This window comes from Rhinoderma darwinii, chromosome 6 (genome assembly GCF_050947455.1).
Source record: "Rhinoderma darwinii isolate aRhiDar2 chromosome 6, aRhiDar2.hap1, whole genome shotgun sequence".
Classification (NCBI taxonomy): domain Eukaryota; kingdom Metazoa; phylum Chordata; class Amphibia; order Anura; family Rhinodermatidae; genus Rhinoderma; species Rhinoderma darwinii.
The window spans coordinates 116,586,911-116,658,999 of record NC_134692.1 but is presented as its reverse complement, the minus strand read 5'-3'; the positions used below and the strand labels follow the sequence as shown (position 1 = coordinate 116,658,999).

Sequence of the window (72,089 nt, the reverse complement as noted above, 5' to 3'; positions counted from 1 at the left end):
ACGATCGCAGACTAACCAAGTTTGAAACAATATGTTCCCAGACGGGACATGTGAAACGAGCATTGTCTAAAATCTATGGTATACTGATATCTCCTGTAGAAGATTTCACGCTACCGTTTATCACGAAATGGGAGCGGGATCTCCAGATCTCCCTAACACAAGAACAAAAAGAGAAGGTCATGCTCCTCTCACATAAAGCATCTATTAGTAATGCTTATCAAGAAACGAATTATAAAATATTATCCCGGTGGTACAGAGTCCCACATGCACTTCACAAAATGTTTCCTGAGGTTTCACATCTCTGCTGGAGATGTGGCAAGGAAGAAGGTACGCTACTACATACAGGGCCGCCATCAGGGGGGTATTAGGGGTACTACTGTAGGGGGCCCGGCCAAACTTAATTGAAAGGGGGGCCCGGCAACTGCCGCGACTTGCCTTTGTTAGAAAAAAACAGGCCCCTGCAATGGGGCCTGTTCTTTTCACCAAAGCAATGTCGTGAGCTGCGGGCCCCCCTCTCATCAAACACCGCTGTGAGCTGCGGGCCCCCCTCTCATCTAACACTGCCGCGAAACACCGCGCGCGACCGCGCGCGCGAACGACCGCAAGCGCGCGCCGGCGCGCTCGTTACCGCAAACGCGCGCTCACGCGCGAACGACCTGGGGAAGGCTGGAAAGCAACCCGCTCGTGCCCGCCGCCGAGAGGGATACGGTGCGCACGCACCAAAAGTACAGCGACCAATCAACTGGGAAGAACAGCGGCGCACAGTCTAATTACCTGCTGGCCCGCCTCCGACTCCTCGTCCTCCTCCTCCGCCTCCTCGTCCTCCTCCTCGGCCTCCTCGTCCAGCGCCTCCTCGTCCGACTCCGCCTCCTCCTTCTTCTCCTCCTCCAGAGCGTAGCTGCGTAAGGAGAGGGGGAGGAGTCCAGTTCTTGCGCGACGGCAGGAGTTCTTCGATCCCCGCAATTTTCTGGAGCCTGGAGGTGAAGGACGACATCTGGACCGAAGACATCGCCTGACGAGGACTGGAGAGGGAGCAGCTCTTCTGACACAGTGAGTAAAGTGTCTGAAAGTGCTGTTTATGTATGGCCCTGTTCACACAGAGTATTTTTGCAGGCCAAAAAAATCTGCCTCAAAATTCCTTAAAGAATTTTGAGGCAGATTTTGACCTGCCCACACTATCTTGCCGCGTTTTTTGCTGCGTTTTTTGCCCGCGGCGATTGAGGACAGCAGACAAAAAAGGCAGCGAAAAATGCATTTTCTGCCTCCCATTGATTTCGATGGCAGGTCAGAGGCAGAACCGCGGCAAGAAAGGACGTGCTGCTTTTTCTTTTTTCCGCGACTGGCTCCCATTGATTTCAGATTAAATCAATGGGAGGCGGTTTTGGAAGTTGTTTGGTGCTGATTCTGACGCAGTGTCCGAGTCAATATCAAGGGCCAAAAACTCTGTGAACTGGGCCTTATTGTTAGGGCTTATTCAGACGAACGTGTAATACGTCCGTGCAACGTGTGTGATTTTCACGCGCCTCGCACGGACCTATGTTAGTCTATGGGGCCGTGCGGACTGCCAGTGATTTTCACGCAGCGTGTGTCCGTGTGTCCGCTGCGTAAAACTCACGACATGTCCAATATTTGTGCATTGTTCGCGCATCACGCACCCATTGAAGTCAATGGGTGCGTGAAAGTCACGCCCAGCACATGGAAGCACTCCCGCAGCCGTATAAACTATGAATGAAAACAGAAAAGCACCACGTGCTACAAACATCCAAACAGAGTGTCATAATGATGACGGCTGCGCGAAAATCACGCAGCCACGCATCATACGCTGCTGCCACACGGAGCTGTTATGGACCTTTTGCATGCGCAAAACGCCACGTTTTTTGCGCACGCAAAAATCACACGCTCGTGTAAATCCGGCCTTAGGGTAGGAACACACTAGGCATGAACACTGCGGATTTTATGCAACACATTTTATTGTGGAAAATCCGCAGCGTATCACAGTCGCAGCCGAGTGGATGAGATTTGAACAAATCTCATCCACACGCTGCAAAAAAAATTGACCTGCAGTGTGGCTTTTTAGGCCGCAGCATGTCAATTTATGCTGCAGAATCGCCACTCGTCTGGTGCGGAAATGCTGCGGTTCTGCCGCAAAAATCACAAAAGAGAAAAAAAAAAGGCACTTTTTTAAATTGATAAAAAAGTTTATACTTACCCCGGCCGTAGTCCTGGTGACGCGATCCTCTATTCTTAGCGCAGCTCCTGGAGCTGCTGCCGGTCTCTAAATAGGCAGTTGGTCCAGTAAAATTTGGAATAATTTTTTTTTGTGAACCAGCTTAAAAAAATACAAAACTTTTGTGTTAGGGCCTGTTCACATCACCGTTCGCTTCCGCTCCGGGGTTCCATCTGAGGTTTCTGTCGGGTGAACACCGCAACGGAAAGTGAAAGTGACAGCACAGCTTCCGTTTCAGTCACCATTGATCTCAATGGTGACGGAAACATCGCTAATGGTTTCCGTTCGTCACCATTCCGGCTGGTTTTCGGACGGAATCAATAGCGCAGTCGACTGCGCTAATGGTGACTGAAACGGAAGCTGTGCTGTCACTTTCACTTTCCGTTGCGGGGTTCACCCGACGGAAACCTCAGATGGAACCCCGGAGCGGAAGCGAACGGTGATGTGAACAGGCCCTAACACAAAAGTTTTGTATTTTTTTAAGCTGGTTCACAAAAAAAAATTATTCCAAATTCTACTGGACCAACTGCCTATTTAGAGACCGGCAGCAGCTCCAGGAGCGACATCATAAGGGACACACTAGGCGGATATGCTGAGTAAAACTACACAGCTTATCCGCCCCGGTAGCCGCAGGGAATTCTGCAAGCAAAACCGCACCAAGTAGTGGTGCAGGTTTCGTGAGGCGTGTCCGCTGCGGGAATCCTGCAGGGAAAAAAAAGTTTAGACTTCCCCCGGCCGTAGTCCTGGTGACGCATCTCTCTCTTCTGAACGTAGCCCCGCCTCCTGGGATGACGCTGTAGACCATGTGACCGCTGCAGCGGTCACATGGGATGAAAAGTCATGACAGGAGGCCGAGCTGCGCTAAGACTAGAGGATCGCGTCACCAGGACTACGGCCGGGGTAAGTCTAAACTTTTTTATAAATTTAAAAAAGTGCCTTTTTATTTTTTCTCATTTGTGATTTTTGCGGCAGAACCGCAGCATTTCCACAACAGAGGAGCAGTGATTCCACAGAATACATTGACATGCTGCGGCTTAAAAAGCCAAAAGTCACACTGCAGGTCAATTTTTTTTGCAGAGTGTGGATGAGATTTGTTCATATCTCATCCACTCTGCTGCGACTGTGATACGCTGCGGATTTTCCACAATAAAATGTGTTGCATAAAATCCGCAGTGTTCATGCCTAGTGTGTTCCTACCCTAAGGCCGGATTCACACGAGCGCGTGCTATTTGCGCGCGCAAAAACATAGCGTTTTGCGCATGCAAAAGGTCCATAACAGCTCCGTGTGTCAGCAGCGTATGATGCGCGGCTGCGTGATTTTCGCGCCATCATTATGACACTCTGTTTGTATGTTTGCACGTGGTGCTTTTCTGTTTTCATTCATAGTTTATACGGTTGCGGAAGTGCTGGGCGTGATTTTCACGCACCCATTGACTTCAATGGGTGCGTGATGCGCGAACAATGCACAAATATAGGACATGTCGTGAGTTTTACGCAGCGGACACACGCTGCGTGAAAATCACGGACAGTCTGCATGGCCCCATAGAGTAACATAGGTCCGTGTGAAAATCACGCGCGTTGCACGGACGTATTACACGTTCGTCTGAATAAGCCCTAACAATAAGGCCCAGTTCACAGAGTTTTTGGCCCTTGATATTGACTCGGACACTGCGTCAGAATCAGCACCAAAAAACTTCCAAAACCGCCTCCCATTGATTTAATCTGAAATCAATGGGAGCCAGTCGCGGAAAAAAGAAAAAGCAGCACGTCCTTTCTTGCCGCGGTTCTGCCTCTGACCTCCCATCGAAATCAATGGGAGGCAGAAAATGCATTTTTCCCTGCGTTTTTTGTCTGCTGTCCTCAATCGCAACGGGCAAAAAACGCGGCAAGATAGTGTGGGCAGTTCAATATCTGCCTCAAAATTCGGTGCGCAGTTCCAGGCGGTCGCGGGTGCCCTTGCGCAGGAGTTTGCGGGTGCGCGCGATCGGTCGCACGGGCGGCGGTGTTTGACGGCCCCATGACGACCCCCATGCTACCCAGGGCCGCCATCAGGGGGGGTATTATGGGTACTGATGTGAGAGGCCCGGCCAAACCTAATTGAAAGGGGGGCCCGCAGCTCACAACATTCTTTTGGTGAAAAAAACGGGCCCCATTGCAGGGGCCTGTTTTTTTTCTACCAAAGGCAAGTCGCGGCAGTTTGCCGGGCCCCCCTTTCAATTAGGTTTGGCCGGGCCTCTCACATCAGTACCCCTAATACCCCCCCTGATGGCCGCCCTGGGTACCATGATATAGTGCTGGACGGAGTACCGTTAACAGGCGGTGCCACGGTAGGGGGGCCCAAAAAATTTAGCTGTAGGGGGCCCTGAAATTCCTGATGGCGGCCCTGACTACATATATTCTGGGGATGTGACAGTCTTCGACCCTTTTGGGCAGAAGTACAAGACATCATATTTGAAATCACGGGACTCACTCTGGGGGACGATCCGGCGTGGATTCTGTTGCATCACCATGACATCTCCATAGGGACGTATAAGAAATCGCTGGTGAGACACTTGTTAAATGCAGCTAAAGCATGTATTCCAGCGAAATGGCAGTCCTCTGAGCCTCCATCGATTAGACAATGGCTGAAGCGGGTACAAGATATTAGGAGAATGGAGGAGTTGCTTCATCACTCTCCTGATCAAGCAGGTAGATTCCGGAAAACATGGTTCTACTGGCTGGAATTTTGTAGCTCAGACAGGTACAAGGAAATCATGGGTGAACAAGTTGGGAATGATGCTGGGAACTCTTAGAAATATTTGGTTCGTAGAGACGTGCTGCGGGGGGGAGAGAGCTGGGAGAGATGACTCCCCTCTTCCCTCATTTCTTTTAATCTTCTTTGTTTTTCCTTTTTTTTCTCTCTTCTTATTGTTCTTTCTCTGTCATCTGACTCTTGACTATCATCTCAGATGGTCATAGGGGGGGGAGGAGGAGGGTATAGGGAAATGTCGCAAAGATATGTTAATTTATGGTACAAGTCTATCTATATTGACAATGGTGGATGTGTGAAGTATTTCAAAATATTGACATTTCTGAAAAATCTAGCAGACTTGTAGAGTTAACTGTGTACATTTAACATTGTGTTCCGATTTTATGGATGTACCCTCGTCTACCCCTTTTTTCCTTCTGTATCCTTACTTTCTTTGTTGAAAATAAAAAATGTGAAATACAAAAAAAAAAAAAACACGCCCAGTTGGGCATTAAGAAACTAAATCTAAAATTACTCATAACTTGCTAAAAAATGATCGTTTTTCAAAATAAAAGCCACTGCTGTTATCTACATTCCAGCCCCGATCAGATTATGTAGGAGATAGGGCATTTATAATCTGGTGACAGAGCCTCTTTAAACCAGCTACTTACATGATCCTGCTCACCCATGTCTTCACCCTCCAGTTCTACCCCACTAACTGCATGCTCTGTGAGCAGCAAGCTCTGCTCAAGATTGTCTATCTTCCTCAGTGTTGCATTCTGCTCCTACAGATCTCTAATGCAAGCTTCCAGGTGAACAACATGCTCACATCTGCCACAGAGGTATTCACCCTGGAACTCCGGCTCCAGTCGTACATACATATGGCAAACTGTGCACTGAAGAAAACCTCCAATCTTGCTATCCATTATCCCAGTTACAACAAAACAGCGAACAATTTTCAAAGTAAAAGAAAAGAAGAGTACTTACTGGGGCCTTCACTCCTCTTTAAAACTCCAGTTTTGGGGACTTCCGGCTCCGGCGCTGAGATGTGAGTACGGAGCTGCATGAGCTCCTGAAGCCCTGATCCCCTAACCCATCGCCGCCACACACCCGCAGGATATAACTGCCCCGTCACTCAGCTGAGGGCTTGGTGACGGAACCGGAGGGTTTATGGAGAGATATCTCCTCCGGAGCGGCAGCAGAGAGATCTCCCGCTCGGCCGAACACAGCACACGAGGTGAGGCGCAATCCAAGATGGAGGCGCCACTGCAGCCATCGCTCTCACAGAGCAGGTCTCAGAGCCCAGAACTACCTAGGGAGGCGATAACGCCATCGGTAGTTACCGACTCACAGCTAGATTACCGGAAGTTGGCAATAGAGGTGGCTACCCAACTGGCCCTTGACATAAGAGACTCCCTAATAGCCACAGTTACAACAACGCTCCAGAAACTCCAAAACGAGGTGATAGCTCATGGCACCCGATTAAATGAATTGGAACAGCGTGTTGGTCTCATACCTGCATTAGTGGCCTGATGCGAGATAACACCAAAATCAGGGATCGTTTAGAAGATCTTGAAAATCGTTCCAGAAGGAGTAATCTGCGGATTGTAGGACTACCTGAGCATATTAGACCACAGCTTCTCCAGGGGATTTGAGAGACGGAGTTGCCAGAAGCGTTGGGCCTGACCATATCTTGCAGAGTGGAAAGGGCGCATCGAGTTGGCCCACCGGGTCAGACTGCCAATGCCAAAGGAGAGCCGCAAACCAGACCACGCCAGGTGATCATGCGTTACTTGGATTACAATGATAAAGAGGAACTTTTGCGCACTTTCCGGAATCGAAACAACCCCCCAACATATAAGGGGAGCAAAAATCATCCTGTTTGCAGATTATTCAGCAGAGGTCACAAGGCGCCGGAGAGCATTTGGAGGGATCTGCACCTCCCTCTACACACGCAAAATCAAATTTCAGCTACAATATCCGGCTACCCTGAGGATCACACAGACGGATGGCTCCACCAAGGTATTCCACACTCCTGAGGAGGTGACATTGTATGTGGACAAGATCCCTGGATCTCGGAGCCCTAGAAAGTCGGTAGCGGAGACTACGAGTCAAGGTACTGGAGGGGACGGTCACCTTTCATCAGTTTCTCCACCGAGGGACTGTACTTGGTCTGATATCGCCCGTGCTTCCTCACCCAAGCAACAACGGGCAGAATCGTCCAAGACCCTACATCGACAACGTTCAGACAACCTGCTTGCAACCCTCCCGGACTGATAAGTATATCATACGTGCTAAACGACCGCATTTGATTGTGCCTTACATATATGTGGTTACTGGTTTGGTTGGATGTTACTAGACAAGGTTCCTGCACTATTAGACATAAGCATTTGTTCTTATATTGTCTAGAAAGACCAACTTGTCTTGAAATATGCTGTCTCTGTCTGTAACTAGCAGGGGGCAGGAAGGGGAGGGGGGGATGGGTCACAGATCAGAAAAAAGTGAAGTCATGTATGCCGATCTGAAGCTTGTATCACTGGGATTGCTGGTGACATTCCTGGATGGGTATTTTGTTTTTATGGGTTATGTCAATTTTCTGGCATTGATTGTTCATGTTGTTATTGTAATGTTGGGAGCAAACTGGAGCAGACACCACCGAGCGGCTACCAAGGAAGTGGGGCTTTCTTGCCTAGACATAGATATTTATGACCAGTCATTATTGAACCTTTTCGGGACACCCAATTTATGCAGCTGACCTCTTGGAATGTAAAGGTGCTCAGATCCCCTAATAAGAGAATGATGGTACTCCGCCATTTAAAAAAACTTCACACAGATATCGCTCTCCTTCAGGAGACTCATTTGGAGGAGAGCGACTTCCACCGCATGAAAAAATTGTGGGTGGGCTCAGTATACGGCTCTTCACCTTGTGGCCGTAAGGCGGGGGTACTTATTTTGATCAATAAAAACCTGGTACATGAGGTAATTCATACTGATTCAGATAAGGACGGACGTCTTCTCCACATTGCTCTAAGCACACCTTGCGGGGTCTTAAGCCTCTACAATGTGTATGGACCTAACAGTGATAATGTCTCATTTTTCCACGGTCTGAAAAGGGCCCTTTTGTCAGATACCGTCCAGCACAAAATAGTGGGAGGTGATTTTAATTCAGTTCTTGACCACAGGGAGGATAGGCGCTCACACAATCCACACAACCGTGAATCCATTCCTACAAGGGCCCCCAGAAAACATGACCGAGTGCTAGGACCTTTGCTGGAAAGCACACACTTAATAGATCCTTGGAGAAGAGGTATCCCTGATGCCCGAGAATGTATGCATTACTCCCACGCTCAACAGTCCTGGTCCAGGATAGACTACTTTTTAATGTCCCCAGCGTTACAACCGAGGTTAGGGTCCACTGAGATAGGGGATCTAGTGATCTCAGATCATGCTCCGGTACGGGTAGCTTTTCAGGAAATCTATCACAGAGGGTCAGATTTTATATGGCGATTCCCGGTCCATTTAGCGTCTGACGACACCTTCGTGAGACTGTTGCGGGGATGGTGGTTAGAATACACCTCAACGACCTCAGGACACAGAGATGACCCCTCACTTTTCTGGGATACGGCCATGGCAGTGCTGAGGGGGAGGATACTGGCAAAAACGGTAAGTAAAAAACGGGAAATAACGCAAAAATTTAATGCCTCTAGTGCTACACTGCAGACAGCTTATTCAGCATACTTGGCAAATTCTACATTAGAGGCTAGACAGGCCTAGATTCAGGCTAAACAATCCTTTGACGAGTGGGCCGCTCAGAAAGAAATATTGCATAACCGTGATTTTGAAGCTACTTTACATAGGTATGGTAATAAGGCGGGCAAGTTATTGGCCACTGTGGCTCGAGGAAAACGTCCAATGCAACACATAGCGAAATTGCGGGATCATAATGGGTGAGAAACATGCGATCCTTCTCATATCAACGCTGTTCTGGCCAAATTTTATGAGGAGCTATACACCGATGCATCTTCCCCTCCGTTGACAGACACACTGTTGGACAAGGTCACCTTACCGGTTATCTCCGCGGAACAGTTACAGCTCCTAAACGCCAGGGTTACTAGGGAGGAGGTAGATGGGGCAATTAGGAATTTAAAAAATGGTAAGGCGCTTGGCCCAGATGGTTTGACTGGCAAATTTTTTAAAGCAATGTGGGAACAGGTTACTGAGACTTTGGTCTCTTTGTTTAACAGGTTCCCGACCGCTGGCCGTAAATATACGGCCAGCGGCCAGGGTCTCTAAAGTCCGGCGTATAGTATATATACGGCCGCACTTCAGAGACTGTGCACGCGCGATCGCGTGCACACAGCTCTATGCCCTGGCTGTTGCTAACAGCCATGGGCACTGGGCAGAATGTCAGGGGTCAATCTTTTGGCCCCTGAACATGTGATCGCTGTGACAACCAATCACAGCGATCACATGCATTTCTGCATAGAAAACAGTGTGCACGCGATCGCGTGCACACAGCCCTGTGCCCTCGCTGTTACCAACAGCTCTGGGCACTGGGCAGAGTATCAGGGACCAATCTGATGGTCCCTGATCATGTGGTCGCTGTGAAAACCTATCACAGCGACCACATTTGTTTTATTTTGACTTTTCTGGCAGTAAATCTCCTGCCTCTTTTCTTCTCCTCAAACATTGTTTCAGTTTGAGGAGAAGAAGAGACTCGGGAGAATTGCTGCCAGAAGAATACAGTGAAAAAAAATACAGTTACACTAAAACATTCTCTGTATAGATAGATTTCTATCTATCTATACAATCTATCTATCCATCTATCTTTTTTTCTATCTATCTACCTTTCTTTCTTTTATTCTATTAGAATAGGCAGGTAGGGAGTATATAATTATATATATATCCACATATATATAATATATATAGCAATAGCGGTTTATTTTTTTGTTAGCGGTAGTGTAGATATATATAGCAGTTAGTTTGTGTGTTTTATAAAAAAAAAAAAAAAAAAAAAAAATTTGTTTAGTTAGTGTTAGTGTTAGTTACGTTATGGCGAGGAAGTTGTTTAGCGCCGAGGAGGCATACGCCATGCTGTGGTCTGAGTCGGAGACCGCATCAGAGATGGCGTCCGAGATGGAACCTGTTTTAGGTAGTGACGATGACAGCGTCACTTCAGGTTCATCTTCAGGGGACGTTGTCCCTGATGCAGTCGAAACTGCAGAACATGAAAGTGCAGGGCCAAGTAGCGCTGTAGCACGGGACAGCCTGGTCCCTCCAGTCCAGGCTCTTGTATGGGCACCTGCCCCATCTTTTGGGCCTAGAATCCACGGATTTACGGCCACTCCTGGCATAACCGTGGACAATACAAATTTTGTCCAAATGGATTACTTCCATTTATTTATAACGGACGACATCCTAAATCAGATTGTCCACGAAACAAATTTATATGCCACGCAATATATAAGGCAGAAACCTTCATCCACCCATGCCAGAGATTGGACGCCCACCAATTTGCAGGAATTAAAAAAATTTTTGGGGCTCACCCTAAATATGGGTATTGTCAAAAAGCCCTCCATTAGGTCTTACTGGTCAACAAGACCCGCCCAAGCCACCCCAGTATATTCTGCAGTAATGCCCAGGTCTCGTTATGAGACAATAATGAGGTTCCTCCACTTCAATGACAACGCACAGGCCCCCCCAAGTACCGATGCAAACCGGGATCGGTTGTTCAAAATAAGACCGCTAATAAATTCCCTGAATAATTTATTTCTGCAACTCTACACCCCTGAGCAGAATGTAAGTGTGGACGAATCCCTCCTCAACTTCCATGGCAGACTTAGCTTTCGCCAATATCTACCTTCAAAAAGGGCAAGATATGGCGTTAAGCTCTACAAATTGTGTGAAAGCGGGTCAGGATATACCACCGCCTTCAGGATTTATGAAGGGCGGGACCGCACAATAAATGTTCCTGGATGCCCCCCTGATCTTTCCACCAGCAGTAAGATCGTGTGGGAGATAATGCAGCCTCTGCTTCACAAGGGGTACCACCTGTACTGTGATAATTTTTATTCCAGTGTGCCCCTGTTTAGGCATTTGCATGCTGCAAGGACTGGGGCATGTGGTACCATGCGCAAAAACAGAATTGGTTTTCCACAGCAATTAGTGGGGAAGCGCATGGTAAAGGGGGACTCCTGTGCTTATGCATCTGAGGAATTGCTGGCGGTCAAGTTCAGGGATCGCAAAGATGTGTATGTGCTAAGCACGATTCATACCGCAGGAACAGTGGCAGTGAGGGAAAGAGGGGCAACATCGGACAAGCACAAACCAGTGAGCGTGTCCGAATATAACAAGTACATGGGGGGGGTGGATTTAAGCGACCAGGTTTTACAGCCCTATTTAGTAAAACGCAAAACTAAAACCTGGTACAAAAAGGTGGCCATTTATTTGTTACAGGTGGCCATCCACAACTCATTTGTGCTCTATAAAAAAAACAGAGGCAGAGACACATACCTGGATTTCCAGGAGAAAATTATTGAAGGCCTCATTTTTGATGTTCAGGACACCCGAGAATGCCCCCAGTCTGAGGATGTCACGCGACTGACTGAAAGACACTTCGTCAGTCGGATTCCCCCAACAGCAACCAGAAGCAACCCCCAGAAAAAGTGCCGCGTCTGCAGAAAAGACGGGCACCGCAAAGATTCCCGATATTTCTGTCCCTCATGTCCCTCGCAACCAGGCCTGTGCATTGAGCCATGTTTTAAAAAATACCACACTGTTCTGAATTATTAGATTTTAGTTAATTTGTTGAAAATATATTTGCCCTACATTACGTTTTTATTTTTCCCCTGATTTTACTCCAAGGGTGAGGGAGGGAATGGGTGGGGGGTGGATGTCATGTTTGATGTTTTCTAAAGTTCATCTGCTGGAGAGCTCCATTTGCATTAACCTGAAATTTCTTATTTTAGAAAACCCCAAAAAATAAATTCCCATTATACCCCTAGATGAATATTTTGGGATCTCTGCTTCGAGAGCAGATATTTTGGAAGTGTTATAGAAACTCTGTTGAGTTTTGTAAAACCAGCTTTGAAAAAAAGCGATTTGTGAAATAATCTTCTTCTATCGTCCGCCCTCCTACATCTCTATGTGATAAATAAGGCCCACATATTTGGTATCCCCATGCACGGGAGAAGTGGCAGAATGTGAACGGAGATTAATTTTGACCGTGGTCTATACCGTGTGTGAAAAATGCTGGTATAAACTGACGCATTTGCTAAAAAATTGCTAATTTTATTTTGATCCATCTTATTCAAGAAACTTTCAGAAGAAAACGGGACTGTCTAAAAATATGATAAACCCCTTGAAGGAAACCTTGTGGGGTCTACTTGTGTGAATGAAGTCATTTATGGGGTGTTTCTAATGTTTCAGCAGCATTAGGCCCCCCAGAAAACAGTATGCTGCTATAAAATCAAGTGCAGAATTCCTGGACCGAAAAGGCCAAAAAGCCTCCTTTTATGCCAAGCCCTGGCACATGCCCGTGAATAAAGCACACATATTTGGTATCCCCATGCACGGGAGAAGTGGAAGAATGTGAAATGCGATGAATTTTGTCCGTGGTCCATTTTGTGTGTGAAAAAGCTAGCATAAACTGGCGCAATTGTTAAAAAAAAAAGGTAATTTTATTTTGTTCCATCTTATTCAAGAAACTTTCAGAAGAAAACTGGACTGTCTAAAAATATGATAAACCCCTTGAAGGAAACCTTGTGGGGTCTACTTGTGTGAATTAAGTCATTTATGGGGTGATTCTAATGTTTCAGCAGCATTACACCCCCCAGAAAACAGTATGCTGCTATAAAATCAAATGCAAAATTCCTGGACCAAAAAGCCTCCTTTTATGCCAAGCCCTGGCACATGCCCGCACAGCGAATAAGGCACACATATTTGGTATCCCCATGCACGGGAGAAGTGGAAGAACGTGAAAGGAGATGAATTTTGGCCGTGGTCTATACCGTGTGTGAAAAATACTAGCCTAAACTGACGCATTTGCTAAAAAAGTGCTGATTTTATTTTGTTCCATCTTATTCAAGAAACTTTCAGAAGAAAACTGGACTTGCTAAAAATATGATAAACCCCTTGAAGGAAACCTTGTGGGGTCTACTTGTGTGAATGAAGTAATTTATGGGGTGATTCTAATGTTTCAGCAGCATTAGGCCCCCCAGAAAACAGTATGCGGCTCTAAAATCAAATGCAAAATTCCTGGACCGAAAAGGCCAAAAAGCCTCCTTTTATGCCAAGCCCTGGCACATGCCCGCACAGTGAATAAGGCACACATATTTGGTATCCCCATGCACGGGAGAAGTGGAAGAACGTGAAAGGAGATGAATTTTGTCCGTGGTCTATACCGTGTGTGAAAAATACTAGCCTAAACTGACGCATTTGCTAAAAAAGTGCTGATTTTATTTTGTTCCATCTTATTCAAGAAACTTTCAGAAGATAACTGGACTTGCTAAAAATATGATAAACCCCTTGAAGGAAACCTTGTGGGGTCTACTTGTGTGAATGAAGTCATTTATGGGGTGTTTCTAATGTTTCAGCAGCATTAGGCCCCCCAGAAAACAGTATGCGGCTCTAAAATCAAATGCAAAATTCCTGGACCGAAAATGCCAAAAAGCCTCCTTTTATGCCAAGCCCTGGCACATGCCCGCACAGCGAATAAGGCACACATATTTGGTATCCCCATGCACGGGAGAAGTGGAAGAACGTGAAAGGAGATGAATTTTGGCCGTGGTCTATACCGTGTGTGAAAAATACTAGCCTAAACTGACGCATTTGCTAAAAAAGTGCTGATTTTATTTTGTTCCATCTTATTCAAGAAACTTTCAGAAGAAAACTGGACTTGCTAAAAATATGATAAACCCCTTGAAGGAAACCTTGTGGGGTCTACTTGTGCGAATGAAGTCATTTATGGGGTGATTCTAATGTTTCAGCAGCATTACACCCCCCAGAAAACAGTATGCGGCTATAAAATCAAATGCAAAATTCCTGGACCGAAAAGGCCAAAAAGCCTCCTTTTATGCCAAGCCCTGGCACATGCCCGCACAGTGAATAAGGCTCACATATTTGGTATCCCCATGCACGGGAGAAGTGGAAGAATGTGAAAGGAGATGAATTTTGTCCGTGGTCTATACCGTGTGTGAAAAATACTAGCCTAAACTGACGCATTTGCTAAAAAAGTGCTGATTTTATTTTGTTCCATCTTATTCAAGAAACTTTCAGAAGATAACTGGACTTGCTAAAAATATGATAAACCCCTTGAAGGAAACCTTGTGGGGTCTACTTGTGTGAATGAAGTCATTTATGGGGTGTTTCTAATGTTTCAGCAGCATTAGGCCCCCCAGAAAACAGTATGCGGCTCTAAAATCAAATGCAAAATTCCTGGACCGAAAATGCCAAAAAGCCTCCTTTTATGCCAAGCCCTGGCACATGCCCGCACAGCGAATAAGGCACACATATTTGGTATCCCCATGCACGGGAGAAGTGGAAGAACGTGAAAGGAGATGAATTTTGGCCGTGGTCTATACCGTGTGTGAAAAATACTAGCCTAAACTGACGCATTTGCTAAAAAAGTGCTGATTTTATTTTGTTCCATCTTATTCAAGAAACTTTCAGAAGAAAACTGGACTTGCTAAAAATATGATAAACCCCTTGAAGGAAACCTTGTGGGGTCTACTTGTGCGAATGAAGTCATTTATGGGGTGATTCTAATGTTTCAGCAGCATTACACCCCCCAGAAAACAGTATGCGGCTATAAAATCAAATGCAAAATTCCTGGACCGAAAAGGCCAAAAAGCCTCCTTTTATGCCAAGCCCTGGCACATGCCCGCACAGTGAATAAGGCTCACATATTTGGTATCCCCATGCACGGGAGAAGTGGAAGAATGTGAAAGGAGATTAATTTTGGCCGTGGTTCATACCGTGTGTGAAAAATGCTAGCATAAACTGACGCAATTGCTAAATTCTTGCATTTTTTTCCAATTTTGCCCACTTTAGTGAAAAAAAAAAAAATGATATATACTGACAAATGCCACTAAAACAAAGCCCTATCTGTCCTTTAAAAAGAGTGTAAAATTCAAAGATGAACTTTATTCACCTGCTGAGTTATAGTCATGTAAAGAAGCGCATAGCAAAATTGTGAAATTTGCTCTGGTCATTTAGCTGTAAAACAGCCTAGTCCTTAACCGGTTAACAATGCTTTGAGAGAGGAGGGATTACCACCATCAGCAGACACGTGTTATTTGAAATTATTGCTAAAACCCGGAAAGGACCCCCTATTGCCAGGGTCATATAGGACCATTTCGCTTATTAATGTAGACGCCAAGCTCCTTTCTAAAATTATCGCTGATAGGTTATCGAATATAATGCCACACCTCATAGCCCCAGAACAAGTAGGCTTTATTAAAGGTAGGTCGGCGGTCACTAACATTAGGATGGTTCTTGCAGTGTTAGACAGGGTACAGCATAGTCCATTTCCTAAGGAACATTCGGCGTTACCTTTACTAGATGCAGAGAAAGCTTTTGACAATGTCCGATGGAAATGGTTGGATGCTGTCCTGGATAGGAAATAACTGGGGCTTTCAGGATTTTATTACACCACATTTACAAGGACCCTAAGGCTAGAATTTCCACACCGGGCTTTCTATCTCAACCATTCCGTCTGTGCAAAGGCACTAGGCAGGGATGTCCGCTGTCGCCTCTATTGTTCAATCTGGCTTTGGAGCCTCTGGCGCGCTATTTGGCGTCATCCAATTTGTATACGGGTATAATGGTAGGGAAAATGGAGGTCAAGGAAACTTTATTTGCAGATGACATACTTTTATTTCTCTCAAACCCCCTTAAGGATTATCCGCGTATTTTTCAGGCATTGAATGACTTTGGGAACTATTCAGGTTACAAAGTTAACACGTTAAAATGTCAGTTATTGGACACAGGATTCCGCATTTAGGCAGTCCCTAGCCACCCTGGATGTTGAGATTGCAAAATCAAATATAACTTATCTGGGTATTAAGGTGGGTCGGGCACCTAACTCCCTATATGTTTTAAACTATCCTCCTCTGATTCATGATATCCAAGCGGATCTTTTGAGATGGCACAGCTTACCTCTATCATTCATGGGAAGATGTTGCTTGGTCAAAATGTCGGGGTTTGCGAAACTACTCTATCCACTCCAGACTATCCCTCTTCTGGTTAAACACTCGGATATTAATATACTCAATTCATCCTTTACCAAATTTATTTGGGAGGGAAAGAAACTGAGAATAGCGCTCACGAAACTCATGATGCTGAAGGCTGAGGGATGGGTTAATTTTCCCAACATGCGGGGGTATAACCTGGCGTGTTTGAGCAGACACCTGCTAGATTGGAAACATGACACAGGGTTTCACTCTAACACTAGATTGGAGAGACATCTAGCAGAACCTTGGGATCTCATGGCTCTGGTGCACACAACATTTGCTTTCCTCCCGAGGACCGTCAAGAAGTCATCTCTGTTACGAGATACCATCATTGCCTGGAAAATATTGTGCAAACATTATAATCTTCCAAACCGTATCTCAAAACATATGCCCTTATGGCAGCACCCGGAGTTTGAAGCGGGAAGATCTAACAAACTATTGTCAAACTGGAGGGAGAAAGGGATAGCAACTTTGGGGGATATGTTTCATGCACAGGATAAGAGGTGGTTGACCCTGCAGGAGCTCCAGACTAAATACAACTTTGTACGGCATCAGCATTTACAATATTTGCAAATAGTAACTCACTGCAAAAATAAACTTGCGGATATAGCGGATGAGGTCCCTTCTAACTTGTTTGACTCATGGTTCTCGGACAATCACAGATGCTCCATTTCCCAAATATATAGTACTCTCAGACCATTACTACTGAAGATGTCCCCTGAACAGGCCTTTGGGAGATGGGAAAAACTGTTTAGCTTGCCAGGTATTGAAAAGCATATTGAAATGGGGTTGGTGGACTTCAGGGCACATATTCATAACGAGAATTGGAGGGAAACCTAATTGAAGATTATACATCAAGCAATATATGCATTCACTCTGGCCCCTTCCGTCTCACAACCAGATAGGAAAACATCCTGCCCTAGGAGGAATACCCCAAAGACGGACATGTATCATGGCCTTTGGGCATGCGCACATATTCAGCCATTCTGGAGGGAGATAACATCCTTATTGCAGCAGGTGGGCAGGTTCAATGGGATTGTGGGGCCAATGGAGGTCTTATTTCATGTACGACATGATGGAGAATTGGAAGAGGCGGAAGTGACACATCTTTCCCCCATGGCTCATGTCACACTGATAGTGGCGAAGAGATGCGTACTCCAGAACTGGCTGGTAGCAGATGTACCAACCCAGAATATGGTTGTCCAGGGGTTGCGGAAACTGTTCTATCTAGATCGCATTAGCATACTACAAAATAAGGACACGCGGGGTAAGAAATTCTTTGAGAAACTGAAGCTCTTTCTCACAAATCATTTCACTAGTGCAGAACGAAGGGACATCATAGGCCCATTCACAGGATCGCCTTGGTACTTGATTGAGGACCTCAAGGGCACTTTAGGGGCACTGAAGGTATCAAGCAAATAATGCTTATATCTCCTATTTTATTTTTATAATTTTTTTTCCCATGTCATTAACTAGTTGCTTGGGCAGGGGAACTGTTCCACGAAGCTCCAGTTTTCGTTGGTTAGATAGTTAAATGATTTTATGTAATCCTGTTTACAGGGATACCCAACAATTGCGATAACAGGATATATAGGCCGGCGGAGATGGCGGCTGGATAGTTGTCTCCCTGACCTACCATCCATGATTGAGCCTACTTTGTTAGGATGTATTTATTATCACCTGCAATTGGTATTCTTGTCTCCTTTTTTTTGTATTTTTGTATTATTGTATTAATGCACTGTATTATTGTATGATCATATGATCTTGGCTGTATTTTCGAAAAAATCCAATAAAAATATGTTATAAAAAAAAAAAAAATCCAGTTTTATAACTTCACTTATATCACAAGCCACTTAAACCACCAAGCTCAGGCAGAGCCAGACCAAGCTCAGGCAAGTTGGCAAAGATATCTAAAGAAAAACAAATAGATAATAACATTAAAATGAATACCAAATTTTATTATAAATATATTAATGCCAGAAAGATCTGATAATATTGGCCCTCCTAAAGATGAGCATTGGAATATAATTGTGGAGGACAAAGAGAGGGATCAGATATTGACTACCGGGATATAAATGAATGGTCTGTCTTCCCCAAATGAATGACACCAGAGACTTAGTATGGGTATAAAAGTGGGGAAAGGCTACAGCTTTATTAAAGCATGGAGGAAAAAACCTTGACCGCAGCTAACACCGGAAGATCTTGATCTTGTTGAGTATACCGTCACCTCGCTTGCCCCGCCACCGTTGCCGCGGTGGGCACGTCTTAGTTGGTACGGCAGGTGACTGTTCTCCCATAGTCCCTAGCCTGAACGGACAAGGCCCCTCCACACCGCCAGCTGTCACTAAAAACAAGGAAATAAAGGGAAAGGATGAGTAATATAAAAGTTACACATATAACAGTCAATGGCACACCTGCCAACACGTCCAGATAGATAAAACAACATAACCGACTTTAAACAGAAGAACAGTGCAATATCAATTTCCAAAGAAAAACAAGCGAGGAAATAACCAAATGTTAGGGTGGGCGGGCAGGAGGGTTCTTTCCAAGGGGCAGAGGGGAGTCAAAGAGGAAGTGATTCCCCTGGATAACAAACTTTATATGGTAGGGAGGGGCCACCCATCCCTGATAAAACCCACCCTACCTAGGAACCCAGACTGCTGGGTAAATCCCTTAAGGAAACATACCCGATAGTCACCAGCCCCCAAGTTTAAACAGTATGGTGGCTGTGAGACAACCAGGATATAAATGAATGGTCTGTCTTCCCCAAATGATGGACACCAGAGACTTAGTGTGGGTATAAAAGTGGGGGGTAGGCCACAGCTTTATTAAAGCATGGAGGAAAAAACCTTGTCCGCAGCTAATACCGGAAGATCTTGATCTTGTTGAATATACCGTCACCTCGCGTGCCCCCCCACCGCTGCCGCGGTGGGCACGTCTTAGTTGGTACGGCAGGTGACTGTTCTCCCATAGTCCCTTGCCTGAACGGACAAGGCCCCTCCACACCGCCACAGGAGTGAGGTGTATCCTTATACCGAGCTCCTACTCCCACCAGCCAAAAGAAAAAGCGCCCTATCAATTGCATCCTGCAGACCTGATAAGAAAATGTCCAGCCCTATGTCATTCTAATGAACACCATCTTGCAGCATCAAACCCTTGTTATCCCCTTCCAATAGGCGATGACGTATGATCACCCCTCCTCTGGACCTAACATGTCGAGACACTCGCATGTTGACCATACGTCTCGCCTTTCAATGGCCGAATGGTTGCGAGCATCATTCCACAGAACCCTAGGTACTATCTCTGACCACACTATTAACAACTTCGGAGAAAATGTGGCAAAACGGTCAAAATCAGCCCTTATGACAGAAATGAGTTCCACCACCTTAACAACATAGGTCATTCCCTCCAGCATGCACGACCACGACTGCCGGTCCGTGCGTAACTTTGCTCAAGGCGACCACTTCAGAGAGAACCTGGAGCCATTTAAGACCCCTAAAACATTTCCAAGCTACATCCGCTTGATGGAAGCCGAGACTGGTACCCCCGGGCCGATAAGAAGCTCGCTGTGCAGCCCAATAAATGTAGGATTGGCCCAACAGCCACACCAAAGGCCTCTTGAAACATATAAAGAAAGAAAAACTGAAATAATTAACAAACCAACAAATGCGGGTGAACATAACGGCGGAAAACGTCCGACTTCCAACGCCCCAATCTTTTAACATCTGCCTCAGACATGCCCCCAGCCTTTGGGGGGTGCTATCTCCGTGGACCAAGAAATACAAAGTATGGAAGCACGGCCCGTAAAAAGCAAAAGATAGGACATGTTCTATCATTTGCGGTACACTCTACGGCCCGGACACCTTCCCGTAAATAAACGGGAAGGTGTCCGCGGACAATAGAAGTGAATGGGTCCGTAATTACGGAAGTTTTTTTACGGTCGTGTGCATGGGGCCTTAGGGCTTGTTTTCTGTATTTTTTGCATTTTAAAATAACGCCGCTTACCATGCAGTATAAAAAACATAATAAATTTACTAGCTGGATCAGTACAATTACGGCGATACAAAATGAATACAGGTTTTTTTATGCACAATGAAAACACTTTTATAAAAAAACAAAAAAACAAAAGTATTTATTTTTGTGTTGCCATATTCTAAAAGCAATAAAATTTTTATTTTTCTGTCGACATAGCTGTATGATGGCTTAATTTATTGCGGGGCGACTTCTTGTCTTCATTGGTACCATTTTGAAGTACCTACGACTATTTGTTGGCTTTTTATTTAGTTTTTTGGAAGGCCCAATCAGCAGTAAACGGCTCTTTTTTTTTCTTTTTCTTTTTTTGTCATAGTAAAGCATTTTGTAAGCGGAAAAAATGGGTTTTATTATTTTTTGTTATAAATTATATTGATCTATTAATCTTTTTTTTTACATTTTTGTAGTCCTACTATCCGATTGTTGGATCGTTTTTTATAAAACACCTCAATACTTCTGTATTGCAGTGTATTATGCCTGTCAGTTTAAAGCCAGGATCGCAGAGTTTTGATGCACTTTTTGGTGCAGTTATTGAGGGAAGCCAGAAGCTGATCCAAGTGCAAAGAAAGGTATAAAGAAAAGACTGATGAACCTCCTTTCTTTTATGTCCACTCCTGTATGTGTGATCCTGGCCTTAAACTGACAGGCATCCTATTAGGCCCTGCCTTTTTTAGGCCTCCAGCTACCATGGAAGCCATCGGTACCTGACGATCACGTTGAAGGGGTGTACTGGGATGATAGAAGGAGCCCCTTCCCTCTTAAACCGTTTGGATGCCACAATTGGCCTATTGACAGCGGTATCTAAGGCGGGATTCACACGACCGGGTCGGGTCCGAGCCCGAGTGCCGGCCGGTAAAATCGGCCATTCTGCCCGGCCGGTTTGCATAAAGTTATGCATCCGTGCCGGGCCGGGCAGATCCGGACAGTGACATCAGCGGCAACTCCTGAAGGGGAATCCCCATGTGTTCGGGGATTCCGCTTCAGGAGTTTCCCCTGATGTCACTGCCCAGATATGGACAGAGACATCAAGCGCTCTGTCCAGGAGCGGAATCCCCGAACACACGGGGATTCCGCTCCTTCAAGGAGCTAAAGTGCGGCTAGCACATAGCAGAGCGGGGAGATACCTCCCCGCTCTGCTATAGTGGCGTCGCTACAGTAGTAGCAGCCGCAGCTGCTGCTGCAGCTGCTAGCGGCGCCATCAAAGGTGTCGCCGGGCCAGGGCGCTTTTAAAACAAACAGGAGAAGGGAGCCAGCGCAGCGCTCCCTTCCACCTGCTGTACACCCCGGCCCTGCCACACCGTGTACAGCGATGCCATTCGTCAGAATGGCATCAACTCCTCCTCCTCACATGCACTCTGCGCTGTGAGGAGGAGGAGATAGAGCGCAAGAGCCGGAAAACCCGGCCGTCACTCGGGACACATCCCGGTGATGGCCGGGTATTACCCGGCCCCATAGACTTCTATGGGAGCCGGGCGGCCGGGTACCCGGGCGAAAATAGAGCATGTCCTATTTTTTGACTGGCGGTTTTCCCGGCCGTCAAAAAATCGGTCGTGTGAATAGCCCCGTTAGGGGTCTATTATTTCTAATGCAGCCGGGTGCTGGCCGATTTATAAACGGCCGGTACCCGGCCGGGAAACCCTGCCGTGTGAATGAGGCCTTAGGGATTAAACAGCCGGGATCGGAGGTTTCTCCAATTCCGACAGGAACCACCGCTCTAAACAGCACAGGACGCATGCTGGGATTAGGGCACAGCGTGATGACATAAAGTCTCCTCAAGACTGCCATAAGAACTTGTATTGACAGGCTTTAAGGGGTTAAGAGGTGATAAAAGATTTCTAGACTGTAAGTTTAGGAGGATAGATAGATAGATAGATAGATAGATAGATAGATAGATAGATAGATAGATAGATAGATAGATAGATAGATAGATAGATAGATAGATAGATAGATAGATAGATAGATAGTATATAGCAGTATCAGGCTGGATTCACACGAACGTGGCGTTTTTGCGGACGCAAAAACGCGGCGTTTTGCGCGCGCAAAAATCACTTGCCAGCTCCGTGTGTCATCCGTGTATGATGCGCGGCTGCATGATTTTCGCGCAGCCGGCATCATAGAGATGAGGCTTGTCGACGCCCGTCACTGTCCAAGGTGCTGAAAGAGCTAAATCTTTCATCACCCTCGACAGTGAATGCCGAACACAACAGCGAAAAACCTGTAAAAAAAAAAGATAAAGTTCCTACTTACCGAGAACTTCCCGGCCGTTGCCTTGGTGACGCGTCCTTGGTGACGCGCCTCTCTTGACATCGGGCCCCACCTCCCTGGTTGACGCGGCAGTCCAAGTGACCGCTGCAGCCTGTGATTGGCTGCAGCCTGTGCTTGGCCTGTGATTGGCTGGAGCTGTCACTTGAACTGAAGTGTCATCCCGGGAGGTCGGACTGCAGGAAGGAGACAGGAATAATCAGTAAGTTAGAACTTCGGTTTTTTTTACAGGTTCATGTATTTTGGGATCGCAAGTCACTGTCCATGGTGCTGAAACAGTTTAACTCTTTCATCACCATGCACAGTGAATGTCTCCCGATTTCGATTTTTTTTGCCGGGTTCGGACAAAACGAGTTTGGCCGAACCCGGTGAAGTTAGCTTCGGTTGTCCGGGTTCGCTCCTCGCAAAGACACTCCGTTTGGATGCTTGGAAACAGAAAAGCACGTGGTGCTTTTCTGTTTCCATTCATCCTTTTGACAGCTCTTGCGCGAATCACGCAGTTCGCACGGAAGTGCTTCCGTGCGGCATGCGTGGTTATCACGCACCCATTGACTTCAATGGGTGCGTGATGCGTGCAAAACGCCCAAAGAACGGACATGTCGTGACTTTTTTTCAGCGGACTCACGCTGAGCAAAAACCACGGACATGTCTGCACGGCCCCATAGACACATATAGGTCCGTGCAACGCGCGTGCAAATCACGCGCGTTGCACGGACGTTTTTCACGTTCGTCTGAATAAAGCCTCACTGTATAAGTGTGTACTGTATATAGCCGTATTATATGTGTGTATAGTATATAGCGATATATGGTTGAATAGTATGTAGCCATATGTGTCTATAGTATAAAGCAGTATTATATATGGGTACAGTATGTAGTGATATTATATGTGTGTATAGTATATAGCAGTGTATATGTGTACAGTATATAGCAGAATATGTGTATACAGTTTATATCCATATTATTAGTGTGCAGTATATTGCCATATACATGTGCATGGTGTGTAACGATATGTCTGTATAGTATATAGCAGTATTATATGTGTGTACGGAATATATCAGTTTATACTTGTGTAGTGTACATAGCGATATTATGTGTGTACAGTATGTAGAGATATTATATGTGAGTGCAGTATATACCAATATATGTGTGCACAGTATATAGCCATATTAATTATGGGTATAGTATATAGCGATATATGTGTATAGTATATAGTGATATGTGTGAATAGTATATAGCGATATGTGTGTATAGTATATAGCGATATATGTAAAGTATATAGCAGTATTATGTGTGCACAGTATGTAGAGATATTATATGTGAGTGCAGTATATACCAATATATGTGTGCAGAGTATATAGCCATATTAATTATGGGTATAGTATATAGCGATATTTGTGTTAGTATATAGTGATATGTGTGAATAGTATATAGCAATATTATGTGTGTACAGTATGTAGTGATATTATATGTGACTATAGTAGATAGTAATATTATGTGTACGGTATATATTGATATTATATGTGTGTATAGTATATAGTGCTATGATATAATATCGAAGTACAGTATATAGCAGTATAATATGTGAGTACAGCATATAGCGATATTATATGTGTGCACATTGATAGCAGTAGTATATGTGTGCACAATATATAGCATTATTATAAGTGAGTTCAGTATATAGCGGCATTATATGTGTATACAGCATAAAGTTGTGTTTATTGTGCACAGTATACAGTACAGATCTTTAAGCAGTGTATTTGTAAATCAATTTGAACTAAAGTGGTTTGATATTGTTTGATAGATAAACACTTTCCTACCTGGGTATATTTTTTATTTTCCTGTGGCGGTAGTATTGAAGGGGCACCAAAATAATTCGGCACGAGGCGCCCCTATGCCTAAGGCTGGCACTGACTAGGCCTAATGGTTTTCTCACCTTCGTGCAGGTGGAGCTGCATCACAATAAGTAAAGAAAGATTTTATTCACCTTAATCTTTCCATCTTTTGAGCGTTTTTGTTAAAAAGGGTTCATTTATCTGCATACATTTCTAAGGTCCGATCAAATTTAAATAGTCGCCCCGTCTGGATAACCTCTGTCATAGCGGGGAAGCTCCCCACCAAGGACCTGATTAGAATGGGCACCATGTAATACTAATGTATGGCCGCCCACATCTAGACCTTTGTCAATCAGATGATTGCTGGAGAGGCTGCATGCTGGAAGGGGGTTATCCGGTTGGAACAAATCCTATAAGTTTGTTAAAGCCAAGTGTAAGGGGGCAGGGGCGTAGCTAGAGGCTCATGGGCCCCGATGCAAAAATTCTTACTGGGCCCCCCCCCCCGCAAACTTCTCATGGCCGACGGTCCGCTTTCAGCTGCATCGCTGGGTCTCCTAAGTGACCCAACAATGCAGCACTAGCAGCCGGGGCGTCACTAAGGCTGGGTTCACACACACTATTTACGGACGTAATTCGGGCGTTTTAGCATTGAATTACGTCCGAAAATGCGGCTCAAAAGCGTCGGCAAACATCTGCCCATTCATTTGAATGGGTCTTACGATGTTCTGTGCCGACGGTCATTTTTTTTTACGCCGCTGTCAAAAGGCGGCGCGTAAAAAAGTGCCTGTCACTTCTTCAGACGTAAATGGAGCCGTTTTCCATGGACTCCATGGAAAACCAGCTTCAATTACTTCCGTAATGGACGCAGCAAAAGACGCCTGCACATGCCATTACGGCTGAAATTACGGTGCTGTTTTCTCCTGAAAACAGCACAGTAATTTCAGCCGTAACGGACGCTGCCGTGTGAACATACCCTCAGGGCTTAAAATGTCCGGGAAATAGCCCCAATACATATGTGTCCGCCCCAAAAAAAAGTGTGTATGTGAGACAGCATAGCATATCTATAGCACTACGACCCTATAAACTATGGATAGGATTAGATACAGTGGCTCAGAAGGCAGTATCACACATGATAGGATTAGATACACAGCTCAGCATTCAGTATCACACATGATAGGATTAGATACAGTGACCCAGCAGACAGTATCACACATGATAGGATTAGATACAGTGGCTCAGCAGACAGTACCACACATGATAGGATTAGATACAGTGGCTCAGCAGACAGTACCACACATGATAGGATTAGATACAGTGGCTCAGCAGACAGTACCACACATGATAGGATTAGATACAGTGGCTCAGCAGACAGTACCACACATGATAGGATTAGATACAGTGGCTCAGCAGACAGTATCACACATGATAGGATTAGATACAGTGGCTCAGCAGACAGTACCACACATGATAAGATTAGATACAGTGGCTCAGCAGACAGTATCACACATGATAGGATTAGATACAGTGGCTCAGCAGACAGTATCACACATGATAGGATTAGATACAGTGGCTCAGCAGACAGTATCACACATGATCGGATTAGATATAGGGCCCAGCAGACAGTATCATACATGATTGGATTAGATACACAGCTCAGCAGACTGTATCACACATGATAGGATTAGATACAGGGCCCAGCTCGCTGACATTGCGGCTCCAGCGCTGGACCCAGGATAGGTAAGAATAATAATTTTGCTTCTTTATGTGTTACTGATTATTTTTGTGTGTTTGTGTTTTTTTTACATGTTCGGTTGTTGGACTTCGGATTCGAGGACTTCAATGACGGCGTTTTTTTTATTCTCAATAAAATGGTTAATGAGGGTTGTTTTTTTATTTCAATAAAATATTTTTTCTATGTGCTTGTATCTTCTTAAACTTTATTATCACCGCCTTAGTAATGGCCGCTGGCTGATTGACAATCTCCATCACTAAGGCGAGGCTTAATGTTAGCCGGTGCAGAGGCTACACTAACCCCCATTATTACCCCGGTACCCACCGCCACCAGGGGTACTGGGAGGAGCCGGGTACAAACCAGTACCCGACCATCTGTAGTAACGGGCAGGCACCAGGGTGGCCGCAGTCTGGTAGTATTAGGCTGGGGAAGGCCAAAAATAGTGGCCCTTCCCACCCTGGTAATGCTGCCTGCTGCTGCTGTGTTGTATCTGGCTGGTTATGAAAATTGGGAGGGACCCGACATCGTTCTTTCCAATTATTTTTTATTTTTTTTTAAATGACGTGGGGTACCCCCCATTTTCATAACCAGCCAGATACAATAAAGCAGCAGCAGGCAGCATTACCAGGATGGGAAGGGCCACTGTTTTTGGCCTTTCCCCTCCTGATAATACCAGCCTGCGGCCACCCCAGTGGCCGACCATCACTACAGATGGTCAGGTACTGGATCGTACCCGGCTCTTCCCAGCACCCCTGGTGGCGGTGGGTACCGGGGTAATAAAGGGGGTTAGTGTTAGCCTCTGCATCCGCTAACACTAAGCCCCGCCTTAGCAATGGATGCTGTCAATCAGCCGGCGGCAATTACTAAGGCGGTAGTAATATAGTTTAAAAAAAAACACAAAGACATAGAAAAAATATTTTATTGAAATAAAAAAAAAAAAAACACACAACCCTCATTAACCATTTTATTAATAAAAAAAAAGCTGTCATCGAAGTAGTCCTGGAATCCGCCGTATTCCAACGACCGAACCTGTAAGAAAACACACAAAAAATGATTAGTAACACATGTGTTAGGGTATGTGCACACACACTAATTACGTCTGTAATTGACGGACGTATTTCGGCCGCAAGTACCGGACCGAACACAGTGCAGGGAGCCGGGCTCCTAGCATCATAGTTATGTACGACGCTAGGAGTCCCTGCCTCGCTGCCGGACAACTGTCTCGTACTGAAATCATGTTTACAGTACGGGACAGTTGTCCTGCAGCGAGGCAGGGACTCCTAGCGTCGTACATAACTATGATGCTAGGAGCCCGGCTCCCTGCACTGTGTTCGGTCCGGTACTTGCGGCCGAAATACGTCCGTCAATTACGGACGTAATTAGTGTCTGTGCACATACCCTAATGCTTAGATACAGGGCCCATGTGTGATACTGTCTGTGGGACCCTGTATCTAAGCCTACCACAAGGTAGGCTTAGATACAGGGTCCAGCAGACAGTAATCTTATACAGTATAAGATTACTGTGTGCTGGGGCCCTGTATCTAAACCTAGTGTGGTAGGCTTAGATACAGGGCCCAGCAGACAGGATCACGCATGGGCCATGTATCTAAGCCTACCATGTGATTGGCTTAGATACAGGGCCCAGCAGACAGGATCACACAATCTGTGATCCTGTCTCATGGGCCCCCTAAGCCTGATACATCGTAGGCTTAGGGGTTGTGCAGTCCCTAAACATTGATGGCCTATCCTCAGGATAGGCCATCAATAGCTGATGTGTCGCCCGGGACCCGCAAATCAGCTGTTTTGAAGGGGCCGCAGCACTCGTACGAGAGCTGCTTCCCCTTCATTTCACTACTCGCTCACACTGTGAATCGCCGACACCGATTCACAGTGTGACCGGAATGAAGTGACAGGAATGAAGGGGAGAAGCTCTCGTACGAGTGCTGCAGCCCCTTCAAAACAGCTGATTGGCGGGTCCCGGGAGTCGGACCCCGCCAGTCAGGGCTAACCTTACCTTCCTCTTCGGCCGCGGCGGGAGTTCTGTAGTCTCGATGCTGTGCGCGGCGGCATAGCGCTGTGACGTCATGCGCTGCGCACAGCGCCTGACGTCAGGACCGCCGCTGCCATCCGGAACCAGGAAGGTAAGTAAAGTATGTTACTATAGTAACAGGGGCCCGCGGCCCGAGTTACTATAGTAACTTTTTATTGATGTGGTGCGGGGGCCCGTGGGCCCCCCTGGCTTCGGGGCCCGGTCGCAATTGCGACCGCTGCGACCCCTATAGCTACGCCAGTGTAAGGGGGTGACGGTAGAGGCCCCCAGGTGGTGGATGCCTTGGGTTTATCTACTGTATAGGTATAAATAACTGGACTAGAAGGAGAAGAGATGATGTAGAATGACAAATGTGTAATAATATATAGTGTTATATGTACAAAGATAGGACACATGGCGCAGCACATACATATACATGGAGGAATGTGGTGCAATGCTGGGAGTTGTAGTTTCATAGTAGCTGGATAGCCACAGGTCAGAAAGCATTGATACAGATAGAGGCTGTTACTAGTGACACAGGTTATATAAGAGGGCAGATCACATTATTGTACAGTAGTCATATAACTGAGCCCCATCGTTTATTAACACTTACATCACAGTGGCCTCAACTCCTATGTCACAAAGTGATGATGTCACAAAGCGATGATGTCACAAAGAAATAGAATGAGAGTGAGAGAGAAAAGAGAGAGATTGTGAGCGCCGTCTAGTGGAGAGAAAAGTATTGGTGAGTACCCAGTTTATTCCATTTGTTACACTCAACAAGGCTGATAAGACTTTTCCTGCAGATTATTATGCACCTTACTCCCCAGCCGCACATCTAATTCTACAGCAGCTGATTGGCACAGCTCTGCTGCATGGTCATGGGCATCATATGAATAGAGGCATATATATCAATGTGACACTTGGGTGCTGTAAATTCAGGGGAGGAGGTATTGTGTGACGCATCCCACCATTATCTGCGTGGGATATGGAATTATCGTTTTAACAATAATCATACAGTAAAAATCATTCAATAGGATACTAACAAAATCTCACAGCTGCCAGATTATCAGACGTTCTGGATTATGGAACGGTCATAGTTAAAGGATTGTTTTATCAAGTAAACCTTACCGATAAAAAGTCGCCCATATGATCAGCGGATCGCCACGTGTCTCACTCCTGGAACCTCAGGGCATATGGATAGAAGTGGTTTTGATGAGACAGCCCCTTTATAATGTTCAGGAAGACAGCGCAGTGAGACCCCAAATACGCAGCTAATGTTAGTCTATGAGTTTATGTACAATGACATGTATTTCGCTGGTGCGGTTTCTTTGTACAATCTATGTAAAAACAAAATTCAGCATAATTCATCAGATCCCATATGAAAGCCAAGTTTCCCCCATAGTGCCTTTCACTGTCAGACGGCGTATGGAGCAAATCAGAATCAGTATGGAACCAGTGCAGCGACCAACACAGAGATCAATTTGTCTGTTTTGCCCATCTGTATAAAACGCTGTATTGGTTCATTATTATTATAAAAAAATCGTGTGTATGAGGCCTTAATGTGATTACATAATAAGGCTGTTTTATTCCAGAAACAGCACCACTACTGTCCATTGGCTGTTTCTGGTATTGCAGCTAAGCCTCATTCATTTAAATGGGGGTGAGCTGCAATAGCAGACAAAGACCATAGACATGAGTAGCGCTGTTTCTTTTTAGAAAGCTGCCATGTTTTTCTAATCACCTACAACCCATTTAATCAGAAATCTCAACACTGGTTCTCTGTTCAGTCTTCTGGTTTTGTGAGATTCCATATTATCTATCAGAATTTCAGAGTTAGGGCATGCCCCCACGTGGCGGATTTCCTCCGCAACTCTCCGCATCAATGCCGCACCTAATCCGGGTTGCGGATTATGGCTGTGGATCTGCCCAAAATGTGCAGTAAATTGATGCGGACTAGCTGCTGCGGACTGCGGAAAAAGTGCTTCCCTTCTCTCTATCAGTGCAGGATAGAGAGAAGGGACAGCACTTTCCCTAGTGAAAGTAAACGAATTTCATACTTACCGGCCGTTGTCTTGGTGATGCGTCCCTCTTTCGGCATCCAGCCCTACCTCCCTGGATGACGCGGCAGTCCATGTGACCGCTGCAGCCTGTGATTGGCTGCAGCCGTCACTTAGACAGAAACGTCATCCTGGGAAGCTGGACTGGAGACAGAAGCAGGGAGTTCTCGGTAAGTATGAACTTCTATTTTTTTACAGGTTGCTGTATATTGGGATCGGTAGTCACTATCCAGGGTGCAGAAACAGTTACTGCCTATCGCTTAACTCTTTCAGCACCCTGGACAGTGACTATTTACTGACGTCTCCTAGCAACGCTCCCGTAATTCCGGGAGCCCCATTGACTTCCTCAGTCTGGCTGTAGACCTAGAAATACATAGGTCCAGCCAGAATGAAGAAATGTCATGTTAAAAAAGCAAGACGCATTCGCAGCACACATAACATGTGCATGACAGCTGCGGACTTCATTGCGGAATATAGAATCTCCATTGAAGTCAATGGAGAAATTCCGCCATGAGTCCGCAACTAGTCCGCCACTGCTCCGCAACAGACAGAGCATGCTGCGGATACCAAATTCCGCTCCGCAGCCTATGCTCCGCAGCGGAATTTTACGCATCGTCTAAACGAACACTTCTAAATTTAAGTGGAAGTCAATGGAGAAACGGCTCCGCTACGGATTAACGCTGCGGAGTGTCCGCAGCGGAATTCAAGTGAAATTCCGCCACGTGTGAACCCAGTCTAAATGTGACGCTAATGGTATAAGGGGGAATTTACATGCAGAAAAGTTGTTGCAGAAATTTTAGCAACTCTCCCATTCATATAAATGGGTCTTGCAGAAATCCATATTCTTGCTGCAGAAACAATCAGATAATTGGAACTAATTGTCAGCCAGAGAAATTCTTACAAAAAATCTGTCGCATGTGAATATACCCTGATGGTAATAAAAAGTTATTAAATATTATGTCTCTTTCCCATCTCCAGAGTTTACAGTCTCAGAATCTGTGAACATGGCGTCTTGCCATGAGAACATTGATGAGGAGAAAGGCCTATTGGCTCCTCCATGTGAGATAAACGAAGACGATGGCGAAAGCCCCAGCGCACAGGACGTGCATGACCGAACTGGAATCTCCTACACACGATCCATCATTACTGTAGGGATTCTCTTCTATATAAATCTTATATCCTACATGGATCGGTTCACTATCACTGGTAAGTGGGGGGGGGGGTACTTACACTGTTTTCAGGGGGGGAGCTTTATCAATGCTGCAGCTGTGGAGGTACCTAAAATAACAGCACCCTGAATCTCTTCATATCATACATGTAGTCTAGTTAAAAGAAAACTGCACAAAACATAGAGTAACTTTACATGTAGTTTGCATTGCTTTTTTAAATAGGGACAGTAAGGGACAGTCACTAACACTTATAGAGACAGTCGGGGACACGCGTACAGTACCTAACACTCATATGGACAGTCAGGGACATGAGTACAGTCACTAACACTCATAGGGACAGTGAGGGCAGGAGTACAGTCACTGTCACTCATATGGACAGTCAGGGACAGGCGTACTGTCACTAACACTTATAGGGACAGTCAGGGACAGGCGTACCGTCACTAACACTCATATGAACAGTCAGGGACAAGCGTACAGTCATTAACACACATAGGGACAGTCAGGGACAGGAGTACAGTCACTAACACTCATAGGGACGGTCAGGGACAGGCATAAAGTCACTAACACTAATATATGGACAGTCAGGGACAGGTGTACAGTCCCTGCTGTTATCCCTATATATCTGTATACCCTATACAAGCCCACTCAATGCTTCCCCCCTATAGTATCCCCCGGTCCACCTCCTTCATCCTCCATAACACCCACCCCCCACCTGCTGCGGCGCTTCCCTCTACTTCCTTGTGTAAAGCCGCGCCGCCATGGCACCACTCCCGGCCGCACCCTGCATGTCTGCTCAGCTGCTCCCTGCACATCAGCCATCGTGCCTGACCGTGCCACAGTAGGAAGAAGCAAGGCCTGGAGAAGGACGCCATTGTAACACATCTACATACAATGTGGATACGCCATAAATGTGTATAATGGGAATCCATGCATTGTCTATAGTGACATCTCTCTTTTTTTCTGACAGGGACGCTGCCATACTTACAAAAATCATTTAATATGAAAGACAGTGGATCTGGCTTGCTGCAAGCAGGTAGATATTAACATAAAATCGTATTCTGTAAGTCACCTGGAATCCGCCATTTTAGGCGCTAAACCAATATTCTAGAGAAGGTGACCAATCTATTCACTGGAGTCTCATGATGTTACTGACACAAGGTTGTGATGTCATCAGTCTCTAGTGAAGAAATAAGATTCAGTCAGGGGAATGGACAGCTGATGGACGTACATAATGTTGTCTGATGTGAATGGGCTGTGGGTCTGAGAACCGCAAAATAGGAAACCAGATATACTACATCAATTTCACTATAGGGCAAAAGGTGTCGCACAGTGAAGCTTTACATTAATGAATGAGAGGGGGAGGGGATAACTAAAGTGGGGGATGGGGAGTGAGGTTTAAATGCAGGATTTAATATAATTTGTCCATTTAAAAATTAATTTTATTTTGATTTTCATACTCCAGTCTTAATATAAAGAAGGTTGGAGAAAAATGCACCTAATGTATAACTAGGTGAATGTCCTTTAAAAAATTCCGAAAATGAATTCTACGCCAGCCACGAGCAGGATTTGCGCTATAATTTACTCCAATTTCTGGCATAAATTATGTTGAATTTGTCGGGCTGCAGATGGCAATGCCTCCTTCCGCTGAGCTCCATCTGCTTTTTAGAAAAGTGGCGCACGTGTCAAATATGGCACAAAACTCTAAATTGATTTTGCAAATTCAGGGCATAGAAAAGTTAATAAATTTCATCCACTGAGTCTTCCCGGTCGGGACTCTTCCTTTCACGTCTTCTCTGTTCCTTCTCTTTCAGTCTTCCTCTGCAGCTTCATGTTGCTGGCTCCAGTATTTGGATATTTGGGTGATCACTGGAATAGGAAATATCTGCTATGCATTGGTATCACCCTCTGGTCAGCCGTCATCCTTGGCAGCTCATTTATTCCTGATGAGGTAACATCCTGAGTTCATTATTACTGGGGTTTTACGGGATTATCACATTGATGGCCTATCCTTCTTCCAATGACGTTTATGTGACAAGATGTAATACCAGGTACAGCCACCCTTTCGGACAGGCCGCTGTGCCTGTGTAAACAATGGAAGAGACACATCGCTCACAAGAGTGCCACGGCCCTTCATTGTGATAGTCTGTGGTCCTGGAGTTCAGACCCTCACTGACCAAACATTCATTGTCTATCCTAAGACTAGGCCATCAATAAGAGTCCCAATGTTAAAGATTTACTGAAGATTTTCTGAATGATTATTTTTTTTCTTCTTCCCCAGTATTACTGGCTGTTTCTGCTTATGCGAGGATTGGTTGGCATTGGCGCTGCAAGTTACTCCACCATCGCCCCCTCCATCATCGCCGACCTATTTATAGCAGACCAGCGCAGCCGCATGTTGTCCATCTTTTGGACTGCTATCCCCGTGGGCTGGTAAGTCTCCTGTGTAAACACATAGAATCCAGTACTTATGACAAGAGGTCCTCTGAATATTTAAAAGGACCTTCTAGTATAGATGTAACTGAGTTTGTATATTGGAGAATTGCATGATCTGCAGTTTACATATAACCCTATGACTAGCAGAATTGATCTTACTGTAAAGACTATTGTGATTTCCTGCTATCACTTCACATTGTTCCTGATCACACCAAGATCAAGGATGAAAAAAGTGTCTAATATATATAATGTGTGCATATGTTTATACTGTTAATATATATGTCTGTATATAGTTATATTTGTGTGGAGATTATGGCCCATTCTTAACTTTAAAACTTCTTTTTTGCCTATTAAGTGGCCTTGGATACATCATGGGCGCTAAATTGACAAGTGCTATTGGTGGTGACTGGCACTGGACTTTGCGGGTAAGTGAGAGAATTGCAGGATTCCTGCAGGCAAACAACGATTTCCCTGTAAAGTCTTATTATTGGAATTGCTCCCCTTATCTGCTGCATCGATGAGCAACAAGTAGGGCACTTGGTTGCAGTTCCAGCTCTCTGAGTGTCCTTCAGGAACCTATAGACAGCCAGTTATGAACACTGACATATGGGTGTTTGTTTTTTTAGTCATTTCCTATTTTTCATTTCTTAAATCTGGTTTCAGTCACTTCTATTTATATATATAATATACAATGTCTCCTTCTTCTGAACAGGTCATTCCGGGTCTGGGGATTATAGCCGTTCTACTGCTTCTCTTAATTATGAAGGAACCATCCAGAGGAGCCGCGGAACAGAATGGTCAGAAACACACAAACAACAATTCTTGGATGTCAGATGTGAAAGCTTTGCTGAAAAAGTGAGTGTTTTCTGTATAGTGATGGTTGTCGCTGGCTTTACCCCGTGTCTCTTGTGTCACTTACATTTCTCTCTCTCTCTCTGTAGCCCGAGCTTTATGCTTTCCATGCTGGGATTCACAACAGTGACATTTATTTCCGGCTCCCTCTCCCACTGGGCTCTATCATTCTACAAGCGGGCCCGGATCCTCCTATACAGAGGTGATCCATGTCAGACTGTAATATGTCAATCTGATGACAGGTAAACGCTTATTTACTGGGTGTGCCAGGAGGTTGTGAGGGGGGCTCTCTGCCATTATGTCCATACTCTTCTCTTCTTGACCTGACTTTTGGGCAAGGCTACACGGTGAAGGGTCAGGACTCCTGGTAGAAGTCTTATTATAGGGTGGGTTCAGACGTGGTGCGTTACATGCAGATTTTACTGAGGATTTGCTTCAGATTTCAACATTTGCATTGCTAAAGGTGAAATCCACAGTGAAAATCTGCAACAATTCCACAAAATGTGATTGCAGTACATACAGTGTTGCGGATATTTATTTGCCAAATCTTCAACAAATCTGAAATCTCCCCCTATAATGTATATAGACTGCTACATGACTGTCTGCTCTATACTGGCAAGATATTTAGGATAGGTCCATAGAGAGCCCTGTCTGTATCCTGTTGGTACAACATACATATGACTAATTGTTCCTGCAGGGAGCGCATGTACATATTTCATACATACAGGTTAGTCATGATTAATCAATCCTGCAGGGACCGCATGTACATATTCCATACATACAGGTTAGTCATCATTAATCAATCCTGCAGGGAGCGCATGTACATATTCCATACATACATTTTAGTCATGATTAATCAATCCTGCAGGGAGCGCATGTACATATTCTATACAAATAGGTTAGTCATGATTAATCAATCCTGCAGGGAGCGCATGTACATATTCCATACATACAGGCTAGTCATGATTAATCAATCCTGCAGGGAGCGCATGTACATATTCCATACATACAGGTTAGTCATCATTAATCAATCCTGCAGGGAGCGCATGTACATATTCCATACATACATTTTAGTCATGATTAATCAATCCTGCAGGGAGCGCATGTACATATTCTATACAAATAGGTTAGTCATGATTAATCAATCCTGCAGGGAGCGCATGTACATATTCCATACATACATTTTAGTCATGATTAATCAATCCTACAGGGAGCGCATGTACATATTACATACATACATTTTAGTCATGATTAATCAATCCTGCAGCGAGCGCATGTACATATTCTATACATACAGGTTAGTCATGATTAATCAATCCTGCAGGGAGCGCATGTACATATTCCATACATACAGGTTAGTCATCATTAATCAATCCTGCAGGGAGCGCATGTACATATTCCATACATGGAGGTTAGTCATGATTAATCAATCCTGCAGGGAGCGCATGTACATGTTCCATACATACAGGTTAGTCATGATTAATCAATCCTGCAGGGAGCGCATGTACATATTCCATACATGGAGGTTAGTCATGATTAATCAATCCTGCAGGGAGCGCATGTACATATTCCATACATACAGGTTAGTCATGATTAATCAATCCTGCAGGGAGTGCATGTAAAGACATCTGCCATTGAATGAAGTTTAGGGACTAAATCTTTACAAAGATGAAGATAGTTGGAGTAGTAGTCATACTAAGATCCTTTAATCACCCTTTATATCCAATTTTTTACAATCCATCTGTTAACCTCTTTAACCCTTCCTTTGCAGCCAAATTTTTGGGATGATCACTATCATCACCGGAATCTTAGGAGTTGGAGCTGGTGTGGAGATAAGTAAAAGGTTCAGGAAGGTCAACCCCCGAGCAGATGCATTAGTCTGTGCTTGCGGAATGCTTGGCTCCGCCCCTTTCCTGCTCTTGGCCTTGACCTTGGCAAGATTCAGTCTTGTGGCCTCCTATGTAAGTTGCTGATGAACAGCTTGTAGTGATTGATGTTTTTCTGTTAATAATATTAAAAAGGGTGAAAAAAGCATATACACAAACATATAGTACCTGTAGATACATATATACAAACGTATAGTACCTGTAGATACATATATACAAACTAACATATAGTACCTGTAGATACATATACACAAACGTAGAGTACCTGTAGATACATAGACACAAATATATAGTACCTGTAGATATACATACACAAACATATAGTACCTGTAGATACATATACACAAACATATAGTAACTGTAGATACACATACACAAATATATACCTATACTTAAAAACTGTATATACCACTGGATACCATACACATCCAAATACACAGCTTTACAAACACATAAACACACACATATTAATACACATATACTGTACATTATTATCCAGTGTAAGGTCTATAGGCAGGTTTATTGCCCCCCTGTGCAGCACTTGTGTTCAGGGTAATGGATAAACACTTGTACTCTTCCCCCTTCACCATCCAGTCTTTTCTGAATGTTTTCTTTTCACTACAGATTCTCATCTTCATTGGGGCGTTGTTGCTGACGCTGAACTTTGCCATTGTGGACGACATCCTCCTGGTGAGTGATCATAGCTGAAATGACATTTATTTAGGCTTTTCTCTGTTTTCCTGCGTAGTCCATGAAATGCCACTGACTCTACAATAACTGCCAGACAAGAGACGGAGAACATTATAAGCGTGGACTGCGCTGTTTGCAGATATTATAATGCAGATATTTGGTCACTTTGTCTGGCTGCCATTGTTGAGTTAGGGTCAGTAACATCCTTCTGTCTACTCAGAATGTCCTCTTGTTTTAGAGTGTGGTGACCCCCAGAAGACGCTCCACAGCGGAGGCCTTACAAATCATTGTGTCCCACCTGCTGGGTGATGCATGGAGCCCATATCTCATCGGAGTGGTAAGTATTAGTCACATTATCTTCCTAATGGGTATATGAGAAAAGTCTTAGCCTGACTGACCCCCAGTGTGAACAACACACAACAGACAAACATTACACATGAAGCAGACAGCACTAATACAGTACGCAGACACCAAGCAGACATTATCAACATTATCAGCCCCCAAAAATCATATAGTACACATACAATGCCAATACAGCACCGATAGTATACCTACTCAGCATATAGACAGAAGGAAGACATGACATAGAGCAGTCATACCACATACATACAGCACAAATACACCAGAAAATATTCTTACCCTGCCATTGATAATCTTCCTAAGAAAAAAACATGCAAAGCTCTTGCCAATAAGTAAAACTGGGGCTAGCAAAGTTTTAACCAGTGCTCCTCATGGGCTGAAGGTCGGAAGCTCCTCTGCTAACTATGGTGAGGAGTTTCCTCTTGCCACCTCCTACCATGTGCTGTCACCAGATTTCCCGAATAGTATCCAGCATCTACTGTCTGGAAAAAATATATACACTTGTGTTATTTCTAATAATTCATCTTACATAACAATGTGTCGTCTTCTTATCCTCAGTTATCTGACCTCATCCGCAAAGGGAAGCCGGAATCTGACCTATTGATGTTTAACAGCCTGCAATATGCCCTCATGGTCTGCGTTTTCGTATCCGCTATTGGAGGAGGGTTCTTCTTGGCAACTGCCCTCTTTCTTGAGAGAGATCGAAAGAGGGCAGACATAGAGTCCCAAGGTATGTTCCCTGTCTGTATGTGTATGTTCAATGTTTACTCATGCCTCCTGCAGAATTAAAGTGGAGATCCACCAGTATGGTCAGAAAATGTAAAATATGGACTATATCAAAATCTGTATATTCTGCTTTATGGGATTTTTGATTGATTGTAATTTGTCTGACAATTTAGTCTTGTGTAAATACCCGGGACATCTCAGCTCATTAATACTAGAGTTCCTGATGCTTATTAACAAGTGAATATCTGCTATTGGTCCAGGGTGCAGGAAGATTAACCCTTTTGCAGCCAGGGTTTTTGGACATTTTGCTTCTAGCAACCTGTAACATTTTCACACTATTGACATGTATAAATAAAACCTAACTTGCAAAATAAAGTCTCATACTAAACCCTTATGACTATATATTTTGTAAAAGAGGACACCTGACACATTGTCAAACTGCTTTTCTGCACTTTATGCACACAGGCACAGTCGTGCAATTTTGTGTCAAAATTAAATTTTTCATAAAAATGCATAAAATGAATATTTGTAGCTAAAGGTGTGACCCAAACAGAAAATTAGATGGTACATATAGGTGCATAATTATGATTATGTAGCTACATAATTTTTCTTTCCCCTATACAAATGCTAAGGCTTCGTCCCTTTTTACCCCCAGATTAAAGAAGTTGCTGCAAAAACATGACATTTTTTTATGATTTTGCTAAATTTGCGGCAAAAACACAAATTGACAGCAACGTGTGAACACACACTGAACCTAATCAATAATCGCAAATCCCTCAACCTAATCTAATACGTTTTTTAGTGGAAGTAGTTGAACACAAAGACATTATGGTGATGTCTTTACTGACTGATGGAAGTTTTTTTCCATCTATCAAATATGTTTTATTTCATAAAATACATAAATTGCATAGATTTAAAGATATCAAATCAGAGCACTGATTGGTAATCTGGGCAATAAAGCCAGATTTTACCTTAGACAGTTTTGATGAATGAGGCTCATAGGTGACGTTGATAGTTCACAATCTGTAACTTCTCTTGTAATTAACCATCTAGTATTGTAAAGCAGAACAGTATTACATGTGAATGATCTGATAATGTATTCCTACCTCATTAATCTTATTATTTTGTTTTACCTCAATAACAGGATGATGCATTCGGACATTTATTTACACCATACCTCAAGATCAGAACATTACATCTTGGAATGTCCATGGCTGAAATACAAGAAAGGCATCAAAAACTAAAAGCATCAATATTTTGGAGCTCTAAAGACTTTCACCATAATGAGCAGCAGGGCTCTGCTTTGCTCAAGACAAAACTATAATGTTTCCAAACAACCACAAATGGATTCTCTGCGTGCAGAATCAAGGACACCACACAGCATAAAGTCAACGTGTATGCAAATGGCAGGATACCAAGCAAGTTGGCAGTGGTAGTCATGACTACAAAGCTGCCATTGCCTACTCTGTTACTGGTTCCAGTGGTTGAAACATTATAGATACTATACCGACAATTGAGGAAACTGGACCTAGATTGTCTGCAATTCCAAAGATTGCTTGAGGAAGAAAACGAGACCAACCTCACAGACTCATTTATATGGAGCTTTCACTGACTTCTTCCTCAGAAAAGCTTCCCAAGGAATTTGCAGAAAAGACTAACAGCAAACTTAGGTCCACCTCAAAGGAATTTTTTCTGTGCCTGTGGCTCGGCTGAGTCACAGTGCCAGCCTGGAGTTGACTAATATTTGGACTACAGATCCAAATCCCTGGAGTCCTTGTGAAATAACCTCACAAGGAAAGACAAATGTATCTGCCTGTGGCTCGGCTGAGTCACAGTGCAAACTTGGACTTGAAAGAAAAATCTTTGGACTACAGGACTGTATTCCAAAGAGAGCCTTAATGTCGCAACAAATGATAAATGTCTCTGCCTGTGGCTCAGCTGAGTCACAGTGCCGAACGAGACCCGAATTATTTGTCAAATAACATCATAACAAATAACAAATGTCGCTGCCTGTGGCTCAGCTGAGTCACAGTGCCAAATGAGACCTTACAAAGAATGACAAATGTCGCTGCCTGTGGCTCGGCTGAGTCACAGTGCTATGATGAGTTTTACCTACCACCAATGGCAACTACCAACAAAAATGCAAAACAACGCTTGCCAAACTTTAATACCCTTCATCTTCATTATACCAACTAAAGACACTGCAGTTATATACCATCTTTAGATGAAAGGACGAATTTTAAGACCATCATGTTCATGACTGCTTTTAATATTCTTACAAGTATACCAACTTTATGGAAAAAATGTAGTCATGCTATTTTAATAAAAATATATGATCCGAAAGATAGCGTTTTATTATATAGGTAGCACATTATTATAGTATACTGTCTTTACTTGCTGGTTTATTACACATTCTGGATTATTAGATAGATATAGGGAAATGCTTCTGAAAGTTATAAAAACCTATCAAAGGAAGAGTCAGGATTGAAATGCAGGAATAGTCTAAAAATGTGATTGTTCCACAAACAAAACGTTTTTCCTATTCACAGGATGTCACGATCCGTGGGTATGTGGACCAACTACTCCGCACCGCCGTAGCAGAGTAGCAGCTGGCCAAACAACAGTCCTACTACAAGATTACCTTTAATAGTCCAGACAGTAATGGAGGCTCGGCACAGATGAACTTGTAGACACCAGACGTGGTGTATATCAGCAGGCGTGACCAGTGGCATAACACGACTACAACAGCTTAAGGCGTAGGAACAGATATAGCATGGGTTATAGGATACAGGTAGCAGAGCACGGGAACAACGGGAACAGGATAACACTAAGGGACCATTTGCTAAGACTAACATGGGTAAACACAACAATGCTCAAGCAATGAATGAAAGGGCAGAGCCCTTTTTATAGTCCAGGGTGATCATAGGCTAATTACAGATTTTCCTCATGTGTGTGCACTGGCCTACGTGAACTAGTGCAGCAATGCGGAAGTGAGTGTCGGCGTCTCCCAAGGGGGAGATGCCGCCCGAATCTCACTTGTCCATGGCCGCGGCCGTTGGGGGAGCATGTAAGCACAACAGTCTGCGGCTGTGGACGTTACACATGAATGAGACTCTGATTGGAGTTGTTCAATTTCCTTTTATTCTCGGGCTGACCAAGACCACTATAATGACTTATGATATCTGAGAAAATGGTTGCCCAGAGATCTTTAGACCCTCGCTTCTATAGGGCATCCTCAACCTCTGTTGCAACACAAATTCAGACCCCAGGCCAGAAATAAATTCAAACACCAAATTCATAAATTAATTTAGAACCCCAAACCCCGTAACTAATTTAGACCTCAGACCCCCAAATTACTTGAGACTACAAACCAGAGGCCTAAATTAATTCAGTCCTCAGAATAGATACCTACATTATTTCAGACCCCAGGCCAGACCCTTAAATTACTTCAGACCTCAGACTATTACATTACTATAGACTCCAGACCAGAGCCCTACAATACTTCAGACTCCAGACCCCAATATTACTTCAGACCCCTAGAACGGGGTTTAGGGGGCCCCGTTTTAGAGATAGGTGTGGTTCCTAGAAGTGGGACCAGCAAATATTTATCTGACATTTACGGCATATCCTGTGAATATGCCATAAATGTCCCAGATGAGAAAACTCCATTAATCAAATAGATAACGGATAATTATAAAAATAAATTGCAGCTGCAGTTTAGGGATGGACAATTGCCCCCATGACCCCTTTAACCCCCCTCCCCCAGACTCAATAATATGACTGTGCAGTCCCTCAAAAAAATCATTGTAAGTTAACTTTTCAATATAATACTTTTTCATGGAATCCATATACAAAGATATCTCGGCTCAGTATTTGCTTCCTGTCTTTTTGTTTTGGGATGTCCCCAGGCTCAGAATCTGTAACTGCAGGAGCAAATTGAGAATTGTCATGGGCCCCATACAACCCAAATTACAATTGTTTTGGTTTTTTTTTCACTGGAAGATGCAGCCACATAACAGTATATATTGTCACTCTGGTCTAGTCAGGGTTTTTCCTTTTCTTCAATATTGAATAATACATTTTTATAGTAGGTTGGAGCTCCGTTTCTGAGCTGTAAATCCTCTATTTGCCTAAGGGTATGTTCACACGTAGTCAACAAAAACGTCTGAAAATCCAGAGCTGTTTTCAAGGGAAAACAGACCCTGCTTTTCAGACGTTTTTTTACCAACTCGCATTTTTCGCGGCGTTTTCACGCCGTTTTCGCTGCGTTTTTTACGTCCGTTTTTGGAGCTGTTTTCATTGGAGTCTATGAGAAAACAGCTCCAAAAACGTCCAAAGAAGTGTCCAGCACTTCTTTTGACGAGGCTGTATTTTTACGCGTCGTCGTTTGACAGCTGTCAAACGACGACGCGTAAATAACAGGTCGTCTGCACAGTACGTCGGCAAACCCATTCAAATGAATGGGCAGATGTTTGCCGACGTATTTGAGACGTATTTCCAGACGTAAAACGAGGCAAAATACGCCTCGTATACGTCTGAAATTTGGCCGTGTGAACATACCCTAAAGAGGACTAATCTCTTCACTGAAAACAAAACCCATGAAGTAATAGGAGAGCAAATCAGAAATGTTCTGCTGTAATATAGTGAAAAAAGCTCTGCCCCTTAAAGAAATTGGTCAACTTCATAAAGCGGACTCCTGACATGAAGCAGAGTGCAGTCCACTCCTCATGAGATTTTGACTGATTTGTGAGACATCCTGCTACTGAGCTGGGAGAGTCCACTGTGAGGGGGGAGACTGTCAGTGTGCATGACAAATGTTGCTGCCAGAAGATTTCTCCTGCTATCTTACTTTATGCTGGATGTTGTATTATGTTATATAAGAAGGATTCCTGTATAATATGGAGTCAGCGCGAGGAGGAGGAGGAGGCCACTGGATTATCTGAAGAGTTTAACCCCTTAAGGACGCAGCCTAGTTTTGGCCTTAAGGCTCAGAGCCCATTTTCCAAATCTGACATATTTCACTTTATGTGATAATAACGTCGGAATGCTTAAACCTATCCAAGCGATTCTGAGAATGTTTTCTCATGACACATTGGGCTTCATGTTCGTGGTAAAATTTGGTCGATATATTCATTGTTTATTGGTGAAAAATTGCAAAATGGGGAGAAAATTGTGAAAAAATAGCATTTTTCTGAATTTAAATGCATCTGCTTTTAAAACAGACGGTTATACCACCCAAAATAGTTACGAGTTCACATTTCCCATATGTCTACTTTAGATTGGCATCATTTTTTGAACATTCTTTTATTTTTCTTGGACTTTACAAGGCTTAGAACATAAGCTGCAATTTCTCATATCTTTAAGAAAATTTCAAAAGCCTTTTTTTTAAGGTACCTCTTCAGTTCTGAAGTGGCTTTGAGGGGCCTATGTATTAGAAACCCCCATAAAACACCCCATTTTAAAAACTAGATCCCTCAAAGTATTCAAAACAGCATTTAGAACGTTTTTTAACCCTTCAGGCATTTCGCAGGAATTAAAGCAAAGTGGAGGTGAAATTTGCAAATTTCATTTTTCTTGCTGAAGTTCAATTTCATTAAATTTTTTTTCTGTAACACAGAAGGTTTTACCAGAGAAACACTACTAAATATGTATTGTCCAGATTCTGCAGTTTTTAGAAATGTCCCACATGTGGCTCTACTGCACTCGTGGAATAAAACACAAGCCCTAGAAACAAGGAAGCACCTAGTGCATTTTGAGGCCTCTTTTTTTATTAGAATATATTTTAGGCAGCATGCAAGGTTTGAAAAGGTGTTGAGGTGCCAAAACAGTAGGAATCCCCCAATAGTGACCCCATTTTGGAAACTATACCCCTCAGGGAATTCATTTATGGTTATTGTTACCATTTTGACTGCACAGTTTTTTCACAGTACCTATTTGAATTGGGCTGTGAAATTTAAAAAATGACGTTTTTTCCAATAAAATGTCATTTGTGATCAAAATTTCTTCTTTTCACAGGGAACAAAATACCCCATTTTGTTGCCCAATTTGTCCTTAATGCGGCAATACCCCATTTGTGGTGATAAAATGCAGTTTGGGCCCATGGGAGGGCTCAGAAGGAAAGGAGCGCTATGTATTTGTTGGAGTCCAGATTAGCTGGATTGGTTTTTGGGTGCCATGTCGCATTTACAGAGCCCCAGAGGTATCAAAGCAATGGAAACCCACCATAAGTGACCCCATTTTGGAAACTACACCCCTCAAGGAATTCAAATATGGTTGTTGCTACAATTTTGACCGCACAGTTTTTTCACAGCACCTATTTGAATTGGGCTGTGAAATGAAAAAAATGACATTTTTTCCAATAAGATGTCATTTTTTATCAAAATTGCTTATTTTCACAGGGAACAAAATATCCCATTTTGTTGCGGAATTTCTCCTGAGTGCAGCAATACCCCATTTGTGCGATAAACTGCCGTTTGGGCCCATGGAAGGCCTCAGAAGGGAAGGAGCGCTGTGTGTTCTTTGGAGTGCAAATTTTGCTGGTTTGGTTTTCGGGTGCCATGTGGCATTTGCAGAGCCCCAGAGGTATCAAAGCAATGGAAAACCACCAGAAGTAACCCCATTTTGGAAACTACACCCCTCAAGGAATTCATTTATGGGTAATGTGACCATTTAGACCCCATAGTTTCTTCACAGAACTTATTTGAATTGGGCTCGGAATTAAAAAAAATATTTTTTTTTTCCAATAATAAGTCGTTTTAGCTCAAAATTTCTTATTTTCACAAGAAATAAAATACTCAATTTTGTTGCCCAATTTGTCCTGAGTGCGGCAATACCCCATTTGTGGTGATAAACTGCTGTTTGGGCCCATAGGAGGGCTCAGAAGGAAAGGAGTGCTATTTGTTCTTTGGAGTCCAGATTTTGCTGGATTGGCTTTCGGGTGCCATGTCGCATTTGCAGAGCCCCAGAGGTATCAAAGCAATGGAAACCCACCAGAAGTGACCCCATTTTGGAAACTACACCCCCCAAGGAATTCATTTATGGGTGTTGTGACCATTTTGACCCCATAGTTTTTTCACAGAACTTATTTGAATTGGGCTGGGAATTAAAACAAAATTAATTTTTTCCAATAATATGTAGTTTTGGCTGAAAATGTCTTATTTTCACAAGAAACAAAATACCCCATTCTCTTGCGCAATTTGTTCTGAGTGCCGCAATACCCCATATGTGGTGATAAACTGCTGTTTGGACCCTTGGGAGGGCTCAGAAGAAAAGGACCACCATTTGGCCTACTGGGGATTTTCTGGTGCGAAGTCATGTATGCAGAAACCCCTGAGGTACCAGTACAGTTGAAACCCGCAAGAAATGACCCGGTTTTAAAAGCTGCACCCTTAAGGCATTCATCTAGAGGTGTAGTGAGCATTTTGACCGGAGACATACACCCTATAAACTGTAATGTGGGTTCTCCTGGGTACGGCAATACCCTACATGTGGCTGTTATCAGCTGCCTGGGCACACGGCAGGGCCCAGAGGGGAAAGACGAGGGGGGATAAGCTGTGCGGAGTATATCAGGGTAAGTAAAATTGGGGTAAATTATAAACCAAGGGATGTATGATAAATTTTAAAACACTCTTTCATACAGAGCTCTGGTTTTTCGGGACACGTGTCACATTGATATATTGTGTCCTCCCTTATCCCCCTCTTATAGCAGACTTTGCACCTCTTTTGACTTCTTCCCTTCTTGCCAGTTTGGGGAACTTTTCCTGGAAAGTGTTGCTCTGGTACGATGCATGTGGCCTCGCTTCCAGGAGTTGGAATCATTGATCACAACTCTCTGGATACGGTCCTTGAGACAATTCTCAATCCAATTACAAACTATACTTTCTAAACCTATAGTCCTTAATTTAACAATTAGATGTCTATGGAGGACAGTGTCAAATGCCTTTGCAAAGTCCAAAAACACTATATCCACAGCGGCCCCTCTGTCTAGGCTTCTGCTCACCTCTTCATAGAAACAAATCAGGTTGGTTTAACAGCTTCTGACCTTAGTAAAAGCGTGCTGACTGTCACTTATAATATTATTTATTGTCACATAATTCTGTATATAGTCCCTTAATAGCCCCTCAAACATTTTCCCCACAATTGATGTTAAGCTTACTGGTCTATAATTACCCAGCAAAGACCTAGAGCCCTTTTTGAAAATAGGCACCACATTTACCCTGCGCCAGTCCCTTGGCACCATACCAGTTACGAGAGAATCTTTAAATATTATGAAGAGGGGGACAGAAATAACTGAACTAAGCTCATTAAGAACTCTAGGGTGTAACCCATCTGGTTAGGGGCCTTGTGTACGTTTATTTTATTTAATTTAGCTTGCACCATATCTACATTCATCCATTTCAGTATATCAACTGATATATTAACAGCACTGGCCGCGGCTACATCAGCTGCTCTTTCTTCTGTTGTATATACAGAGCAGAAGAACTCATTTAGTAACTCTGCCTTCTCTTGATCCCCTGTGACCAACTCCCCATTACCACTATCTAGGGGTCCTACATATTTAGACCTTGGCTTTTTTGCATTTATATGCTTGAAGAATTTTTTGGGATTTGTTTTACTATCCTTGGCCACCTGCCTTTCATTTTGTATTTTTGCTGATTTTATTACCTTTTTACAGATTTTATTAAGCTCTTTATATTTTACAAAGGCTACAGCTGTACCCTCAGATTTGTATTTTTCAAATGCCCTTTTTTTGTCATGTATTGCCCTTTTTACAGAAGGTGTAACCCATGTGGGATTTAATTTCAGTCATTTATACTTGCTACCTATAGGAATACAATTTGCACTATAATTACCCAAAGTAGATTTGAAAATCTCCCATTTATCATTTATACCATTATTTGACATTAGTTCTTCCCAGTCTATATCCTGAATTGCAGCCCTCTTCTTGGAGAAATTGGCCTTGTTAAAATTAAGTGTTTTTGCCCTCAAGGTATAAATAGACAGAGGGCGGGAGCTAGCTCCGTCTGGCCAGACTGTGATAGGCTCTCCCACTCCTCAGCCTCCCAGCCTGATTGGTAGAAGAAGGGGTCACTTGATCAGACTTAGGAGCAGGTGCAGACTGACTAACCACAGGCGTCGACATAGAAGCTGTGTCTGGCAGATCCTTTACAGTACCAAATCGATTGCGCAATCGTATTCTCTATGAGGAGGTAACACTTCGGAGGCCTTTTTAGAAAAAACATCAGCGAAGTCCTCAATAAGCTCAGGTAGAGTGTCACCTGCTCAGCGAGAGAAACCAAATTAATGGAAAAACAGGACGTCATGCATTCATTACCCCATTTAGTAAGATCTCCAGTATTCCAGTTAAACATGGGATTATGCATCTGCAACCAGGGAAGGCCTAAAACCAAATCGGACGATAATCCCTGCATCACCAGTACAGAGCACTGCTCCAAATGAATGGAGCCAACAATGAGTTCAAAAACAGGGGTATGCTGCGTAATATAACCATTAGCAAGTGGAGTGGAGTCGATACCCACTACCGGAACAGGTTTAGGCAAATTAATCAATGGCAAAGCTAGAGACATAGCAAATTCCACAGACATAATATTAGCAGAAGACCCTGAATCCCAAAAGGCACTGCCGGTGGCAGACCTACCCTCAAAAGAGACCTAAAAGGGAAGCAAGATCTTATTAGGTTTCATATTTACGGGAAATATCTGTGCGCCCAAGCGACCTCCCTGATGGTCACTTAGGCGCGGAAGTTTTCCGGCTGCTTATTCTTACGCGTAGGACAGTTGTTCACTTGATGCTTGTCATCCCCACAGTAGAAGCAGAGACCATTCTTCCTGCGGAGCTCTCTACATTGTTGGGGAGACACGGAGGCCCCGAGTTGCATTGGTTCACCCGGGTTTTCCGTGGAAGAACGAAGCAAGGGAACCTCGGGAGCCATCATGGGGGAACCAGAGGAGAAGGCACTAAAATGTTCAAGATGTCGTCACTGAGACGTCGGTCAAGATGTACCGCTAAAGCCATAACCTGATCTAGAGAGTCAGAAGAGGGATAGCTGACTAATAGGTCTTTCAGGGAGTTCGACAGACCCAATGTAAACGGACACCTCAATGCAGGGTCATTCCAGCAAGAAACTACACACCACTTCCTAAAGTCAGAACAGTACTCCTCAACGGGTCTCTTACCCTGATGTAAGGTCATCCTCATACACTTCTTTACAACACCCACTTGGTCAAAAGTAAAAACACGCCCAGTTGGGCATTAAGAAACTAAATCTAAAATTACTCATAACTTGCTAAAAAATGATCGTTTTTCAAAATAAAAGCCACTGCTGTTATCTACATTCCAGCCCCGATCAGATTATGTAGGAGATAGGGCACTTATAATCTGGTGACAGAGCCTCTTTAAACCAGCTACTTACATGATCCTACTCACCCATGTCTTCACCCTCCAGTTCTACCCCACTAACTGCATGCTCTGTGAGCAGCAAGCTCCGCTCAAGATTGTCTATCTTCCTCAGTGTTGCATTCTGCTCCTACAGATCTCTAATGCGAGCTTCCAGGTGAACAACATGCTCACATCTGCCACAGAGGTATTCACCCTGGAACTCCGGCTCCAGTCGTACATACATATGGCAAACTGTGCACTGAAGAAAACCTCCAATCTTGCTATCCATTATCCCAGTTACAACAAAACAGCGAACAATTTTCAAAGTAAAAGAAAAGAAGAGTACTTACTGGGGCCTTCACTCCTCTTTAAAACTCCAGTTTTGGGGACTTCCGGCTCCGGCGCTGAGATGTGAGGACGGAGCTGCATGAGCTCCTGAAGCCCTGATCCCCTAACCCATCGCCGCCACACACCCGCAGGATATAACTGCCCCGTCACTCAGCTGAGGGCTTGGTGACGGAACCGGAGGGTTTATGGAGAGATATCTCCTCCGGAGCGGCAGCAGAGAGATCTCCCGCCCGGCCGAACACAGCACACGAGGTGAGGCGCAATCCAAGATGGCGGCGCCGCTGCAGCCATCGCTCTCACAGAGCCGGTCTCAGAGCCCAGAACTCCCTAGGGAGGCGATAACGCTATCGGTAGTTACCGACTCACAGCTAGATTACCGGAAGTTGGCAATAGAGGTGGCTACCCAACTGGCCCCTGACATAAGAGACTCCCTAATAGCCACAGTTACAACAACGCTCCAGAAACTCCAAAACGAGGTGATAGCTCATGGCACCCGATTAGATGAATTGGAACAGCGTGTTGGTCTCATACCTGCATTAGTGGCCTGATGCGAGATAACACCAAAATCAGGGATCGTTTAGAAGATCTTGAAAATCGTTCCAGAAGGAGTAATCTGCGGATTGTAGGACTACCTGAGCATATTAGACCACAGCTTCTCCAGGGGATTTGCGAGATGGAGTTGCCAGAAGCGTTGGGCCTGACCAGATCTTGCAGAGTGGAAAGGGCGCATCGAGTTGGCCCACCGGGTCAGACTGCCAATGCCAAACGAGAGCCGCAAACCAGACCACGCCAGGTGATCATGCGTTACTTGGATTACAATGATAAAGAGGAACTTTTGCGCACTTTCCGGAACCGTAACACCCCTCTACATATAAGGGGAGCAAAAATCATCCTGTTTGCAGATTATTCAGCAGAGGTCACAAGGCGCCGGAGAGCATTTGGAGGGATCTGCACCTCCCTCTACACACGCAAAATCAAAGTTCAGCTACAATATCCGGCTACCCTGAGGATCACACAGACGGATGGCTCCACCAAGGTATTCCACACTCCTGAGGAGGCGACATTGTATGTGGACAAGATCCCTGGATCTCGGAGCCCTAGAAAGTCGGTAGCGGAGACTACGAGTCAAGGTACTGGAGGGGACGGTCACCTTTCATCAGTTTCTCCACCGAGGGACTGTACTTGGTCTGATTTCGCCCGTGCTTCCTCACCCAAGCAACAACGGGCAGAATCGTCCAAGACCCTACATCGACAACGTTCAGACAACCTGCTTGCAACCCTCCCGGACTGATAAGTATATCATACGTGCTAAACGACCGCATTTGATTGTGCCTTACATATATGTGGTTACTGGTTTGGTTGGATGTTACTAGACAAGGTTCCTGCACTATTAGACATAAGCATTTGTTCTTATATTGTCTAGAAAGACCAACTTGTCTTGAAATATGCTGTCTCTGTCTGTAACTAGCAGGGGGCAGGAAGGGGAGGGGGGGATGGGTCACAGATCAGAAAAAAGTGAAGTCATGTATGCCGATCTGAAGCTTGTATCACTGGGATTGCTGGTGACATTCCTGGATGGGTATTTTGTTTTTATGGGTTATGTCAATTTTCTGGCGTTGATTGTTCATGTTGTTATTGTAATGTTGGCAGCAAACTGGAGCAGACACCACCGAGCGGCTACCAAGGTAGTGGGGCTTTCTTGCCTAGACATAGATATTTATGACCAGTCATTATTGAACCTTTTCGGGACACCCAATTTATGCAGCTGACCTCTTGGAATGTAAAGGTGCTCAGATCCCCTAATAAGAGAATGATGGTACTCCGCCATTTAAAAAAACTTCACACAGATATTGCTCTCCTTCAGGAGACTCATTTGGAGGAGAGCGACTTCCACCGCATGAAAAAATTGTGGGTGGGCTCAGTATACGGCTCTTCACCTTGTGGCCGTAAGGCGGGGGTACTTATTTTGATCAATAAAAACCTGGTACATGAGGTAATTCATACTGATTCAGATAAGGACGGACGTCTTCTCCACATTGCTCTAAGCACACCTTGCGGGGTCTTAAGCCTCTACAATGTGTATGGACCTAACAGTGATAATGTCTCATTTTTCCAAGGTCTAAAAAGGGCCCTTTTGTCAGATACCGTCCAGCACAAAATAGTGGGAGGTGATTTAATTCAGTTCTTGACCACAGGGAGGATACAACCCTGAATCCATTCCTACAAGGGCCCCCAGAAAACATGACCGAGTGTTAGGACCTTTGCTGGAAAGCACACACTTAATAGATCCTTGGAGAAGAGGTAACCCTGATGCCCGGGAATTTATGCATTACTCCCACGCTCAACAGTCCTGGTCCAGGATAGACTACTTTTTAATGTCCCCAGCGTTACAACCGAGGTTAGGGTCCGCTGAGATAGGGGATCTAGTGATCTCAGATCACGCTCCGGTACGGGTAGCTTTTCAGGAAATCTATCCCAGAGGGTCAGATTTTATATGCCGATTCCCGGCCCATTTAGCGTCTGACGACACCTTCATGAGACTATTGCGGGGATGGTGGTTAGAATACACCTCAACGAACTCAGGACACAGGGATGACCCCTCACTTTTCTGGGATACGGCCATGGCAGGTCTGAGGGGGAGGATACTGGCATACACCGTAAGTAAAAAACGGGAAATAACGCAAAAATGTAATGCCTCTAGTGCTACACTGCGGACAGCTTATTCATCATACTTGGCAAATTCTACATTAGAGGCTAGACAGGCCTGGATTCAGGCTAAACAATCCTTTGACGAGTGGGCCGCTCAGAAAGAAATATTGCATAACCGTGATTTTGAAGCAACCTTACATAGGTATGGTAATAAGGCGGGCAAATTATTGGCCACTGTGGCTCGAGGAAAACGTCCAATGCAACACGTAGCGAAATTGCGGGATCATAATGGGCGAGAAACATGCGATCCTTCTCATATCAACGCTGTTCTGGCCAAATTTTATGAGGAGCTATACACCAATGCATCTTCCCCTCCGTTGACAGACACACTGTTCGACAAGGTCACCTTACCGGTCATCTCCGCGGAACAGTTACAACTCCTAAACGCCAGGGCTACTAGGGAGGAGGTAGATGGGGCAATTAGGAATTTAAAAAATGGTAAGGCGCTTGGCCCAGATGGTTTGACTGGCAAATTTTTTAAAGCAATGCGGGAACAGGTTACTGAGACTGTTGTCTCTTTGTTTAACAATGCTTTGAGAGAGGAGGGATTACCACCATGTGAAATTATTGCTAAAACCCGGAAAGGAGCCCTTTTGCCAGGGTCATATAGGACCATTTCGCTTATTAATGTAGACGCCAAGCTCCTTTCTAAAATTATCGCTGATAGGTTATCGAATATAATGCCACACCTCATAGCCCCAGAACAAGTAGGCTTTATTAAAGGTAGGTCGGCGGTCACTAACATTAGGATGGTTCTTGCAGTGTTAGACAGGGTACAGCATAGTCCATTTCCTAAGGAACATTCGGCGTTACCTTTACTAGATGCAGAGAAAGCTTTTGACAATGTCCGATGGAAATGGTTGGATGCTGTCCTGGATAGGAAATAACTGGGGCTTTCAGGATTTTATTACACCACATTTACAAGGACCCTAAGGCTAGAATTTCCACACCGGGCTTTCTATCTCAACCATTCCGTCTGTGCAAAGGCACTAGGCAGGGATGTCCGCTGTCGCCTCTATTGTTCAATCTGGCTTTGGAGCCTCTGGCGCGCTATTTGGCGTCATCCAATTTGTATACGGGTATAATGGTAGGGAAAATGGAGGTCAAGGAAACGTTATTTGCAGATGACATACTTTTATTTCTCTCAAACCCCCTTAAAGATGTTCCGCGTATTTTCCAGGCATTGAATGACTTTAGGAACTATTCAGGTTACAAAGTTAACACGTTAAAACGTCAGTTATTGGACTTGGGGACACAGGATTCCGCATTTAGGCAGTCCCTAGCCACCCTGGATGTTGAGATCGCAAAATCAAATATAACTTATCTGGGTATTAAGGTGCGTCGGGCACCTAACTCCCTATATGATTTAAACTATCCTCCTCTGATTCATGATATCCAAGCGGATCTTTTGAGATGGCACAGCTTACCTCTATCATTCATGGGAAGGTTTTGCTTGGTCAAAATGTCGGGGTTTGCGAAACTACTCTATCCACTCCAGACTATCCCTCTTCTGGTTAAACACTCGGATATTAATATACTCAATTCATCCTTTACCAAATTTATTTAGGGGGGAAAGAAACTGAGAATAGCGCTCACGAAACTCATGATGCTGAAGGCTGAGGGATGGGTTCATTTTCCCAACATCCGGGGGTATAACCTGGCGTGTTTGAGCAGACACCTGCTAGATTGGAAACATGACACAGGGTTTCACTCTAACACTAGATTGGAGAGACAGCTAGCAGAACCTTGGGATCTCATGGCTCTGGTGCACACAACATTTGCTTTCCTCCCGAGGACCGTCAAGAAGTCATCTCTCTTACGAGATACCATCATTGCCTGGAAAATATTGCGCAAACATTATAATCTTCCATACCGTATCTCAAAACATATGCCCTTATGGCAGCACCCGGAGTTTGAAGCGGGAGGATCTAACAAACTATTGTCAAACTGGAGGGAGAAAGGGATAGCAACTTTGGGGGATATGTTTCATGCACAGGATAAGAGGTGGTTGACCCTGCAGGAGCTCCAGACTAAATACAACTTTGTATGGCATCAGCATTTACAATATTTGCAAATAGTAACTCACTGCAAAAATAAACTTGCGGATATAGCGGATGAGGTCCCTTCTAACTTGTTTGACTCATGGTTCTCGGACAATCACAGACGCTCCATTTCCCAAATATATAGTACTCTCAGACCATTACTACTGAAGATGTCCCCTGAACAGGCCTTTGGGAGATGGGAAAAACTGTTTAGCTTGCCAGGTATTGAAAAGCATATTGAAATGGGGTTGGTGGACTTTCATGGCACATATTCATAACGAGAATTGGAGGGAAACCCAATTGAAGATTATACATCAAGCAATATATGCATTCACTCTGGCCCCTTCCGTCTCACAACCAGATAGGAAAACATCCTGCCCTAGGTGCAATACCCCAAAGATGAACATGTATCATGGCCTTTGGGCATGCGCACATATTCAGCCATTCTGGAGGGAGATAACATCCTTATTGCAGCAGGTGGGCAGGTTCAATGGGATTGTGGGGCCAATGGAGGTCTTATTTCATGTACGACATGATGGAGAATTGGAAGAGGCGGAAGTGACACATCTTTCCCCCATGGCTCATGTCACACTGATAGTGGCGAAGAGATGCGTACTCCAGAACTGGCTGGTAGCAGATGTACCAACCCAGAATATGGTTGTCCAGGGGTTGCGGAAACTGTTCTATCTAGATTGCATTAGCATACTGCAAAATAAGGACACGCGGGGTAAGAAATTCTTTGAGAAACGGAAGCTTTTTTTCACAAATCATTTCACTAGTGCAGAACGAAGGGACATCATAGGCCCATTCACAGGATCGCCTTGGTACTTGATTGAGGACCTCAAGGGCACTTTAGGGGCACTGAAGGTATCAAGCAAATAATGCTTATATCTCCTATTTTATTTTTATTAATTTTTTTCCCATGTCATTAACTAGTTACTTGGGCAGGGGAACTGTTCCACGAAGCTCCAGTTTTCGTTGGTTAGATAGTTAAATGATTTTATGTAATCCTGTTTACAGGGATACCCAACAATTGCGATAACAGGATATATAGGCCGGCGTAGATGACGGCTGGATAGTTGTCTCCCTGACCTACCATCCATGATTGAGCCTACTTTAGATAATAACATTAAAATTAATACCAAACTTTATTATAAATATATTAATGCCAAAAAGATCTGATAATATTGGCCCTCTTAAAGATGAGCATTGGAATATAACTGTGGAGGACAAAGAGAGGGATGAGATATTGACTACCGGGATATAAATGAATGGTCTGTCTTCCCCAAATGAATGACACCAGAGACTTAGTATGGGTATAAAAGTGGGGATAGGCCACAGCTTTATTAAAGCATGGAGGAAAAAACCTTGACCGCAGCTAACACCGGAAGATCTTAATCTTGTTGAGTATACCGTCACCTCGCGTGCCCCGCCACTGTTGCCGCGGTGGGCACGTCTTAGTTGGTACGGCAGGTGACTGTTCTCCCATAGTCCCTAGCCTTAACGGACAAGGCCCCTCCACACCGCCAGCTGTCACTAAAAACAAGGAAATAAAGGGAAAGGATGAGTAATATAAAAGTTACACATATAACAGTCAATGGCACACCTGCCAACACGTCCAGATAGTTAAAACAACATAACCGACTTTAAACAGAAGAACAGTGCAATATCAATTTCCAAAGAAAAACAAGCGTGGAAATAACCAAATGTTAGGGTGGGCGGGCAGGAGGGTTCTTTCCAAGGGGCAGAGGGGAGTCAAAGAGGAAGTGATTCCCCTGGATAACAAACTTTATATGGTAGGGAGGGGCCACCCATCCCTGATAAAACCCACCCTACCTAGGAACCCAGACTGCTGGGTAAATCCCTTAAGGAAAAAACCTTGTCCGCAGCTAATACCGGAAGATCTTGATCTTGTTGAATATACCGTCACTTCGAGTGCCCCCCCACCGCTGCCGCGGTGGGCACGTCTTAGTTGGTACGGCAGGTGACTGTTCTCCCATAGTCCCTTGCCTGAACGGACAAGGCCCCTCCACACCGCCACAGGAGTGAGGTGTATCCCTATACCGAGCTCCTACTCCCGCCAGCCAAAAGAAAAAGCGCCCTATCAATTGCATCCTGCAGACCTGACAAGAAAATGTCCAGCCCTATGTCATTCAAATGAACACCATCTTGCAGCATCAAACCCTTGTTATCCCCTTCCAATAGGCGATGACGTATGATCACCCTTCCTCTGGACCTAACATGTCGAGACACTCGCATGTTGACCATACGTCTCGCCCTTTCAATGGCCGAATGGTTGCGAGCATCATTCCACAGAACCCTAGGTACTATCTCTGACCACACTATGAACAACTCCGGAGAAAATGTGGCAAAACGGTCAAAATCAGCCCTTATGACAGAAATGAGTTCCACCACCTTAACAACATAGGTCATTCCCTCCAGCATGCACGACCACGACTGCTGGTCCGTGCGTAACTTTGCTCAAGGCGACCACTTCAGAGAGAACCTGGAGCCATTTAAGACCCCTAAAACATTTCCAAGCTACATCCGCTTGACGGAAGCCGAGACTGGTACCCCCGGGCCGATAAGACGCTCGCTGTGCAGCCCAATAAATGTAGGATTGGCCCAACAGCCACACCAAAGGCCTCTTGAAACATATAATGAAAGAAAAACTGAAATAATTAACAAACCAACAAATGCGGGTGAACATAACGGCGGAAAGCGTCCGACTTCCAACGCCCCAATCTTTTAACATCTGCCTCAGACATGCCCCCAGCCTCTGGGGGTTGCTATCTCCGTGGACCAAGAAATACAAAGTATGGGAGCACGGCCCGTAAAAAGCAAAATATAGGACATGTTCTATCATTTGCGGTACACTTCTACGGCCCGGACACCTTCCCGTAAATAAACGGGAAGGTGTCTGCGGACAATAGAAGTGAATGGGTCCGTAATTACGGAAGTTTTTTTACGGTCATGTGCATGGGGCCTTAGGGCTTTTTTCTGTGGGACGAGTTATATTTTTTTAATGCCACAATTTCGTGGTACATATAACTTGCTTAGCTTCTTTTGAAACTTTTTTTTGAGGAGAAAAATCATCAAAAGTATTTTTTGCATTTTAAAATAACGCCGCTTACCATGCAGTATAAAAAACATAATACATTTACTAGCTGGATCAGTACAATTACGGCGATACAAAATTAATACAGGTTTTTTTTATGCACAATGAAAACACTTTTATAAAAAAAAACAAAAAACTAAAGTATTTATTTTTGTGTTGCCATATTCTAAAAGCAATAAAAAATTTATTTTTCTGTCGACATAGCTGTATGATGGCTTAATTTATTGCGGGGCGACTTCTTGTTTTCATTGGTACCATTTTGAAGTACCTACGACTATTTGTACGCTTTTTATTTAGTTTTTTGGAAGGCCCAATCAGCAGTAAACGGCTCTTTTTTTTATTTTATTTTTTTTGTCATAGTAAAGCATTTTGTAAGGGGAAAAAATGGGTTTTATTATTTTTTGTTATAAATTATATTGATCCATTAATCTTTTTTTTTACATTTTTGTAGTCCTACTATCCGATTGTTGGATCGTTTTTTATAAAACACCTCAATACTTCTGTATTGCAGTGTATTATGCCTGTCAGTTTAAAGCCAGGATCGCAGAGTTTTGATGCACTTTTTGGTGCAGTTATTGAGGGAAGCCAGAAGCTGATCCAAGTGCAAAGAAAGGTATAAAGAAAAGACTGATGAACCTCCTTTCTTTTATGTCCACTCCTGTATGTGTGATCCTGGCCTTAAACTGACAGGCATCCTATTAGGCCCTGCATTTTTTTAGGCCTCCAGCTACCATGGAAGCCATCGGTACCTGACGATCACGTTGAAGGGGTGTAATGGGATGATAGAAGGAGCCCCTTCCCTCTTAAACCGTTTGGATGCCACAATTGACCTATTTACCGCGGCATCTAAGGGATTAAACAGCCAGAATCGGAGGTTTCTTCAATTCCGACAGGAACCACCGCTCTAAACAGCACAGGACGCATGCTGGGATTAGGGCACAGCGTGATGACATAAAGTCTCCTCAAGACTGCCATAAGAACTTGTATTGGCAGGCTTTAAGGGGTTAAGAGGTGATAAAAGATTTCTAGACTGTAAGTTTAGGAGGATAGATAGATAGATAGATAGATAGATAGATAGATAGATAGATAGATAGATAGATAGATAGATAGATAGATAGATAGTATATAGCAGTATCACTGTATAAGTGTGTACTGTATATAGCCGTGTTATGTGTGTATAGTATATAGCGATATATGGTTGAATAGTATGTAGCCATATGTGTCTATAGTATAAAGCAGTATTATATATGGGTACAGTATGTAGTGATATTATATGTGTGTACAGTATATAGCAGTATATGTATAAACAGTTTATATCCATATTATTAGTGTGCAGTATATTGCCATATACATGTGCATAGTATGTAACAATATGTCTGTATAATATATAGCAGTATTATATGTGTGTACGGAATATATCAGTTTATACTTGTGTACTGTACATAGCGATATTATGTGTGTACAGTATGTAGAGATATTATATGTGAGTGCAGTATATACCAATATATGTGTGCACAGTATATAGCCATATTAATTATGGGTATAGTATATAGCGATATATGTGTGTATAGTATATAGCGATATATGTAAAGTATATAGCAGTATTATGTGTGTACAGTATGTATTGATAATATATGTGAGTGCAGTATATAGCAATATATGTGTGCACAGTATATAGCCATATTATTTGTGTGCATAGTATATAGCGATATGTGTGTATAGTATATAGTGATATGTGTGAATAGTATATAGCGATATGTGTGTATAGTATATAGTGATATGTGTGAATAGTATATAGCAATATTATGTGTGTACAGTATGTAGTGATATTATATGTGACTATAGTAGATAGTAATATTATGTGTATGGTATATATTGATATTATATGTGTGTATAGTATATAGTGCTATGATATAATATCGAAGTACAGTATATAGCAGTATAATATGTGAGTACAGCATATAGCGATATTATATGTGTGCACATTGATAGCAGTAGTATATGTGTGCACAATATATAGCATTATTATAAGTGAGTTCAGTATACAGCGGCATTATATATGTATACAGCATAAAGTTGTGTTTTATTGTGCACAGTATACAGTACAGATCTTTAAGCAGTGTATTTGTAAATCAATTTGAACTAAAGTGGTCTGATATTGTTTGATAGATAAACACTTTCCTACCTGGGTATATTTTTTATTTTCCTGTGGCGGTAGTATTGAAGGGGCACCAAAATAATTTGGCACGGGGCGCCCCTATGCTTAAGGCTGGCACTGACTAGGCCTAATGGTTTTCTCACTTTTGTGCAGGTGGAGCTGCATCACAATAAGTAAAGAAAGATTTTATTCACCTTAATCTTTCCATCTTTTGAGCGTTTTTGTTAAAAAGGGTTAATTTATCTGCATATATTTCTAAGGTCCGATCAAATTTAAATAGTTGCCCCGTCTGGATAACCTCTGTCATAGCGGGGAAGCTCCCCACCAAGGACCTGATTAGAATGGGCACCATGTAATACTAATGTATGGCCGCCCACATCTAGACCTTTGTCAATCAGATGATTGCTGGAGAGGCTGCATGCTGGAAGGGGGTTATCCGGTTGGAACAAATCCTATAAGTTTGTTAATGCCAAGTGTGAGGGGGTGACGGTAGAGGCCCCCAGGTGGTGGATGCCTTGGGTTTATCTACTGTATAGGTATAAATAACTGGACTAGAAGGAGGAGAGATGATGTAGAATGACAAATGTGTCATAATATATAGTGTTATATGTACAAAGATAGGACACATGGCGCAGCACATACATATACATGGAGGAATGTGGTGCAATGCTGGGAGTTGTAGTTTCATAGTAGCTGGATAGCCAAAGGTCAGAAAGCATTGATACAGATAGAGGCTGTTACTAGTGACACAGGTTATATAAGAGGGCAGATCACATTATTGTACAGTAGTCATATAACTGAGCCCCATCGTTTATTAACACTTACATCACAGTGGCCTCAACTCCTATGTCACAAAGTGATGATGTCACAAAGCGATGATGTCACAAAGCGATGATGTCACAAAGAAATAGAATGAGAGTGAGTGAGAAAAGAGAGAGATTGTGAGCGCCGTCTAGTGGAGAGAAAAGTATTGGTGAGTACCCAGTTTATTCCATTTGTTACACTCAACAAGGCTGATAAGACTTTTCCTGCAGATTATTATGCACCTTACTCCCCAGCCGCACATCTAATTCTACAGCAGCTGATTGGCACAGCTCTGCTGCATGGTCTTGGGCATCATATGAATAGAGGCATATATATCAATGTGACACCTGGGTGCTGTAAATTCAGGGGAGGAGGTATTGTGTGACGCATCCCACCATTATCTGCGTGGGATATGGAATTATCGTTTTAACAATAATCATACAGTAAAGATCATTCAATAGGATACTAACAAAATCTCACAGCTGCCAGATTATCAGACGTTCTGGATTATGGAACGGTCATAGTTAAAGGATTGTTTTATCAAGTAAACCTTACCGATAAAAAGTCGCCCATATGATCAGCGGATCGCCACGTGTCTCACTCCTGGAACCTCAGGGCATATGGATAGAAGTGGTTTTGATGAGACAGCCCCTTTATAATGTTCAGGAAGACAGCGCAGTGAGACCCCAAATACGCAGCTAATGTTAGTCTATGAGTTTATGTACAATGGCGTGTATTTCGCTGGTGCGGTTTCTTTGTACAATCTATGTAAAAACAAAATTCAGCATAATTCATCAGATCCCATATGAAAGCCAAGTTTTCCCCATAGTGCCTTTCTCTGTCAGACGGCGTATGGAGCAAATCAGAATCAGTATGGAACCAGTGCAGCGACCAACACGGAGATCAATTTGTCTGTTTTGCCCATCTGTATAAAACGCTGTATTGGTTTATTATTATTATTATAAAAAAATCGTGTGTATGAGGCCTTAATGTGATTACATAATAAGGCTGCTTTATTCCAGAAACAGCGCCACTCCTGTCCATTGGCTGTTTCTGGTATTGCAGCTAAGCCTCATTCATTTAAATGGGGATGAGCTGCAATAGCAGACAAAGACCATGGACATGAGTAGCGCTGTTTCTGTTTAGAAAGCTGCCATGTTTTTCTAATCACCTACAACCCATTTAATCAGAAATCTCAACACTGGTTCTCTGTTCAGTCTTCTGGTTTTGTGAGATTCCATATTATCTATCAGAATTTCAGGGTTAATGTGACGCTAATGGTATAAGGGGGAATTTACATGCAGCAAAGTTGTTGCAGAAATTTTAGCAACTCTCCCATTCATATAAATGGGTCTTGCAGAAATCCATATTCTTGCTGCAGAAACAATCAGATAATTGGAACTAATTGTCAGCCAGAGAAATTCTTACAAAAAATCTGTCGCATGTGAATATACCCTGATGGTAATAAAAAGTTATTAAATATTATGTCCCTTTCCCATCTCCAGAGTTTACAGTCTCAGAATCTGTGAACATGGCGTCTTGCCATGAGAACATTGATGAGGAGAAAGGCCTATTGGCTCCTCCATGTGAGATAAACGAAGACGATGGCGAAAGCCCCAGCGCACAGGACGTGCATGACCGAACTGGAATCTCCTACACAAGATCCATCATTACTGTAGGGATTCTCTTCTATATAAATCTTATATCCTACATGGATCGGTTCACTATCACTGGTAAGTGGGGGAGGGGGGGGTTACTTACATTGTTTTAGGGGGGGGGGGGGCTTTATCAATGCTGTAGCTGTGGAGGTACCTAAAATAACAGCACCCTGAATGTCTTCATATCATACATGTAGTCTAGTTAAAAGAAAACTGCACAAAACATAGAGTAACTTTACATGTAGTTTGCAATGCTTTTTTAAATAGGGACAGTAAGGGACAGTCACTAACACTTATAGAGACAGTCGGGGGGACACGCGTACAGTACCTAACACTCATATGGACAGTCAGGGACATGAGTACAGTCACTAACACTCATAGGGACAGTGAGGGCAGGAGTACAGTCACTGACACTCATATGGACAGTCAGGGACAGGCGTACTGTCACTAACACTTATAGGGACAGTCAGGGACAGGCGTACAGTCACTAACACTCATATGAACAGTCAGGGACAAGCGTACAGTCATTAACACACATAGGGCTTGTACAGTCATTAACACACATAGGGACAGTCAGGGACAGGAGTACAGTCACTAACACTCATAGGGACGGTCAGGGACAGGCATAAAGTCACTAACACTAATATATGGACAGTCAGGGACAGGTGTACAGTCCCTGCTGTTATCCCTATATATCTGTATACCCTATACAAGCCCACTCAATGCTTCCCCCCTATAGTATCCCCCGGTTCACCTCCTGCATCCTCCATAATAACCACCCCACACCTGCTGCGGCGCTTCCCTCTACTTCCTTGTGTAAAGCCGCGCCGCCATGGCACCACTCCCGGCCGCACCCTGCATGCCTGCTCAGCTGCTCCCTGCACATCAGCCATCCTGCCTGACCGTGCCACAGTAGGAAGAAGGAAGGCCTGGAGAAGGACGCCATTGTAACACATCTACATACAATGTGGATACGCCATAAATGTGTATAATGGGAATCCATGCATTGTCTATAGTGACATCTCTCTTTTTTTCTGACAGGGACGCTGCCATACTTACAAAAATCATTTAATATGAAAGACAGTGGATCTGGCTTGCTGCAAGCAGGTAGATATTAACATAAAATCTTATTCTGTAAGTCACCTGGAATCCGCCATTTTAGCCCCTAAACCAATATTCTAGAGAAGGTGACCAATCTATTCACTGGAGTCTCATGATGTTACTGACACAAGGTTGTGATGTCATCAGTCTCTAGTGAAGAAATAAGATTCAGTCAGGGGAATGGACAGCTGATGGACGTACATAATGGTGCCTGCTGTGAATGGGCTGGGGGTCTGAGAACCGCAAAATAGGAAACCAGATATACTACATCAATTTCACTATAGGGCAAAAGGTGTCGCACAGTGAAGCTTTACATTAATGAATGAGAGGGGGAGGGGAATAACTAAAGTGGGGGATGGGGAGTGAGGTTTAAATGCAGGATTTAATATAATTTGTACATTTAAAAATTAATTTTATTTTGATTTTCATACTCCAGTCTTAATATAAAGAAGGTTGGAGTAAAATGCACCTAATGTATAAATAGGTGAATGTCCTTTAAAAAATTCCGAAAATGAATTCTACGCCAGCCACGAGCAGGATTTGCTCTATAATTTACTCCAATTTCTGGCATAAATTATGTTGAATTTGTCGGGCTGCAGATGGCAATGCCTCCTTCCGCTGAGCTCCATCTGCTTTTTAGAAAAGTGGCGCACGTGTCAAATATGGCACAAAACTCTAAATTGATTTTGCAAATTCAGGGCATAGAAAAGTTAATAAATCTCATCCACTGAGTCTTCCCGGTCGGGACTCTTCCTTTCACGTCTTCTCTGTTCCTTCTCTTTCAGTCTTCCTCTGCAGCTTCATGTTGCTGGCTCCAGTATTTGGATATTTGGGTGATCACTGGAATAGGAAATATCTGCTATGCATTGGTATCACCCTCTGGTCAGCCGTCATCCTTGGCAGCTCATTTATTCCTGATGAGGTAACATCCTGAGTTCATTATTACTGGGGTTTTACAGGATTATCACATTGATGGCCTATCCTTCTTCCAATGACGTTTTTGTGACGAGATGTAATACCAGGTACAGCCACCCTTTCGGACAGGCCACTGTGCCTGTGTAAACAATGGAAGAGACACATCGCTCACAAGAGTGCCACGGCCCTTTATTGTGATAGTCTGTGGTCCTGGAGTTCAGACCCTCACTGACCAAACATTCATTGTCTATCCTAAGACTAGGCCATCAATAAGAGTCCCAATGTTAAAGATTTACTGAAGATTTTCTGAATGATTATTTTTTTTCCTCTTCCCCAGTATTACTGGCTGTTTCTGCTTATGCGAGGATTGGTTGGCATTGGCGCTGCAAGTTACTCCACCATCGCCCCCTCCATCATCGCCGACCTATTTATAGCAGACCAGCGCAGCCGCATGTTGTCCATCTTTTGGACTGCTATCCCCGTGGGCTGGTAAGTCTCCTGTGTAAACACATAGAATCCAGTACTTATGACAAGAGGTCCTCTGAATATTTAAAAGGACCTTCTAGTATAGATGTAACTGAGTTTGTATATTGGAGAATTGCATGATCTGCAGTTTACATATAACCCTATGACTAGCAGAATTGATCTTACTGTAAAGACTATTGTGATTTCCTGCTATCACTTCACATTGTTCCTGATCACACCAAGATCAAGGATGAAAAAAGTGTCTAATATATATAATGTGTGCATATGTTTATACTGTTAATATGTCTGTATATAGTTATATTTGTGTGGAGATTATGGCCCATTCTTAACTTTAAAACTTCTTTTTTGCCTATTAAGTGGCCTTGGATACATCATGGGTGCTAAATTGACAAGTGCTATTGGTGGTGACTGGCACTGGACTTTGCGGGTAAGTGAGAGAATTGCAGGATTCCTGCAGGCAAACAACGATTTCCCTGTAAAGTCTTATTATTGGAATTGCTCCCCTTATCTGCTGCATCGATGAACAATAAGTAGGACACTTGGTTGCAGTTCCAGCTCTCTGAGTGTCCTTCAGGAACCTATAGACAGTCCTTTATGAACACTGACATATGGGTGTTTGTTTTTTTAGTCATTTCCTATTTTTCATTTCTTAAATCTGGTTTCAGTCACTTCTATTTAAATATATAATATACAATGTCTCCTTCTTCTGAACAGGTCATTCCGGGTCTGGGGATTATAGCCGTCCTACTGCTTCTCTTAATTATGAAGGAACCATCCAGAGGAGCCGCGGAACAGAATGGTCAGAAACACACAAACAACAATTCTTGGATTACAGATGTGAAAGCTTTGCTGAAAAAGTGAGTGTTTTCTGTATAGTGATGGTTGTCGCTGGCTTTACCCCGTGTCTCTTGTGTCACTTACATTTCTCTCTCTCTCTCTGTAGCCCGAGCTTTATGCTTTCCATGCTGGGATTCACAACAGTGACATTTATTTCCGGCTCCCTCTCCCACTGGGCTCTATCATTCTACAAGCGGGCCCGGGTCCTCCTATACAGAGGTGATCCATGTCAGACTGTAATATGTCAATCTGATGACAGGTAAACGCTTATTTACTGGGTGTGCCAGGAGGTTGTGAGGGGGGCTCTCTGCCATTATGTCCATACTCTTCTCTTCTTGACCTGACTTTTGGGCAAGGCTACACGGTGAAGGGTCAGGACTCCTGGTAGAAGTCTTATTATAGGGTGGGTTCAGACGTGGTGCGTTACATGCAGATTTTACTGAGGATTTGCTTCAGATTTCAACATTTGCATTGCTAAAGGTGAAATCCACAGTGAAAATCTGCAACAATTCCCCAAAATGTGATTGCAGTACATACAGTGTTGCGGATATTTATTTGCCAAATCTTCAACAAATCTGAAATCTCCCCCTATAATGTATATAGACTGCTACATGACTGTCTGCTCTATACTGGCAAGATATTTAGGATAGGTCCATAGAGAGCCCTGTCTGTATCCTGTTGGTACAACATACATATGACTAATTGTTCCTGCAGGGAGCGCATGTACATATTCCATACATACAGGTTAGTAATGATTAATCAATCCTGCAGGGAGCGCATGTACATATTCCATACATACAGGTTAGTCATGATTAATCAATCCTGCAGCGAGCGCATGTACATATTCCATACATACATTTTAGTCATGATTAATCAATCCTGCAGCGAGCGCATGTACATATTCCATACATACAGGTTAGTCATCATTAATCAATCCTGCAGGGAGCGCATGTACATATTCCATACATGGAGGTTAGTCATGATTAATCAATCCTGCAGGGAGCGCATGTACATGTTCCATACATACAGGTTAGTCATGATTAATCAATCCTGCAGGGAGCGCATGTACATATTCCATACATACAGGTTAGTCATGATTAATCAATCCTGCAGGGAGTGCATGTAAAGACATCTGCCATTGAATGAAGTTTAGGGACTAAATCTTTACAAAGATGAAGATAGTTGGAGTAGTAGTCATACTAAGATCCTTTAATCACCCTTTATATCCAATTTTTTACAATCCATCTGTTAACCTCTTTAACCCTTCCTTTGCAGCCAAATTTTTGGGATGATCACTATCATCACCGGAATCGTAGGAGTTGGAGCTGGTGTGGAAATAAGTAAAAGGTTCAGGAAGGTCAACCCCCGAGCAGATGCATTAGTCTGTGCTTGCGGAATGCTTGGCTCCGCCCCTTTCCTGCTCTTGGCCTTGACCTTGGCAAGATTCAGTCTTGTGGCCTCCTATGTAAGTTGCTGATGAACAGCTTGTTGTGATTGATGTTTTTCTGTTAATAATATTAAAAAGGGTGAAAAAAGCATATACACAAACATATAGTACCTGTAGATACATATATACAAACGTATAGTACCTGTAGATACATATATACAAACTAACATATAGTACCTGTAGATACATATACACAAACGTAGAGTACCTGTAGATACATAGACACAAATATATAGTACCTGTAGATATACATACACAAACATATAGTACCTGTAGATACATATACACAAACATATAGTAACTGTAGGTACACATACACAAATATATACCTATACTTAAAAACTGTATATACCACTGGATACCATACACATCCAAATACACAGCTTTACAAACACATAAACACACACATATTAATACACATATACTGTACATTATTATCCAGTGTAAGGTCTATAGGCAGGTTTATTGCCCCCCTGTGCAGCACTTGTGTTCAGGGTAATGGATAAACACTTGTACTCTTCCCCCTTCACCATCCAGTCTTTTCTGAATGTTTTCTTTTCACTACAGATTCTCATCTTCATTGGGGCGTTGTTGCTGACGCTGAACTTTGCCATTGTGGACGACATCCTCCTGGTGAGTGATCATAGCTGAAATGACATTTATTTAGGCTTTTCTCTGTTTTCCTGCGTAGTCCATGAAATGCCAGTGACTCTACAATAACTGCCAGACAAGAGACGGAGAACATTATAAGTGTGGACTGCGCTGTTTGCAGATATTATAATGCAGATATTTGGTCACTTTGTCTGGCTGCCATTGTTGAGTTAGGGTCAGTAACGTCCTGTCTACTCCGAATGTCCTCTTGTTTTAGAGTGTGGTGACCCCCAGAAGACGCTCCACAGCGGAGGCCTTACAAATCATTGTGTCCCACCTGCTGGGTGATGCATGGAGCCCATATCTCATCGGAGTGGTAAGTATTAGTCACATTATCTTCCTAATGGGTATATGAGAAAAGTCTTAGCCTGACTGACCCCCAGTGTGAACAACACACAACAGACAAACATTACACATGAAGCAGACAGCACTAATACAGTACGCAGACACCAAGCAGACATTATCAACATTATCAACCCCCAAAAATCATATAGTACACATACAATGCCAATACAGCACCGATAGTATACCTACTCAGCATATAGACAGAACGAAGACATGACATAGAGCAGTCATACCACATACATACAGCACAAATACACCAGAAAATATTCTTACCCTGCCATTGATAATCTTCCTAAGAAAAAAACATGCAAAACTCTTGCCAATAAGTAAAACTGGGGCTAGCAAAGTTTTAACCAGTGCTCCTCATGGGCTGAAGGTCGGAAGCTCCTCTGCTAACTATGGTGAGGAGTTTCCTCTTGCCACCTCCTACCATGTGCTGTCACCAGATTTCCTGAATAGTATCCAGCATCTACTGTCTGGAAAAAATATATACACTTATTGTGTTATTTCTCATAATTCATCTTACATAACAATGTGTCGTCTTCTTATCCTCAGTTATCTGACCTCATCCGCAAAGGGAAGCCGGAATCTGACCTATTGATGTTTAACAGCCTGCAATATGCCCTCATGGTCTGCGTTTTCGTATCCGCTATTGGAGGAGGGTTCTTCTTGGCAACTGCCCTCTTTCTTGAGAGAGATCGAAAGAGGGCAGACATAGAGTCCCAAGGTATGTTCCCTGTCTGTATGTGTATGTTCAATGTTTACTCATGCCTCCTGCAGAATTAAAGTGGAGATCCACCAGTATGGTCAGAAAATGTAAAATATGGACTATATCAAAATCTGTATATTCTGCTTTATGGGATTTTTGATTGATTTTAATTTGTCTGACAATTTAGTCTTGTGTAAATACCCGGGACATCTCAGCTCATTAATACTAGAGTTCCTGATGCTTATTAACAAGTGAATATCTGCTATTGGTCCAGGGTGCAGGAAGATTAACCCTTTTGCAGCCAGGGTTTTTGGACATTTTGCTTCTAGCAACCTGTAACATTTTCACACTATTGACATGTATAAATAAAACCTAACTTGCAAAATAAAGTCTCATATTAAACCCTTATGCCTATATATTTTGTAAAAGAGGACACCTCGCACATTGTCAAACTGCTTTTCTGCACTTTATGCACACAGGCACAGTCGTGCAATTTTGTGTCAAAATTAAATTTTTCATAAAAATGCATAAAATGAATATTTGTAGCTAAAGGTGTGACCCAAACAGAAAATTAGATGGTACATATAGGTGCATAATTATGATTATGTAGCTACATAATTTTTCTTTCCCCTATACAAATGCTAAGGCTTCGTCCCTTTTTACCCCCAGATTAAAGAAGTTGCTGCAAAAACATGACATTTTTTTATGATTTTGCAAAATTTGCGGCAAAAACACAAATTGACAGCAACGTGTGAACACACACTGAACCTAATCAATAATCGCAAATCCCTCAACCTAATCTAATAAGTTTTTTAGTGGAAGTAGTTGAACACAAAGACATTATGGTGATTGTTAGTGGGTGAAAATGACTTTACTGACTGATGGAAGTTTTTTTCCATCTATCAAATATGTTTTATTTCATAAAATACATAAATTGCATAGATTTAAAGATATCAAATCAGAGCACTGATTGGTAATCTGGGCAATAAGGCCAGATTTTATCTTAGACAGTTTTGATGAATGAGGCTCATAGTTCACAATCTGTAACTTCTCTTGTAATTAACCATCTAGTATTGTAAAGCAGAACAGTATTACATGTGAATGATCTGATAATGTATTCCTACCTCATTAATCTTATTATTTTGTTTTACCTCAATAACAGGATGATGCATTCGGACATTTATTTACACCATACCTCAAGATCAGAACATTACATCTTGGAATGTCCATGGCTGAAATACAAGAAAGGCATCAAAAACTAAAAGTATCAATATTTTGGAGCTCTAAAGACTTTCACCATAATGAGCAGCAGGGCTCTGCTTTGCTCAAGACAAAACTATAATGTTTCCAAACAACCACAAATGGATTCTCTGCATGCAGAATCAAGAACACCACACAGCATAAAGTCAACATGTATGCAAATGGCAGGATACCAAGCAAGTTGGCAGTGGTAGTCATGACTACAAAGCTGCCATTGCCTACTCTGTTACTGGTTCCAGTGGTTGAAACATTATAGATACTATACCGACAATTGAGGAAACTGGACCTAGATTGTCTGCAATTCCAAAGATTGCTTGAGGAAGAAAACGAGACCAACCTCACAGACTCATTTATATGGAGCTTTCACTGACTTCTTCCTCAGAAAAGCATCCCAAGGAATTTGCAGAAAAGACTAACAGCAAACTTAGGTCCACCTCAAAGGAATTTTTTCTGTGCCTGTGGCTCGGCTGAGTCACAGTGCCAGCCTGGAGTTGACTAATATTTGGACTACAGATCCAAATCCCTGGAGTCCTTGTGAAATAACCTCACAAGGAAAGACAAATGTATCTGCCTGTGGCTCGGCTGAGTCACAGTGCAAACTTGGACTTGAAAAATCTTTGGACTACAGGACTGTATTCCAAAGAGAGCCTTAATGTCGCAACAAATGATAAATGTCTCTGCCTGTGGCTCAGCTGAGTCACAGTGCCGAACGAGACCCGAATTATTTGTCAAATAACATCATAACAAATAACAAATGTCGCTGCCTGTGGCTCAGCTGAGTCACAGTGCCAAATAAGACCTTACAAAGAATGACAAATGTCGCTGCCTGTGGCTCAGCTGAGTCACAGTACTATGATGAGTTTTACCTACCACCAATGGCAACTACCAACAAAAATGCAAAACAACGCTTGCCAAACTTTAATACCCTTCATCTTCATTATACCAACTAAAGACACTGCAGTTATATACCATCTTTAGATGAAAGGACGAATTTTAAGACCATCATGTTCATGACTGCTTTTAATATTCTTACAAGTATACCAACTTTATGGAAAAAATGTAGTCATGCTATTTTAATAAAAATATATGATCCGAAAGATAGCGTTTTATTATATAGGTAGCACATTATTATAGTATACTGTCTTTACTTGCTGGTTTATTACACATTCTGGATTATTAGATAGATATAGGGAAATGCTTCTGAAAGTTATAAAAACCTATCAAAGGAAGAGTCAGGATTGAAATGCAGGAATAGTCTAAAAATGTGATTGTTCCACAAACAAAACGTTTTTCCTATTCACAGGATGTCACGATCCGTGGGTATGTGGACCAACTAGTCCGCACCGCCGTAGCAGAGTAGCAGCTGGCCAAACAACAGTCCTACTACAAGATTACCTTTAATAGTCCAGACAGTAATGGAGGCTCGGCACGGATGAACTTGTAGACACCAGACGTGGTGTATATCAGCAGGCGTGACCAGTGGCATAACACGACTACAACAGCTTAAGGCGTAGGAACAGATATAGCATGGGTTATAGGATACAGGTAGCAGAGCACGGGAACAACGGGAACAGGATAACACTAAGGGACCATTTGCTAAGACTAACATGGGTAAACACAACAATGCTCAAGCAATGAATGAAAGGGCAGAGCCCTTTTTATAGTCCAGGGTGATCATAGGCTAATTACAGATTTTCCTCATGTGTGTGCACTGGCCTACGTGAACTAGTGCAGCAATGCGGAAGTGAGTGTCGGCGTCTCTCAAGGGGGAGATGCCACCCGAATCTCACTTGTCCATGGCCATGGCCGTTGGGGGAGCATGTAAGCACAACAGTCTGCGGCTGTAGACGTTACACATGAATGAGACTCTGATTGGAGTTGTTCAATTTCCTTTTATTCTCGGGCTGACCAAGACCACTATAATGACTTATGATATCTGAGGAAATGGTTGCCCAGAGATCTTTAGACCCTCGCTTCTATAGGGCATCCCCAACCTCTGTTGCAACACAAATTCATACCCCAGGCCACAAATAAATTCAAACACCAAATTCATAAATTAATTTAGAACCCCAAACCCCGTAACTAATTTAGACCCCAGACCCCCAAATTACTTGAGACTACAAACCAGAGGCCTAAATTAATTCAGTCCTCAGAATAGACACCTACATTATTTCAGACCCCAGGCCAGACCCTTAAATTACTTCAGACCTCAGACTATTACATTACTATAGACTCCAGACCAGAGCCCTACAATACTTCAGACTCCAGACCCCAATATTACTTCAGACCCCTAGAACGGGGTTTAGGGGGCTCCGTTTTAGAGATAGGTGTGGTTCCTAGAAGTGGGACCCGCATTTATCTGACATTTACGGCATATCCTGTGAATATGCCATAAATGTCCCAGATGAGAAAACCCCATTAATCAAATAGATAACGGACAATTTTAAAAATAAATTGCAGCTGCAGTTTAGGGATGGACAATTGCCCCCATGACCCCTTTAACTCCCCTCCCCAGACTCAATAATATGACTGTGCAGTCCCTCAAAAAAATCATTGTAAGTTAACATTTCAATATAATTCTTTGTCATGGAATCCATATATAAAGATATCTCGGCTCAGTATTTGCTTCCTGTCTTTTTGTTTTGGGATGTCCCCAGGATCAGAATCTGTAACTGCAGGAGCAAATTGAGAATTGTCTTGGGCCCCATACAACCCAAATTACAATAGTTTATGTTTTGTTTTTCCACTGGAAGATGCAGCCACATAACAGTATACATTGTCACTCTGGTCTAGTCAGGGTTTTTTCCTTTTCTTCAATATTGAATAATACATTTTTATAGTAGGTTGGAGCTCC

At 43.4% G+C, this 72,089-nt stretch overlaps 2 protein-coding genes across 2 annotated transcripts; both read left to right on the top strand.

Moving 5' to 3' along the window:
- The first annotated feature begins 28,770 nt into the window (after positions 1–28,770).
- On the top strand, positions 28,771–40,583 carry LOC142655688 (protein spinster homolog 1-like). Its single transcript, XM_075830161.1, has 13 exons — positions 28,771–28,818; positions 31,112–31,339; positions 32,270–32,335; positions 33,114–33,250; positions 33,581–33,732; positions 34,091–34,160; positions 34,448–34,590; positions 34,677–34,829; positions 36,359–36,548; positions 37,098–37,163; positions 37,402–37,500; positions 38,082–38,253; positions 39,394–40,583. Exons 2-13 carry the CDS (start codon positions 31,138–31,140, stop codon positions 39,396–39,398), a joined length of 1,455 nt encoding a protein of 484 aa, XP_075686276.1. The 5' UTR covers positions 28,771–28,818; positions 31,112–31,137; the 3' UTR covers positions 39,399–40,583.
- A 21,256-nt stretch (positions 40,584–61,839) lies between these two features.
- LOC142656627 (protein spinster homolog 1-like) lies at positions 61,840–70,323 on the top strand. The gene is made up of 12 exons (XM_075831551.1): positions 61,840–61,870; positions 62,526–62,591; positions 63,371–63,507; positions 63,838–63,989; positions 64,344–64,413; positions 64,701–64,843; positions 64,930–65,082; positions 66,099–66,288; positions 66,838–66,903; positions 67,139–67,237; positions 67,822–67,993; positions 69,138–70,323. Exons 1-12 carry the CDS (start codon positions 61,840–61,842, stop codon positions 69,140–69,142), a joined length of 1,284 nt encoding a protein of 427 aa, XP_075687666.1. The 3' UTR covers positions 69,143–70,323.
- Positions 70,324–72,089: the final 1,766 nt, after the last annotated feature.

Coding starts and splice junctions, on each gene's coding strand:
- LOC142656627 (XM_075831551.1), top strand. CDS start 61,840: ATGAGTACAGTCACTAACACTCATAGGGACA. Junction 64,414..64,700: donor ACTGGCACTGGACTTTGCGG/GTAAGTGAGAGA, acceptor TCTTCTGAACAG/GTCATTCCGGGTCTGGGGAT. Junction 67,238..67,821: donor GCCCATATCTCATCGGAGTG/GTAAGTATTAGT, acceptor TCTTATCCTCAG/TTATCTGACCTCATCCGCAA.
- LOC142655688 (XM_075830161.1), top strand. CDS start 31,138: ATGGCGTCTTGCCATGAGAACATTGATGAGGAGAAAGGCCTATTGGCT. Junction 32,336..33,113: donor ATCTGGCTTGCTGCAAGCAG/GTAGATATTAAC, acceptor CTTCTCTTTCAG/TCTTCCTCTGCAGCTTCATG. Junction 34,161..34,447: donor ACTGGCACTGGACTTTGCGG/GTAAGTGAGAGA, acceptor TCTTCTGAACAG/GTCATTCCGGGTCTGGGGAT.